At 38.6% G+C, this 72,089-nt stretch overlaps 1 pseudogene; it reads left to right on the forward strand.

Moving 5' to 3' along the window:
* The first annotated feature begins 20,185 nt into the window (after positions 1-20,185).
* On the forward strand, positions 20,186-21,135 carry LOC148020982 (uncharacterized; annotated as a pseudogene).
* Positions 21,136-72,089: the final 50,954 nt, after the last annotated feature.

The following is a 72,089-nucleotide window of genomic DNA, read 5'->3' on the forward strand; positions in this document are numbered from 1 at the left end:
TTTAAGACCCCTTCTAATTAGCAACTTAATCATTTTTTTACAAGTACCATCTTCGAAATGTCTTTGGCCTTATTGAGTTGATGCACAATCCAGATAGTAGTATTGATCCTTACTATAAGGATAGACTTGTGACAAACGATTATGATAGAAGGGAATTGATTTTGATTAGACCTTTGGTCCCACTTGTATTGAGATGCCAAGCTCTACATGAGCTAGCATCCACTACATGACTTGGTGATGTGGCACGATATTATTCATAGTTTCTTTTGAAATATTGATTCTCTCCTTACTCTCTCTGATATCACTGCTTGACATACTACAGATAAATCTCTTTGCAAGATTCAATCTTGTATTTTAAACATGTTTACACAAGTCGTTATATTTTTTAACTATATTTTTCTCTCTCTATATCTATCTAAGTTTCCTTTAGTGTAATTAATTCTCTTGCAAGAACTTATTATTGTTTTTCTTGTTCATTAGCTCAAAAATAGTTTTTTGTGCAGTTGTTAATGCTTCCTTGATTTCTAGCATCTATCTTGTGTATAGAAAAGATGTAGAACATAACCACATGCAATTGATCATTCCATCACAACCATCTTCAAGGTATCTTACAAAGCCATGAACATTGAAAAAACAAGGAGGCTTACTTGTTTAATGGTCTTTCGGATGAATATTTCCATCCACCCATTAATGTATATGCTTATTTTCTCCTAGTCATAACTTATTAGCCTTATCCTTGTTCAACAATGCTTGATGATGTATACTTCTCCAAGATGAATAAAGTAGATCTATTTGAATAGCAAGTTTATATTTGTATGCACGTATACTTGTGTTACTTCAAGAGATATTGTTAAACATTTTAATAGGATAGAATCAACTAGGTGATAATATGATAGAGAAGAAAAGCGAGTGCATAAAAGAGAACTATGCAAAAGTGAACCTAGAAGAATGAATGGACGTATTATGGTAGGAATTTCTCAATTATACAAAATTTCACAAGTTTCAAGAGAAAACAAATTGAAGAAGTAACTCCTAATATGGATTAAAGAATGAATGTATATAATGGTCGATCTCTTCAATAAACATAAATTCTCTCATTAATCACATCTGAATAACCAAATTTAGAAGGTCTAATATTATAAAACCTCTTCTAATTAGCAACTTAATCATTTTCTTATAAATATCACATTTGAAATGTTTTTGGCCTTATTGAGTTAAAGCACAATCCAAATAGTAGTATTGATCCTCACTACAAAGATAAACTTATGAAAAAGGATTATGATAAAACGGCATTGATTTTGATTAGACCATTGGTCCCACTTGTGTTGAGATGTCAAGATCTACATGAGCTAACATCCATTATGTGACTTGGTGATGTGACACAACATTATTCATAGTTTCTTTTGAAAGGATTGATTCTCTCTAATATCAATGCTTGATATACTAGAAATAAATCTCTTTGCAAGATCCAATGTTCTTTCTTAAACCTATTTACACAAGTCTACTATATTTTTTAGTAGTTTTTTTCTTTGTTTGAATACTATTGGAGTTTTTTTTAAACGTAATCATTCCTCTTGCAATGACTTGTTAGTATTTTGCATAACATCAACCTTTCTCATTAGCTCAGAAATAGTTTTTTGTGCAGTTGTTAATGCTTCTCTGATTTCTAGCATCCATCTTGTGCATAGAAAAAACATAACCACATGCAATACCCAAGCATTCCATCATAACCATCTTCAACATATCTTACAAAGTCATGAACATTGAGAAAACAAGAAGGCTTACTTGAGGGTCTTTCATATAAATATTTCCATCCACCCATAAATATATATGCATCTTTCCTCCTAGTCATAACTTGTTGGCCTTATCCTTGTCCAACAATGCTTGATGATGTATACTTTTCCAAGATGAATAAGCTAGATGTATTTGAATAGCGAGTTTCTATTTGTGTGCACGTATATGTGTTACTTGAAGAGGTGTTGTTAGACATTTTAACAAAATAGAATCAATGAGGTGATAACACAATAGAGAAGAAAAGCAAGTACAAAAAAGAGAACAATGCAAGAAATGAACCTAGAAGAACAAATGAATGTATTTTGATATGAATATCTCAATTATACAAAATTTTGTGAGTTTCAAGAGAAAAATGATTGAGAAGGTGACTCCTAATATGGATTCAAGAATGAACCTCGTGTAAGTTACTCATGAATATATGTGTGCATCACATGGGTTCAAAATAATGTATTTTTAAAATACTATTTTTATATACAGAAGAGTGTAATATAAGGGTTATTTACATATTGAATAGAAAAGGGTTATTATTTATTCAAGAAAATTTTATAGATAAGGATATTTATAAATAGTCCTTGAACACATGTGATGTAGAGGATATGCATATAGTAACTTCCAAGAGAAATGAACATATTTACTAGCATATATCTTCAATACACATATATTTCCTTATTAATCGCATTTGAATAACCAAATTTGAAAGGTCTACTATTATAAAACCTCTTCAAATTAGCAGCTTAATCATTTTCTTACAAGTATCATCTTTGAAATATGTTTGGTCTTGTTGAGTTAAAGCACAATCCAAATAGTAGTATTGATCCTCACTACAAAGATAAACTTATGGCAAAGGATTATGATAGAAGGGCATTGATTTTGATTGGACCTATGGTCCCACTTATGTTGAGATGTCAAGCTCTACATAAGATGGCATCCACTATGTGACTTGGTGATATGGCATGATATTATTCACTAGTGTGTTAGGTGACCTACATGAGGATACACAAATAATTCTATAGCTAGACTACACCCACATAGTCCATCCTTGTTTTTGGCACATTCATTATGCCATCTTTTTTTTCTTAGCAAGTTCACACTTAGTAACCACGTGTACATATGTTATGGTACTTTTATATAAGTCATTTATTATGTTGCAAACTTAGTTCTTTTGTGTGGAAGAAGAAAGATTGTGAGCAGACACAAAGTAAATTCATGTATTAGCTATCTGTCAATGTCATAGATATAATGATGGGCTATTTGAAAGAATCTAAAACCTTTGATTTTGTATGGAAGAATTTTGCAAGGCTATTGAAGTAAATACAAAGTCCAAAAAACTGCAACTCAAGTAGTCAATGTTGAACCAAGTGAAATGACGGAACCTATCCATTAATGATTATACCTTGAAGATCAAGAGTGTTGTGGAAACTCTTAGATCTATTGGTGTGATAGTTGATTATGTTATTGTGCATACATGCTTAGATGGACTTAGAGATGAATACAAGAGCTATAGGTCATCTATGAATATACGGGATGATATCCTTCATTTTGTAGAGTTGATTCTTATGTTGACACTTGAGGAGAAGAACCCTTGCTTGGATTCCACTTCTTCTCAAGGCAAAAACAAGTTTGAATAGGTGTTTTACTCTACTTGATAGAAGTGAACAATTATTTGTTATATAACATTTTATGAAGGGTTGTAGATTGATTGTAAAAGGAAAATATGTTGGTAGATTGTTTGCTCTTGATGTATGTTTGAGTGAAAACCCAAACATTCCGTGAATGTGGGTAGGACCTTTGGGTTTGAGGGTCTCGACTTGGCGTCCCAAGTGCGATACTAGGCAGAATTTCTAACATGCTAAACCCTACCTAGTACTTTGAGGTGTTCATCGTACCATCTAGTCATGCTTTTACAATCCCTAGAGGGTTATAACATTACAAGTGATTTAGCTAAATTGATGGATGTTGTCATGTTTGCACAAGGTTTAAGTGCTATGGCTGATATTGAAATTTAGCATAAGAGAATTGGTCATGTGAATGTATAGTGTGCCTAAAAGACATGTAATCAAAACCGATTGTGGATGTGTAGTGTGCCTAAGTTTTGAGTTAATGGAATGCACAAAGTATGTGAAGCATGTCAAATTAAACAATAAGAAAGATATATGTTTTCATGTAAAAAGCATATATACAAGAAGCCACTTGAAGTGATACATTTTTATATATGGGATTCTATAAAGACTGCAACTTTAAGTAGTTACAGGTATTATGTTTCCTTCATTGATGATCATATTTGTAAAGTATAGGCTTACTTTATGCATGAGAAAAGTAAGGTGTTCATTCACTTTAAAAGCTTTAATACTTTGGTTAAAAAGGAGATAGGGTTGCATATTGAATACCTAAGGTAAGATGGAAAGAGAGAATATCTCTCCTCAAAAAGAAACTTGTCTCATTACTATTGGGCTAAAGCAGTTATACATTATGAATAGGACACCCACTACTATTGTACATGGTATGATACTCAAAGAAAAGTTTACAGGTAGAAACCCAAATATGTCCCATTTAAAAGTATTTGGATATATTGCTTATGTGCATATTCTTTATGACTTGCACAATACATTGGATCCCAAAGCAAGACAATATGTATTTTTTGGATATTCTCTTAAAAGCAGAAGGGATATGCATGTTATAACCCTTTACACATGAGTTGAGAGTTAGCTGAAATATTTTTTTAATGAAATGAGTCGCTGGTATAGTAATGTGCCAAATATAGTTGGGTTTGATAAGCATGAGAGTGTGGCTATGTAGAAAATGGGTCAACAATCACAAACATTGAGTGGACTGTAAGAGTCTCCTAGTCATGGTTCTATTGATAGACCTTTGTTAACCTCAACACAAGACGAAAGTGAAAAAAGTGAAAAAGTGCAAGTCAGGACCTAAAAGAGGTGGCCCAACAAGGAATCAGACATAATGGAAGAATCAGGAAGGGAAATGGCCAAAGCGCAAGGGTGGCCTCAAAAGCTAAGTCAAAGGCAAAAGCACATTTTTAAATGCAATGCGCCCCTAAATTTTTTTGTAAAAGAGCACCATGCTCCCTCTTATGTAAGCTATAAAGGTAGATGGGCGGTAGGAAGAAAGCTAGGAAGATATGAGGACAATGGGAAAAAGGGCCTACCATGCAAAAAGGGGATGGTTGCCCAAAAGGGATTTAGGGTTTTTTATATAAAGTTAAAAAGTGAATAAAGAGCTCATTCTTATGTGTGGCCAAAAGTAGCTCTCCCCCTCTTCTTCTTCTTCTTCTTCTTCTTCTTGCTTGCTTGCTTGAGCTTGTGCTTGAGAGAGGGAGTGTGAGAGTGTGAGGGAGTGAGTGTGTGAGGGTGAGGGACCGTGGTGGAGAAGCTCTCCATCTTCTCCTCTCTTCTCTTCTCTTGCTCGCAGCAATGGAGCTTGGAGCGTGGAGCTTAAGGATCGAGCTTGCTTGAAACTTGCACTTGGATCGTGGAGCTATGGAAGTGCTCGGGAGAGGAGGCAACTTGATCGGGCATGGAGTTCAGCTCACTACACTCGTAGAGAGAGATAATTTGTCGACTATGTGAGAGATAGGCATTAGTGCTCGACTTGAAATGCTTGAATAAGAAGCGGTCCGTGGGTTCTGGCAGTTGAGCATGAGCTCCCAATATTTTGGTTCCATTGCCGGGACCAATGGATTCAAACCTTGAGTGCTTGTGCACTTCGAATTGAGCATCGAAGTAAGGGCTTTTCCTAAACCGGTGCTCGAGGTAGATAGGTAGGAAGCAAGGGAGTTTGAAGAGGTATTAGATCTCCTTAGCAAGTAAGTTTTTGGTTTTTGGGATTTGGAAAAGTAGGTTGGAGTAGTGTATGCGTTTTCTTTGTGATTTGGATGCATTAGGGTAGGAAAAAATGGAGAAAAAAAAGAAAAACAAGCATTAGGATTTCTGCTATCATAACAGGATAAGAGGGTTTGATTTGTTTTTCGGTTTGTATTTTGGAGTTTATTTGCTATTCTAGGTATATACAACTCTTCTCCTCCATCCATAGCTTTGATCTGGAGGTGCGTGCTATATGTCGTGACCTAAATCGCATGATTTGATCAATTCATTGTCGTGCCTACTAAAACGGCGCTGCATTCGGCCTGTCCGAGTGACATCAATTTTGGGCCGAACCCTGGAATCAGCTCTCTGTCCTCTTGTATTCGGCCATTCGGCCCACCACCATTCACACACTTAGGACTCAGCCAGCCGAATCAACCATTTGGCCCATCTTACTTGGACACTTGAAAATTTGGCCATTGGCCCTACTGACTCGACCCAACCCCACTCAGACGACAAGACGACATTTGTCCCACTTGACTTGGCTCTCGGCCCGGTCGATTTGGCCTACTACTGTTCAGCCATTTGGCCCTCGAACAACCATATTTGGATTGGCCGAATTTGACATTTGGACCAGTTGTATTCGGCCCTTTCTCATTCGGCCCTCGAGCATTCGAACGGACTAAATCGGACATTTGGCCCCTACAATTCAGACCTGTTAAGCCAAGTTAGGATTTTTACACATTTTTAACATGAAGACCCTGACTAACCCAGACCACTACCACGCAAACCTCGAAGGCCATATAGACGCTTAGCGCATCTTTCTGGTGTGAGAAATAGGTAAATCAGTGAAACATGGAGTTAGAAGTGACTTTAGCCGGCCAGCTAGTGGTCCAACCTGCTAAGCAACACCAGATTGAGTCATAGATCCCCAGACAGCAGATCTCTATAGAGCTTAACAATGTAGCACAGACCCTAGGACCAGTGAGAATGGCCAGATACTGAACTTACAACCTATCAAGCCAAATCTATAAATGAGAGTGCAAGAGCTGCATAATCGCTTACCTTCACACTTGTACTATTTTTCAGCACTTGAAGCACACCTAAGAAAAGCTGAAAGCCTAATTGCGCACAATGCATGGAAGAGAGTACACACATACACACAGTGACCATAGAACGAACCCACCAGAAATGCATTCGGAGGTAACCATAGAACGAACCCACTAGTTGTAGGAGAAGACCTTGAGACATAGTTGGGTGATCGAAATCCCAAGTGTAGGACCAAGCAGAAGATGCAAGAGAGAAGCCACATGTAGTAAGGACATACACCATTAGAGGAGTGGATCTACCCAATGATCTAATCAATCTCATTGACAACGTGGTGCACAGAGAGACCGCTAACATGGCAAAGACAAGCGCTAACCGGGATGAAGAGCTCGATCTAGGCGGTTTCTCGACAAAAATTCAGCAGGTAGTTGCCAATTACAATCTGCAAACCTGAATAGACCACCACAGTAGGATGTCCAAGGATATCATATAAGACCTCGAGGAGGAGATGAGACTAGCCCAAGAAGCCTTGCAAGGTATACTGAACTACAATTAGGAGCAACAAGCCACGAACTTGCACCAGAGCATAGAAATGCATGAGATTCAACAAGTGCTAGCCCTAGCAAGCAGAAATAGGACATTCCCTAATGCAAAGAAGGAAAGAGCGTTGCAATGAGATCTCACGTTGAGCGAGCTTCTTACGAAAAGTGACTTTTAGACTTCTTGTCAATGGAGCAGAGCACTGTTGCAATGGCAACCTCATTGCTTGTAGGTTTAGGAGTTAACCAGGGCTCTAAGAGCCAGTCAAGAATTCCTGTCGTGGCTAAGTAGCTAGATAAGTACCATCCAAATGATAATCCATACAGTTTCATAGAGCAGTTTGAACAAGTCTGTGAGGCCAATGGCCTCAATCTTACTCAGTGATCACAAGCTTTCAGTTTATGCTTAGGAGATAAGGGTAGGATCTAATACACGAGTCTAGATGTTGCTGAGCAGACTGACTTCAACAACCTCAAGAGTCTCTTCATTAAGAGATTCTCTCAGCTTGGGTACTCCAACAACCTTCTAGTGAGGCTGATGAATGTCAAGCAAAAAGACAAGGAGGACATAAGAGACTACATTATCCACATGCAGAGTCTCTTCAAGAGGATCCCAACTGGTGAGCGACCCACCAAAAAAGCAGTCTCCACTATCTTCATCAATGGGATAAGAAGTGAGGAACTCTACAAGGCCTTGGCACGAAATTCAAGCTTGTAGCAATGAGACACACTAGCTAAGGTCTTTGACGAGGCAATTAGAGTGGATGACCAGCTCAAAGAGAGAAGCTACAAGAGCTTGACCCGAGAGGAGACAAATGCTAGAAACTCTAAGAGGGTTTCAATGTCAAGTGAAAGATCAAGCCCAAGTACTCATGATAAATGGAAGGGCACATACGCAAGTTAGGAGCTAGCAAAGATGAAGACAGAGCTAGCCAAATCACAAGAAATGATGAGACGACACCCATGCCCTCATATCCAATGCATGTATTGTGGTGGCAACTACCTCTGCTAGCCAAGTGTCAAGACCCAAGGTCTTGATCTTGTGCCAATTGTGGTAGGTTTGGTCATGATACCCTACATTGTAGGCTACCGAGGAGACTCCCATATTTGTAGCCATACAAACAGCCTTACCTAGTGAATAGGCTACAAAAAATTTTCGAGAGGGGAGTCCCATGGCTCTCACGGCACCTGATACCAAACCATCCATTCCTAGGATGGAGATGAACCCCACAGGTATACCTAGACCACCTGAACCCTACGTGGCCCATCCACTTGTTAAAATATGCAGATCTAGAGCATGGCTATGGTAGCTTGTAGGCATAGAGTGAACTCATGATGATAGAGACAAATACACTATTTGTTGCACAAGTGAATTAGGTTCCAAGATTGAGACTTGGACTCATAAAAACAATATTATGTATGATTGACAATGACAAGACACTTAACTGAAAGTACAAAGCATCATGACATTGTATTCATTCCATATGAAAAGTGATAGTCAAGTACAATGTTTTATAGTTGTTGGATGGGTACAGTTTTCCCTTTCTGTGCATATGGGATTCCTGCAGCCTGCATGTCTTCATCCCAAACTGCCTCATACAAAGAGGCTACATTAGGTGTGATTGCTAATATCTCAACACCCCTCCTCAATCACAACTAGAAGGTACAAAGTGTGTAGAGGCTTTAGTGAAAGTAATACCTGCAAAGTGTGGGCACAAAAAAAACGTGGCAAACCACTAGAGGCTGTCGCAGAAAAGGCTAAGTGTGGGTACCACAAACATGATGGACATCCAGAGGTTGTAGCAGGGGCCTTACAAAGGCTGTAGTACAAGGCTACATGAGGAGTTTTACAAGCTTATGATAAAGACATTTGGACTAGACATTACAAGGCTAAAGAAGTTAGTAAAAATTTGGATCAAGGACCAGCAGGCCCTTGCAGTTTTCAGTATTACTTTTGACATAGATCTTCAATTCATTGTAGATCTTCTTACTCTTTTTTATCATGTACTTGCTCTTCACTTTGCTTGCCGCTTCATATTCTTCATGATTTTTCTGCTTACCACTTCAGAGTCTTCATGATTTTTCTGCTTCTTCTTCGTATTATTTTTCTCTTTGATCTTTTGGTCCTCTTGATCTGCTTCTTTATTGACTTTGCTTGCAATAGTTGCATCAATCTTTATGTCCATGTCCCCCTCAAGCAAAGGTATCATTGTCTTTGAGGCACCAAAAATGTCTTCAAAATCTTCAAATAAATTCATCGATTGCTCTTCAAAACAAGTAAATCCATCCATCCCTGCAAGCGGAATAAACAAGTCTTCCATGTAGTTGAATTGAGCAACAAGAGTAATGTTACTCTTCATGAGAAGCATCTTCATAAAAGACTTGATTTTGGTCATCCCCATGACGGAACTCGGCTTCAAATGACTGAGAATAATCAGTAATGAGTTTATCTTTGTATCTGTCAAAAGACACAAGCAATGGGAGTGAAGTATCAAAAGATACTAGTTTGAAATTTGATGTTTATTGCTTGAGTTTGACTTAATGATCTTCAAAAACTCTTCATAGCTTCCCCTCCTTGCTGATTTGATGGTTGAATACTTGCTGGAAACTTCAGATTAGAGTGGCCTTGGCTTGGTTTAAGTGGCAGGAGAGAGAAAATGAAGGAAAAATGAGCTTGAAGGTAAGTGGCTATGGTTGTTCTATCAAAACAGGGACCAATGAGACTGGTAAATGAACTCCCACGAGCTCCACAGGTCGAATCTACTCAAACCCTTTGAGATCGAGGACCCTCACTAATGGGTCTAACTCCCCCTAAGAGGGTTTGTACTCTTTTTGCCCGAGTTCTGAGATCTAAGCCTTCAAAGTGGTCACTGTCAAAACTGCACCCAGATTCGGGAAAATGCAAATGATACCGAGCATGGTGTGTGTCAATCTCCTTGATTTTTTTCCAACAAGTTGCGCCTTGACCTGAAGAACAACTCTCGATAAGAAAGCTCGAAGAGATATGGCCTAGTTGATGAGATATGGCTGCTCCAACAGAGGTAGGTAGGTGTTGTCCACAGACACAGTTATGGCAGAAACTCTGAAAAGAGGCAATGCTAAAGCTATAGTTGCCCAATCTCAATGATTGAGGTGCCAAAGAGAAGCTCTAGAAGTACAGAACCACTTCTCTAGAAGGAAGCTCAAAGAGATTTGGCCTATGGAGAGAGATATGAAAGCTTCAAGCTAATAGGGTGCTACTGGCTATGGCTACCATGGAAGCTTCATGGAAGGTAGGAATGCAAATGAAGTTGGAGATAGGGTCCAGTACTCAAACTGAGCTGAGTAGAGATGGAAACGAGCTGAGAGGAGTGAAAGGAGAGTTGGGGCCATGCTCAACTGAGCTCTGATACCATGTTAAAATACACGGATCTAGAGCATGGCTATGATGGCTTGTAGGCATAGAGTGAACTCATGATGATAGAGACAAAGACACTATTTGTTATACAAGTGAATTACGTTCCAAGATTGAGACTTGGACTCATAAAAACAATCTTATGTATGATTGACAATGACAAGATACTTAACTAAAAGTACAAAGCATCATGACATTGTATTCATTCCATATGAAAAGTGATAGTCAAATACAATGTTTTATAGTTGTTGGATGGGTACAATTTTCCCTTTCTGTGCAAATGGGATTCCTACAGCCTGCATGTCTTCATCCCAAACTACCTCATACAAAGAGGCTACATTAGGTGCGATTTCTAATATCTCAACATCACTGGGTGACGCTCTAGTCCACTATGTGGAGGATCCGAATGACGAAGAACCTTACGTGAACCCTTACGTCTTGTATGACGAAGAGGGTAATCCGATCCTTATGGATTATAGATCAATACTGGTGATGGCATTAGGTAGAGATAGAGGTAGAGGCTTAGGAGGGCAGACACAAGATCGAATCTCATGTTGGACTTGTGGACACCTAGGACATATCTCCTCATGTTGGCCCAAACAAGGGCAGGCTAATTGGGAAAAGGCCGATCTTAAATGCCCAGAGTGTGGAATCACTCATCTATTTGCCCAATGTCTGAGATGAAGACCACCCTCTAGAGTGGAAAATGAGCCATTAGTACCATTGGTACTATTTAGAGTTGAGACATTTAATGGAGAGGACACACCCATCCCATTGCATGTCACAACCCACATATAGGCAAAGCAGGCTGGCATATCATTGCATGGACCCAACAACTTAGATGCAATCTCCATTAGAAAGAAAATTTGAAGACGAAGGAGAAAAAAAGTTGATGTAAAGGTCACGCTAAAAACCGAGAGAGTTACAATGCTACCTGCCAAAAAAAAGGTGACAAACACAGAGGCAGAAACATTAGCTTCAAAGACAGGTGATAAGGGGAGTGCAAAGGTCGAGGAATACCCCAACCCAAAGCACCAACTCGAGGCCATTAAAAAGGTCAAGGACTAGGTAAAAGAAGCCCAGGAGCACCTAAAGGATGCTAAGCCCATATTGAAAGATGAGCTAGATGATCTCTCAAGCATAAGCACACCAGTCTCGCCTCTATGACCAAAGTCGAAGAACACTATGGGCTAGCAAACCAGTCAGGGCTATTGGCCAAGAAATGCAGAGTTAGGAGAGAGGCAAGCAGCCAATGATCTTGTCACCACGCTAGTGATCACCCAGGTGACTCTAAGCCTAGGAGATCTGCTTAGCAGCACCCAATGCTATGGCAAGAATTGAAGTAGTGGGTAGAAGGACCAATGGAGCAAGGGACAGTTGATCTACATGATCACGATGTGGTAACTCAGATACCTAGTTTGACGCTCTACTCATAGCGCCTAAGTCCTTGCATGTCAATGCTTTTTGGGAAGGCACCAAAAGGCATGCAGTCTTACCGGCCGCCCTAGCTCTAGGAGACACCATGAGAAAGGAAATTGTGGATATGGAAGTAGGAGTTCGTGTGTGCTGAACCACATGGTACTCCAAGACTGGGGTAATCCACCTATTGAGAGTGCTGGGTTCAATGTCACCCTAGCCAATGGAATGGAAGTGCAGCCATTTGGAGTATTGAAGAACTGGCCATTGAAGATCGCAGGGATCCAATTCTCTATTGACTTCATAGTCATGAAGGGAGTGGATTATGACATCCTACTAGATCAAGCCTTGGATGCGCAATGCACAGATCATAGAAGACTAGGGCAACGGTTTGATCTTCTTAGGAAATCAAATAGAGGCAGTAAGAGTAGAGATGGATACATGGAATACCACACCAATCAACCTGGATGTCATCTCCAACATGCTAAAGGGTGACATGCAGATTAGGAAATCTTATGGGCCACTGACCAAGTGTATCCCTTATCTTGAGGATGAGCAAGATTGGATGCACGTGCTAGCCACGATCGATCTACCATTATCGGATGATGAGGAGTACGAGCAAGTTGCTAAGGCAATTGGTAAGCCTAGTGATACTCCTCAATACCAGTCTACATTATGGCTAGGAGCTCGCATAGACTATCTAACCCTATCAATGTACGAGTGGCCACTATCACAGAAATTAAAGATGAAGATGAGGAAGTCGTAGCCCCTGCTTACCTGTGTATGACTATCATTGCCAAGCAAACACATGTCATTGATGCATTGATTGATGAGGGTGTTGACATTAACATCTTGACTCACGATCATTGGACTCAAATCGGCAAACCACAATTGCAAGCCACTGATGCCAAACTCATCCCATTTGGGGGTAAATCATATACACATCTGGGAAAGTGCAAGGTTGCAGTCTCTATCAAGTCTCAAAGCATGCCAATGATCTTTTATGTGTTGCCGAATGCAAAGGGTGCAAGTACAGAATCACTGTTAGGATGTACATTTAAAAAGTGGACACTTTGCAACATCAACTACAACTCACACGTACCCACCTTGCTATCGGCAATGTACGAATAGTCACTGCTTTCAACAAGGGCAGCGCAGCTCCATCAAAACCTGCAAAGCCATCAATAGAGCAACCACCACCAAGGCTAAGGAAGGGAGTCATGACTTGTTACAACCCGCCAAACCTCAAAGCCAACAAATCACTGAAATCAAAGCCAAGGCCCATGCACTGTAGTTCAAATGGATGCCTAAGCATCAAGGGCCACCACCCAAAAGCACACAATCATGACCTCGCAAGGCTAAGAACTCGTATTCAAAACCTAGGAAGCAGAGAAGGAACTGTAGGCATCGATGAACAGTCAAACAACGATATGTCCCCAAGATCTTATTGCAAGCACAAAAGTATTATGAGGGTAATGCCTAGATATGGGCACCTAAAGCCAAGATGGCCAAGGGCACTACTCAAATGCTTCTCCTAAACTTAGCCACACAAAGCCACGTGATAGACAAGGCACCCAACATTGCCTCACCCCACCAATCCTACCAGCGCCCTTGCGACCTACTAGCATCTAGTAATGCAGCATCCCCAACTCTAACCAAGCCCATCACACAAGGAGTCCAACCACACTCTTTGGAATAGCTAGAGCCGTAGCTATTAGCCACCAAATTATCTAGTCTAGTCAAGCCCTGCCCACCAGTAGGTCTTAAGGTATTCTACGAATGACGATCGATCCTCACATTGGCTAAAGGCCTGGCTGAGAACATAGGAGAAGACTTGATCACCTACATCAAGCGCTTAGATGCCGCTTTCACTCTACTTACTAAGAGCTATGAATGCTTAGACCTAGGTCTACTTGATCCATCCTTAGCATTGGAAGTCCGCTCCATGCCATGTACCTGGGAGGAATACAAATTTTTTTGGCGATAAAAACTTCCATGATCATAGAGGAATTGATCAATGACGCCAAGATATCTCAAGATCAAGCCCTCAACCAACGACTAATCACTTCCTACAGTAAGAGTAGAGTCACTGCCATGATCCAAAGCTTGGACAAACTCCACAAGTTAGGCAATAATGACTCGTCTTTCTTGAGGAAGTGGTATGCTCTCAGACTCCAGTGTGAACAAGAAAACTGCCAAATCATAACTAATGTTGAGCAGCGATGCGCCATTAAGACATCCGAGTATGATCCCACTTACGTAGCTCCTATTTCTTTTAGGGTATTGGCCATCACTCGCAATCGATCATTGGAAGATCATGTCATGAGCCACCCATACTTAGACCAAATTCTGAATGAGGAAGAGTTACACATTGCTAGTAGGATCGACTCCAATGACTTTCTCATGGATGTTCTCACCTACATCACTCAAGTAGGCATCTGTCCTTTCAACATGGACCGCTATGCTAATCTCGAATATAATCCAACCATCTATGATTGGCTCATGCAGAAGTGAGCCACCCTAAGCCAGTACTGAATGCCCTCGACCCCTCAAACCTTAATGCTAGAAAGGATTTTGGGGCAAGGTAGAATCAAACATGCGAGCACTTAAGGTGAAGGAAATGCAGAATGAAACCTCCATTAGTGTCCAAGAGCAGAAGAGAGTGGATAAAAATCAACTCGCAACTCATGAAAATTCGTAAAATCTTTGGAATGAATGGACTGCTTGAAAGAAAGTTCTCTTTTTTTGAACTTAAGCATTTTAGTCTTTCCATGAAAGCACAGTTAATTCATACTTACCTTTCTGTAAGAATTTACCTTGAGGACACTAATGATGAACTATGGCATTATGGCATGTGCCCACTATGGCAGTCAAGACAAAAGCAGCAAACTTCCATTCTTGTAGGAGGAACAAGTAAAATACGGTCTCTCATTGGAGACGAGGGCTTATAATCAACTCAAATTCAAGTATATCCTGAATCTAAGAAGACATAGTCATGGAGGAACCAGCCAGAGCAACTGGTAAAGCAATGCAGTTGCGGAAGTATGTGAAAGGGTGGGCAAGCCATCGATTATGAGAAGTGCACTGATTTCCTTCGGACTTCAATCGAAATTGGGGCACTATCATGGTTCATCTAAAAAATGAGGCCCACTGAGTAGACATCAAGCTGAGCCCTAAGCTGGTACAGAAAGCACTGGACTTATCAAACAAAGTGGAAAAAAGGCCAAAATGAGATGTGTACAACATGCTGGGGATGGAAAAAGTGATGGTCCCCACCAACGATGGCATCAACCTAGCCAACATTCCCAACCCTGAGGTTCAAATCTAGAACAATGCTCTATTCTCCAGTCAATGGTATAATGCATTAATGAACCGAATCAATGTACCAATTCTGGAGAGCATTGATGCACGGTCCTTCGACTAAGTAAACCTCAATGGCTTCATGAGGAAGACAATAGAGATGTTGACAAAAGCATTAGCCACCGGAAAAAGACTCGTGGGGGGGGAGTCCTTGGCCTCCAAAGCCAGGAAATCATCGCCCTCAAAGGCCTCCCTCCACCATTGGCTTCAGAGGAATCTTAACAGCCATTATAAGAGAAGCACTAGGGAAAGCACAAGACAGCAAGACAGTTGATGGGATGCCGGACAGGTCCTCTCTGCACCAAGGATAGGAGCAGTCCAGTGAAAGGACTGTGAGTGAGGACAAAGGAGAGCAAGAAGCACAATCTGGCCAAGGGAGGGCTAAGAAGTCAAAGAAGGAGACTCCGCAGAAGAAGGCCCAAGGAGAGAGGGGGAAAAAGGGGAAGACCAACCTACATAGAGCACTCGGGTAAGTTACTATGTATAAAAATGTGCATCACGTGAGTTCAAAAGAAGGGAATTTTTAAAAAGATAGACTTACAGATATACATTCACAGAATAAAAAAATTTACGCATAAATTTATTCATAAAAGGAGTATATATATTCCATGTGTGTATTTTTTACATAAGGGTATTATTAATTCATAAAACCAGCCAAGATTTTCTTACAAAAAAGGGGTCTCAAATAATGCCTTCCACTTGTGAGCACTCATGTGGTGATGGACTTGTCAGTTTTGTACACTCTTTGTAGACAATAGAACTGTTTAGATGTGATAGGAGCCAAGATTTATAGGTAGGGGCCATTGGAGCTCTTGGAATGTTTGTGGAGGTTGCATAAGTGAGACATCCAAAAGCCTTGGGTATGGACATGTTTAGTGGCATGAGTATTGTAGTTGTGTAGCCAAATGGTGACCACATGAGACCACATGCTCTTCACTCACTCTTCAACACTCCAACATCTCCACAAGTTGATTTGACATGTGTATGAGATGGCTCCTAAGAGTTGCACCACCCCTAAATACATGACTTGAGCTAAGAATGCAAAACAACCACATGTAGGTAGAGTTGATAGTGAACGAGTAGTGACCCAGAGCTTGATGTGCTACACAAATGAGAGAGAAACCACAATCAAAGGAGAGAGAGACAATCCAATGCTCAACAAACTTCCATGTTTGGAGAGTCAATAGAGTAAACCCACTAGATGAGGTTCCTTATTTTGTGGGGTTGAGGTGGGGTTAAAGTTTAGAGAGTTATTGGACACATGCAGGTCAATGGCTCATCAACGGCCACTTTTGCAACCTGTGCATGTCAATTGAGCTACATGTGTCGAGTGTGTGTCTTGGCCCTAATACCTTTTCCATTATTTTATAATTACAACATACTTTCTCCGAGCTTTCTCCCTAATTAAAGTGATATTGTAACACATGCATTTTCATGCTCATCTCTCTCTCAAACAGGAGTGTGTGCATGTGCACACACATACACATAGTCTCTCTCCCTCCTTTCATACTTTAAGCCTGAAGGAGACCTGAAGTCACCACTTGGGTAAGCTACTATGTACTCACTATGTATAAATCCTAGGCATTACGTGTGTTCAAGGCATCTCTATCACTCTCCCACTAAACATGCACCAAGCTACCTAAAGTTTCAAACCTCTATAAAGAATGAAGCTTCAAGTTGCACACTATGGTCATCCCTTTGAGCCATATTCTCTCTCTCTCTCTCTCTCTCTCTCTCTCTCTCTCTCTCTCTCTCTCTCTCTCTCTCTCTCTCTCTCTCTCTCTCTCTCTCTCTCTCTCTCTCTCTCTCTCTCTCTCTCTCTCTCTCTCTCTCTCTCTCTCTCTCTCTCTCTCTCTCTCTCTCAAACGTGCATATCCTCCCTCCTCTGCATGGAACAACCCTGAACAGATTGTGCTTCATAAAATAGGTGAAATTATTTCTTATGTTGACGCAAGTGCCTCAAATTTTAGATAAAATTTTACCAGTTCTAAACTATTCTAAAGTTCTTTTTGTTAATTTCAGGTCTAGTTATTCACAACAAAAGATGCTCCCTGGTAGACTGGCACAAAATTCCAATAGGATCTTTTACAGGAAATCTTTACATGCAAAAGGCCATGTCAGTGCAGACGACTCACCTCTAGGATTTGAAGGGATTGCCAAAGTTAATGTACTTGCCTCTCACTTGCCTATGCAGTAACAAAAACACACGAGCACCACAGACACATACCTTGGCACTGTATTGACAAGGTCATCTAATGAAGTAAGCTTAGATTTGGTTAAAATCATTCACTTTTTTATTCTGTAATGCTTCTGCAACTTCTAAATCTACATTTATGGATATTTCAAATTATTTATGACTCTCCCCACAAGTTGTTGTTGAATGTGAAAGTACTAAAGTGTCTATGGAGTAGCAGACAGAAGCGAGAGTATTGGAAGCTATACTCAAGCTATACATCTATAGATTTCTGTAATCCCTCCTCAATCCCTCAAAGGCTCCTCAATGGTGTTCTTTCTTGTAACCTATGAAATTGCATGTGAAACATTAAATGTGATGTAGTGATACTATGTTGTGCAGTCTTTCAGAACCCAAGAAAGTGCTAACAAATGTTGAGGATAACTTGGTTCCTTCTATAGCTTTGATACATGTTGAAGATGATGATGGAGTTGAGGAAGGAAGTGTGCCAGATAAAGTGTGGCAATGCATCTTGGTATGAGATCTCTATGAGATATTGTATACTTTTTACCCCCCAAACTTAGTAACTGATGTGCTTTGGGATTTAGAGAAAAAATTTACATCTTTGTCGCACACTGCTTGGAAATGCACCCAAGATGCTAGAAGATCTTAAAGAATTAGCACCAACATTTGGATCAAAGGAGAAGCTAGCATATGGAACACAAAGTGGAGAGAGGAGGTAGCATGCTCAAAGAGGGCCAAGGACTTGTCTGGTGCAATTTCTTTGCCAAAGCGTCTTAAGACCACCATAGGTGTAAGTCCTAGTCTCAATCCCACCAGGCAACAAGGTGATATGTTAGGGGCAAGAACTATATTGCGCACATTGAGGAATCACCAATGTTCAGGCATTCCCTTTGATGCTATCAAGCCAGGGAGAGTTATTGGCCAAGGTGCCTTTGGAAAGTGTGTTGAAGCTACCATAGAAAATATTAGCTATTTTCCTTTAAATTTAGCATATTGCACTAAAATGTACAAGGGATCCAACAACACTAAACTACAACAATTTCAAGTGGAGCGTGGGATGCAGAAAGTTAATGCATCAATTGTACGATGCATTGCCTTTACTTTTGATCCCCCTTGGGTTACAATATTTCCCTTCTTCAATGGTGGTACACTGAATGATATATGGATGTGGGGTCCTTTTCAAGAATGTAAATACAGAAGAATAATCAAGCGTCTACACAAGCCATCAATGGGATTTAGACCTGGTCCTGACATGGTGCCCAGTGTAGAGGAGATGGCCAGAATTGTGGGTGTCATAAAAAACATGCCAAATATTATTCATGCATTGGTAGATGGGATGAAGACCGTGCATAATGCCGGTGTCATCCATTCAGATTTGCATGCTAACAATATGGTATTGGACTTTACTAGAGATAGCACCCCAAAAATCGGTATCATAGATTGGGGTCTAATGCTTATTTCTGGTATGACAAGACCAGCCCTCAACTGGAAATGTGGGGGGGTAGATTATCCCATGCACATTATAGATGAGCGTAGACGGAAAGGAGCGTTGGAGAGGAAAAGAAGGCCATGGATTGCACCTAAGATCTATGACCCACTATGCCAGTCTACATATGGTAAGGAGTCAGATGTGTATGCAATTGGACGGCTCATCATCTACCTCATTGAGTTTTGGTGCTTAGGCCAACGCTTGTGGTTACATAGGGAGTGGAGAGATGCTCCAGATAAAGAGATCATTCACCTAATAGAGTTCAAGGCAAGGAACCGCATGTTGGTAGATGATAGGGCCATGGGAGTATCATTTGTAGATCTTGATGACTTTTTGAGGACGAAGTGTGGTATTGATCCTACAAAGGCACAAAGACCGCTCGTAGAGCTTGGCCCTATCCTAGCTCACCCTTACTAAATAATCTACATCTTGCAATCTCTTCCCATATTTTGTAAAATATCTAATCTAGTTTTACTAATCTCTATGACTCATGGATCCAAAGATGCCTCGAAACATATCATATGTTTTTGTAAAACTCTATGGAATACAATCTATAATTTGTACTATATAATACCATCTCATGAGCATCATACTCCATCTCCATGCCATCACGTAGAATGTAAATGTTTTACATGCTCGAGTAATATTTGTATGGGTTGCTTCAAGCCATTTGACTCATATATGAAGTTTACTATTATTAGTCACATCTTGATAATTAGATTTTAGATCCATGATCTTTCCACAATGCTTTCCACTTTATAATTTATAAAGATAACACTTAAAAATATCATATTTTCTCATTCAATTAAAATATGCTTCGGTAACAATCTGTTAATGTTGAATGTAGGTTTAACAATTGAATAAGTGATTTTTCATTTGGATTTCATGGGATTTTTTTACAAGATTCAAGTAATTTTCGATGATACTCAAGAAAATATAGGTCTTATGAGACTTAGAAAAGATGGATCCGAACCTACCTTTGCTCAAATTCGTGAACAAATTGAAGGTGATGAGCTCATAGATGGTTCTTTTAACTTCATTGAGGACAATTATATTATTAAAAAGCAACAAGAGGAGCGGTGGACTCTTAGTGATAATCTTCAAGTTTGAATCAAGAGGTGTGCTAGTGTGATGAATGAACCACGTTCTCCAAATAAGCAACAATGTTTAGAACAAGTTGTAGAGGATCAAAATGAAGCTTTAAGCAACCGCACTTCAAAGCTAAAAAGCAAATTGTTAAGTCCAAGCACTCTCGAGACTTGGAAACATGAATGCAATAAAATAAGGCTAAAGTTAAAATAGTCAACAATCTCAAGGGATGATAGGTTTGAATTACACAGCAAAGATATCAATGGAGAATCTCGAGTTCATGTTTGGTGTAACGAATGTAACTCGTTGTATGGGAAGGGCTCAGTGGAAGGGAAGCATGTCGCATATACTTGTCTTTCTAACTTCATGAGGACACACGTCATGCAAAATAAACGTCATGAGAAAAATTATCTTATGTTTCGAGGGCTTATAAAAGTGGATATACAACATATTGTAGTTGATCAAGAACTAGATGATAAGAAAGAAATGGAGACGTCAATAGAGAAGTTACATTCTTACATGGAGAAACATAAAGGTATTATCTTTTTTCTTTGTTTGAGTTTATATATGCAGTTATTTTTATTGAAAAATAGGTTGCGCATTAGATTAGGCTTTTTAATATCAAACTCGTTATATAATATAAGTCTACTTTTCATCATGTAGATTGGGATTTTAAGGTCATCGAAGCTACCTTATATGACTTCAAAGACAAAATCTTTGCTCGTGTAAGGTGCAAGTACGATGACACTTGGCTACATTTTTGTCCTTCAAGGTCTAACCTATATACAATTTTCATAGAGCATACAAAATCAATATTGCACACAAAGGCATATTTGAAGGAGGAGGAAAAATCCAAGCCATTGCTCACAGGATTGTGTGGATGTCCTCGAAAGGGTATAGTACATGATCCAAAACAAACATCTCTTAGCAAGTTCATGGTCTCTACAAAGGCTAGAAATTTAACTCAGGGTGATCCATTGCCTCATCTCTAAATCACCATAAAGATTATGAAAATTCATTGGTAAGTTTAAACTTGTTATGTTGGGGTTTATGGAGTCACATAATTGAGGTCAGCAAGAAGAGCATCAATGTGAAATCTTTATTAGATGATCAATGTAGTGGAAAACTTTGGTTTTCAGAGCCTTTTCCCAGGGCAAATCTGAATTATGGAAATACATGCTTTCAAATAGATGGTTGTTTTCGTCACTTTGATTGTCCACGTATTTCAAATAGTGGGCAACCATTCACAAACTTCTCTTGTGCTCATTGCAAAGGTATACCTAACCTTTCTGACTTTAGGATGAGAGTATATAGGGAGAAGTTAGGCCAAGAGAAGAGAGGGGATAGGGGAACTAGATTTGGCAGAAGATTAGATTATCTCACTAGACATGAGCTCAAACAAACAACACTTGTTTCCAAAAAGCATATAAGAGAACTCACTTTTAAACTATGTAAGTATAAGCTTCAGCTTGCAACTCTTTCAATGAAAATAAGGAGCTTACATGAAGCCAACATGGAGTCTCTTAATCGAAGAGATGTAAATAGATTTTGTAACAATATAATAGAAGCCCATAGATTGGGAAAGTTTGGTGGAAAACCTGCTCTCTGGGACTTCTTGCAAGACATAGCTACAAATATGTTACGATCAAAGGGAGGCCAGTGATATAGTGCAAATACCAAAGCTTTGTTTGAGGTTGCAAAGATGTGGGGTGGACCAAGGTTGCATGATTTCCTCACTACTAACCTCAATGGCCCTTCACTCTCAACGACAAAGAGAGCCCATAGACAAGCCACCCACTTCATACCTAGTATACATGGATATATTTTTCACGCCATTGCTGAAATATATTGGAAGGAGAAAGAAAAACATGGCATTGTAGGAAAGATTCCCTTTATTTTGGAGGAAGATGAGACTACCATAAAGAAGTGAATAAGGTAAACATATTGCAAAATTTGTTTTTTGGGATCGTAAAAACTATTCTCGATCAACTTTTAAATTTTATGACATTTTTTGTTTTGATTGTAGGTGGAACCCTAAAGATGATATGCTTATTGGGTTTGATGGATACAAGTCTTTAGACCATGAGTGCGGGACTGCATCCATGATTAAAGTTGAAGAAGGAAAAGCAGGCTATGATGTAATTGTTGATGCTTTTGAGACTCGTATCATTGGTGGTTATGCAAGAGTCTTTGTTGCAAATCCACTTCATGAAGCACTTCCACGCTTAGTTGTGGCTGCTCATTGCACATGCAATTGGTTTGATGCAAGTTTTGTCCAAAGGCAATGGAGTGAAATCTCAACATTGTGGGATGAGAAGCTTGCCTTGACAATAGGTCCTATTATTGGGCATGCATCAGATGGAGATAGTCGACGAAGAAAACTAATGTTAGCTGATTATGCTCACAAACATGGCACCAAATACAAGATTGAATGGGATGGATGGCCTCTCTCAGCCAAATTATCAAATGGAGAGGTTTTTGGTCTACATGATCAAGATTTTATACATAATGAAAAAGAACTTGTCAATATTCTTGACAAACCAAAGCGTCAACTAGCTCTTGGTGATGTTTGGTTTATCTTGAATCATGTTGCCATTGTTTATGATTCCTTTTCAATTGACAAGCATATGCTCAAGGAAGTTGATATTATGTGAGATGATCCTCAAAATTGGGCTGCAGCACAAAGAATGTGTAGTAGGCAAGTCCAATGGTGTTTGGGAGAGCTAGCAAATAATGGAAAACATAGAAAAGAGAGGAGCATGGTGGGAACACAAGCTTACCTTGAAATTGTAGGAGACTACATTGATATTTTCTTGTCTCCACACTTCAACTTGATGGAGAGAGTCCATTTAGCAGCAAAAGTGGCATTTTTTTTTCAAGTTTGGAGATCTTGGATTAAGAAACATGCAACATATACATTGTCAAAAAAATTTATTAGTAAGGAGGCATTCTTAGATGTACAACTCTCGTGCCACTTTGTTGTACTGCTCATAAAATATTTTAAAGACTTTCATTCAAATAAGATACTTCCAATACATTTGACTGGATCTGATGCAGTTGAAATCTTCTTCAGCAAAGTTGGGAACATGGTTGGCCAAGAGTGCACTTATGATTTGATGGACATGCTACATAGTATAGGGATCTTGAATAGGCTTTCATATTTTGAGTGCAAAGAGAATAGTGTGAAATTTGCACGTGCCCATAAGAAACAGGAGCATGTATGGAGAGAGTTGAATCTCAAGGAGACCATGGAAGAAGCAAATTTAGGTGATTACAGATGTGTTTCAATTGATGAGAAGAGAATTGATGCCTTGAAAAGGGGATTACAAAGTGCTCACCACATTTGTGAGCATTTACAAATGAAACCTAAAGGTAAAGAGGATAAGCAATGGTGGTTGGAGCCTTGGTCCAAAGGTTTTTTTAATGCTTATGCCAGTTCAAATTTCCAGGATTCTGATACAGATGAGGAATTTTCAACTTCCTACAAATGATGGAGTGGATTCAGAGGAGGATGTATCCACAAGTGAGATAAGACATGTAGTAGATTCTTTGTTAGATGAAAAGGACAAAGTAAATCCAGTAGTGGAGCTTGACAATAACAGGTTTCTTTTTAAAGCAACATTGGTAAGTCAACTCAATGGCAATCCCACATTGTCCAAAGATAGGCTTACAAGGGTGTGACAAGGAGTATACTATAGTAAGGAGGAGAAACATCATACTCAAACAAATGACAATCTATTTGGCATTGGTTCAGATTGTGCTATGTTCTTCCAAGAAGAGCATACCAATGGGAAGATCACAAGGCTATTTATAAGATCTTCAAAAAGTATTAAAAAAATAAAAACCAAAGTGTGTGGTACTTAGGACGAGCTCAAAATATGAGAAGAAAAGTTGGTGGCCCCTATGTGGAATTCAAGAGAGGGTTTAGCCTCCTAGATAGGCCCTTAGGAGTGGAGGTTCAACTTGGATGGTATCAAAAATCAAAGGGAACACGGACCTTTACATATGATTTGATAGACCTTGATATGATAGATATTGAAAGTGTCATTGCTCTTGCAAATCTCACACATGATTATAATAATAAAAAATATGAGCTTGATGAAAATGATTGGAACCATTGAGGATAGGTAAACGAACATTATTTTTCCTCTTTTTTAGTATTATCTCCTATGTAAATTGAGTGAAGGAAAAAAGTCTAATAGAGTGATTTTGAGGTGAATTTTTGGCATTTTCCTTCATGTTAATGTTTTATATTTCTATGTTTGTATCAGGAATGCGACTAGTGGATCATGGTGATGCATCTAAGTATGTCGGAATCAACATGGACTCTAGCTTTGAAAATGCCAAGGTGTTGAGTAGAACACACTTATGGATTGGAGAAAATTTTTGTATATCACATTTTTTGTATAGCTATATCTACTTTGTAAAGGAATACAAAATAAGTTTTGTATAAATGCAAAAATCAAAAAACCATATTTTTCATTGAATCATCATGTGTATTTTGTATATTCACATTTTTTGTATAGTTACATCTACTTTATAAAGGAACACAAAATAAGTTTTCAGCAAATGTAAAAATTAATTATGTGGATTATTCTAGAATTTACTTTTGGGCTATAGAAATACAACATGTTTTTGCTTTTAATGTACCTACCTCCTTGAATTATAATGAAGTGTGGCTTCATTGTGTTGCTTGAATTATGGATTGAGTAGCATTTATCTCTTGTCATCTCCAAGAGAGACACAGAGAGAGAGAGAGAGAGAGAGAGAGAGAGAGAGAGAGAGAGAGAGAGAGAGAGAGAGAGAGAGAGAGAGAGAGAGAGAGAGAGAGAGAGAGAGAGAGAGAGAGAGAGAGAGAGAGTGTGTGTGTGTGTGTGTGTGTGTGTGTGTGTGTGCGTGCACGTGTATGTATGTGCGACATATATGCCTTTGATCTAGAAAAGAGGAGTCGTGGAGATGATATTTTGAGATGAACTAAATACAACAGATATAATGATATACCTTGCTAGAGCCCTACTACCACCATAATAGTGCAACATCAAGATCAATATTGCAATGTAAGCGAGCCCAAATAGGATGGTCAAAGTATTTAGTTTTGTATTTTTTTATTAAAGACCTCTAAGACTAACTTTGGGCTAGTCAAGCTTCCTAGTAATTGTGTATCATAGCTTTAGGCAATGCTAGCTATAAAGATACTAATGTGAATGCCTTTTGCTAGCTAGTTCTAGGTTGAGAATTGCATGCTCTAGTTATATACCTTATGTCTCTATCTAGAAATTATTTTAAAGTCTTACTTTTATTGATAAAAATTTGAAATCTATCTTTGTATGTCCTATATTACAATGATATTTTCATACTCACTAGAACTACTAAGAGATTTTATGAACCAATGGGAGTTACTTTGTGGTCAATTCTATATTGTAGTATCTTGTATCTATACTATTACATAGGGATCTATTAATTTCTTTACTAAAAAAAAAAACTCACAGTAAGGGATTTATAAATATTGCTAAAAAGTCACATAAGGGCTAATAAAATTTTACAAAATAGGTTACATAGGGATCTATAAAACATGCCTTGAACGCGCGTGATGCCTAGGATTTATACATAGTAACTCACCCGAGACAGAGCACAAAGTGAGTCCAAAAGCATGAAAGAACGATGAAAGAAAGAAGAACAAGATGATGGCAGCCTCTCAATCAGAGAGGACTCGTCAAGTGGCCATCAATCAAAGAGAGATCAAGGAGCTAAAAGTGAAGCTCGAGGCCAAAGGAGGAGAAGATGAGAGATGGCAAGCAAAACTCACGACGAAAACACACAGCATCATGAGCCTACAACGCAATTTTGATGAGTTGGTGGCACTGTACAAGAATATGCAAAAAGAAGATGAAAAAATTTTGGGATGTCGCAGAGCAATTAGCAGCAGTAGAAGAAGGGAGAAGCCAATGGCACCTAAAGTATATAGAAAATTTGAAATAAAGGCTGGCCTCAGAAGAACAACTGTGCTAGAAAAGAGAGATCGAAGAACAAGAGAAACGGCTAAGAGTGTTAGCTTGTAGACACAACGAAAACCTACAAGACATGATGAAAAAAGTAGATGACTGGATAAACAGAAGCAAAAAAAGAGTGAGCACCTTAGTGCGCCAACTAGCCCCTTGTAGAAGGTGACAAAGTGCTAGTAAGAAAAAGGGCAAAGGTTGCATAGGTGACCTTGGAAGCCCAACAACAACGTGCCTTCCTCCTCACTCTCTTAGACGTCACACAATCTGAGGAAGAGGAGGCCATTGAGTCCTTAAAGAAAAAGCTAGAGATCACCCGCAAGGCTCTAAGGCATGGGCTACACATCCAAACACAAATTGCAAGGCCCACAGAAGTAGATCCACCACAACATTGAAAGGGGGCAACAAGCAGTGATTCCTTAGAGGGAGGTTTGTACAACAAGGATGTCCCCACCACTCTTGCTGATCTCTAATGCTGTCCAAGATATCTATCATATGGCTGGATTAATGTAGCCAAAAAAAAAAAACGCATGAAGGTTACATTCACTACACCTAGGGGTTCCCAAGTTAGCAACATATGGTGGATTCTATTGGTGGGCTCCATCTCTAACCTCCTAGCCCATTTTAATTCCCCACATCATGCTTAGGGCACATCTCAAGGGAAAGACATACCGAGTGAGGTCACACTCACCTAGACATGTCTCCCTAAGCCACTCACCACACTTCCAATGATACATGAACTGGGTCCTCAATTGTGGGGCCCCACCTGGGCTTTCCTATGGTGGGGTCAACCCAACTTCCAATTCCACTAGCATGAGTACAATGCACCACACAGAAAGGTAGACACACCCCCAGGTAGTGCACCTTCTTTTCTTTTCAGGTTCAAAGAAAGACTACAACCCACCAACTTCGGAGGACCCATCATCCATGCAATACATTCTTGGACCCCACCATCTCAGCCGGTTAACTAACCTCTACCCAAAACCAATCCCCATGAGGCCCCTTCCTCATCGATTCACATGATCGCTCTTTTAATCCTCGAATCTTCATCAACTCAACACTTCCAGTGTTATGAAACTTGCACCTATCTAGGAGGGGGGTAATGTTACACGACATGTCACCATGCATCCCACACGATGCAAAGGAAAACCAAGGAATCCCCCATCAAAACTTGAACAAAGAAGCTCATTCTGCTAAGACATGCACAGTGGAGAAGAAGGTAATCTTTGAACAAATGTGGGGGAGCTCCAACTACTTTGACAAGGTCCTCTCAAAGATGAGGGCAATCCCGTCAAGGATAAAAAATGCTCTCTCAAGGATGATGATGTTGTTGCAACCTCAGAGGGCGAGCAAGGGATGGATCCACTCAAGGTCAACGTCAGGGAGGGACCCGCCCCAACTATATCTTCAATTTCAAGGGCGATTCCATCCAACACCATCCCTCACAAGGGCTTGTATACCAACTCAAAAAAGCCATCTTGTTCCCACCTTCCAACTAGTATCCGTCAGTGCCATGGGATTGGCATTAGGCTAGAGGGGGGTAATGTTAACCTCACCACAAGTGGAAAGTGGAAAAAGTGAAAAAGTGCAAGTCGGGACCTAAAAGAGGTGGGAAACAACCGAAAGCACAAGGGCGACCTGAAAAGCTAAGTCAAAGGTAAAAGCACATTTTTAAATGCAAGGTGCCCCTAAAACTTTTTGTAAAAGAGTGCCAGGCTCTCTTGTGTGCAAACTGTAAAGGTAGATGGGCAGTAGTAGGAAGGAAGCTAGGAAGATAGGAAGACAATGGAAAAAATGGCCTAGGCCACGGCCGGCCATGTAAAAAGGGGATGACCGCCCAAGAGGGATTTAGGGTTTTGTATATAAAGTTGAAAAGTGAATGAAGAGCTCATTCTTGTGTGTGTCCAAAAGTAGCTCTCTTCTTCTTCTTCTTGCTTGCTTGCTTGCTTGCTTGAGTTTGTGCTTGAGAGAGGGAGTGTGAGAGTGTGAGTGTGAGAAAGTGAGTGTGTGAGGGTGAGGGACCATGGTGGAGAAGCTCTCCATCTTCTTCTCTTCTCTTCTCTTCTCTTATCTTCTCTTCTCTTCTCTTCTCACGGAAATGGAGCTTGGAGCATGGAGCTTGAGGATCAAGCTCGCTTGAAGCTTGCACTTGGATCGTGGAGCTATCGGAGTGCTCGGGAGAGGAGGCAACTTGATCAGGCAATGAGGTAAGCCTACTACACTCGTAGAGAGAGATAGCGCATCAGCTATATGAGAGGTAGCCATTAGTGCTCAGCTTGAAATGCTTGAACAATAAGCGATCTGTGGGTCTTTGCGGTTGAGCATGAACTCCCAACAACCTTGGAGTGGCAAATTGAGGTCACAAGTTACTCCACCAAGTAAATCACAGATGTTCCAAAAAGGTAAAGAGAAATTTGGGGACTCACCTATTTCTCAACATAGGGATAATCAAGACTTTAGAGGATACATGGTTATCACAGAGAGAGTATGTGTTGGATATGTTGAAGAAGTATGGTATGGCTTATTGCAAGCCTATTTCTATACCATTGGATGTTAATGCTAAGCTTAATACATATGAGCATGGCTTGATTGAGGATGTCACTATGTATTGGAAGATTGTGGATAGCCTTATCTATTTAACTATTACTAGGCCAAACCTAAACTACACATTTGGTTTGGAGAGTCAGTTTATGTAGCTTTCACAGAAGCTGCATTCGCATGTGGTGTGGTGCACATTACGCTATGTTAAGTCCACATTGGACTATGCCTTATTCTATGATGTAAGTATATTATTTGATTTGCATGATTACATAATTACAAATTGAGCTGGGAGTATTTTAGATAGGAGATCTACTAGTGATGTTGTAATTCTAGCATGTGAGGTAGCTTGGTTATGCAAGCTACTTGGTGATTTGGGGATGCAACTAGATAAGAAGGTTATTATCTACTGTGATAACCTTAGTAGCTTTCAATTGGACCAAACACATAGAATTCTATTGCCATTTTATTCAGAAGTAGGTTCTGGCATGTGATATTGACTTGGTTTATGTCAGCAGAGAAGATCGAGCTACTAATATTTTCACCAAGACCTTGGGAGGCTAAGAAGCTTCAACACTTCAAAACTATGCTTGGAGTTCAAAATCTCATGCTAAGCTCAAGGGGGAGGATTGAGATATTGAGCTCTACATGAGCTAGCATCCATTACGTGACTTAGTGATATGATAATATTATTCACTGGCGTGTTTAGGTGACTAACATGAGGATACTGAATTAATTCTACATCTAGACTACACCCATGTGGTCCATCCTTGTATATGGCACACTCATTGTGCCACCTTTTCCTTTATAGCAAATTCACACTTAGTGACTACGTTGTTGTACTTTCATATTAGTCATTTATCATATTGTAGACTTAGTTATTTAATGTGGAAGAGGAAGAAAGAAGAAGAAGAGATTTCAGCTCAAACTCTTTCTCTGTGCTCAAGTCTCCATTGCTTTTATGTGTGTGCTCTCGGTCTCTTCACCTCTCTTCCCTCTTTTCTATCTTCAACTTGCTGTATGACAACTATTCATAGCACTTGTGCTTTACTAGCTCATAATGGTTGGGATGTATATCAATTGGATATCAAAAATACATTTCATGTAAGCATTGTATGAAAATAAGTTAAATGCAATATTGGCTAATTATGCTCGTCTGGCTAGGCTCCTCTCTAGTACCTCTTATGTATCAGATTATTGTGCATTAACTATTTCTAGTTTATGTGATAAGGATGAGCTTATATCTTTTAAAGAGACACATACTTCAAAAAATTGGATGGTTGCTACATACAATCTAAGTATGATGTTATTGTCAAACATAGTACTTGGTTTTTTTGTAATTTACCTCTTTGCAAGAAGGCCATTGATACCAAGCAGATTTGCAAGTTAAAGTGCAAGCTGAGTGCAAGCTAGATGGTAGTGTCGATTGCTATAAAGCTAAACTTATGGCATAAAGGATTAAGCTCAACGTAAGGGCATTGATTTTGATGAGACCTTTGCTCATACTTACCATATGATAACTATCCATTGCATTTGTGTATTAACAACTCATAATGATTAGAATGTACATCATTTAGGTATCAAAACTACATTTTTAAATTGTTACTACATGAGGAAGTGTGTTTCTTAGTCTCCTTATATGCTAGATAAGTGAGATACCTCTAATCATCATGGTTTAGCCCTAATGAGACACATATTATTACTTTTAAGGGTGACTTGAATTTAGCTTTTTAACATGTCAAATTTTGATCTAGTATATCATTATTTGGGCATTTAGTTTAAACAATGTGGAGATAATGTGATGGAGGTATTGATTTGTAAAAGAAAGTAAGTTTAGATATTATTTATAGAGATTTTTTCTTAAAGACTACAATCCTATTGCTACTCCTATGGAGGTAGGTTTAAAGCTTGAGCCTTCATGAAATCAAAGATTCCTTTGATATCTCTTAGTAAATCAATAGGGTGCAATCTCATAGCAAATGAGCAATCTATGCATAGCCTAAGCACTAAGTATTGGTAGGTAGTAAAGAAAATATTTTGCTACTTGCATAGTACTCAGAACTTTGGGTTATTTTATCCAAAGGAGAATCACTACCACTAGATTTACATGCTTTTTCAAATTCTAACTAGGTTGATTGTTACTAGGTTGATTGTTACGATAGTTATGTATGCACATTTGTTTTTTGCTTCATGCTTCATAGCTCATGAGTATCATGGTTAAGCAAGAAGCAGCCCACTATAGCCACTTCTAGTTGTGAAGTTGAGTACAAGGTAGTCTTCATAGATATGAGTGTGTTTAGCTTAGATGCCTCTTAGTTGATTTGGGTGTTGGACAATCATCTGCCCCACCATCTTTATTGATAGTTGCACACAATGCATATACTAAGCACATCAAGGTGTAGTATTATTATGCCAAGGGAAAACAGGGAGATGTAGCTTTTTATGTGCTAACATGAGACAACCTTGCAAATCTGTCCACAAAGGCTTTGCCTTGTGGGTATTTTGAAGCTTTTCACAAATATTTGGGCTTACTTCTCTTTGTGGATCGATCTAGTCTATCAATCATGACACTTTCCTACACCTAAGTGTCAACACTTATTCATCATATTACTCCCAAGAGAGATTTGTTGCCATATTTTGGTAGTAATGTGTACGAACACAGTTTCCTACACCTAATTGTCAACACTTATTCATCATATTACTCCCAATAGAGATTTGTTGCCATATTTTGGTAGTAATGTGTACGAACACACTTATAACTATTGAGGCACATTTTTTCCTCTTTAGGAGGTCTTTTCCACTGGCCTTGTATATATGTCTATTCACTTATAGGGCAGAGTTAGTCTTGTAAATTTGCAATATTGATGCTTCTCAATACACTTTGAGTTATACTCTCTCAAGCTTCTTCTTCTTCAATCTTTGTACTTCCATTCTTGCTATCCTAAATCCAATAAGTATGGGATCGAGGGATATAATTTCTCACTAACAAAGTCAAATTTTTATCTTCGTCCATTTAACAATCCCTCATTTTGTAAAAATAAGTCAAATTTCTCACTAACAAAGGGATATAATTTCTCACTAACAAAGTCAAATTTTTATATTTGTCCATTTAACAATCCCACATTTTGTAAAAATAAGTTTGTAGTAGAGAAGTTCTTACTTGCTTCTATTTTATTGTGTGGATTGAGAATGAGGGAGTGTAAAGGGTTACAAGTGAGAGTTAGGCACTTCTCTTTTCTCATTCTTTTACTTCACCTCTAGATACCATCGGAGCACTCTTGTTAGAGAACATGGACTCAAGAAAAGGCTTTTGGATATAGAAATATTATCAACAAGGAAGAAGCTTGAGATCAATCGCTTTTCTAGTCCTTTGAATTATCTACAATAATGGGGAATTGGTAGTTATGGTGAGATCATAAAATCTTACTATGTTTATCTTCAATTTGACATAAAGGGTTCAACTACATAGTTTGATGAGGTTTTGACATTGCAATAGCTCATATTTAGGGCCTGGAGGGTCCACCTATAAGAAATTATATATATAATGTGCATTCAAATGATATTAAGAAATACCCTTTCTTTACATGTATAAGGCCTTAAAATGACCCCTTTTACTTTACTAAACTTATGAAATTTTTAAATTGTAAATTTTTATTAAATATAATACATTTTTTTAAACTCACATGATATCTTACATGTTCTATAAGGTGGACCTCCCTAGGCGTTCATACTCTAGTATATAGAGATCGAGAGAATGAGACTAGCTACCAATGAGAGACTCTCAAGGAACATCTTCAATGTTGTTTGCTGATACCATGACTGTTAAGGTAGTAAAGAAGGCAAACCTTTTGTTTCCTATTTGACAAGTAATAAGGTACAAAAATCTCCATTTGCTCAATGCTTAGTGTTTAATCAAGCATTATGTGATCCTCTTCAATACCTCTACATACTCTACTTTGTGAGGTATGATTAAACACAGTGCCTCATATGAGACAAACCTCTCTTCAAAATCCTAGAATATAGGCAATGTTGCCCCAACTTGTGCTCCTAGTACATTGAAGTTGAGGTAATAAAAGCAACAAAAAAATGCATCAAACACTCTCATTTTGCATTTTTTGGAAATAACATCTAAGCCTTTTTTGAGTAAAAAATATTTAGCATTCAAGGACTCACATTGCCTTTATTATACAATATGTAACAAAGAAGGCACTCAATATTATAATGGCACGAACATTCACTTGCTTATTGTTGAAAGCATGCAAGATTGAGACCTATGAGCTACACAAAGGGAAGAAATAGAAGCATAGATAGAGGCACAAGAAAGTGACCCAAACAAGATGCCCTTTATTCACTATATGTAGATTCTCGCACTATAAAAGTAGTAGTCCTTTTTTTATAAAAGGGGGTAGGGGGGTGGGGATGGGGGCATGTGAGGGGTGGGTGGGGTAAAACTAAAGGCATCTTATGATTGAAAAAGTGATCATCTTTACTATTAGTTAAGGGGAGGTGGGGGCGGGTGCCACGTGGCAGCCCCCAACCTCCCCACAAAGAAACGTGCGCAAGGGGGGGGTACCACGCGTCCAGCACCCGCCCTCGCCGCGAAAATCACGACCGCCCCGGTGCGAAGCGCCGGGGCGAGTCTAAGTGCGGAGCGCCTAGTAGTTGTATCAAGCAAGTTCAAGATTGACATCTTAATTGGGTAGTATGTTAGTATTGGAAACTCTAGTATGGGAGAATCTCTATTTTTTGAGAAACCCAAATCTTAGCTTCTGTGAATACTTGAAATTGTGAAGGATAGTGATTCCTACCATGCTTTTGACACAAATTGGTGAGTCACTACATACATCAGGGTGGCTGCTGGCATGGCCCTAAATAAATTCGATGAGAGCCGTGCAGTTAATTGATTGGCTATGCGTCTTCATCGAAATACGTGCGCAATCGTGCGTCTTCTTCGTATTAGTTTTTTAATTTAAATATAAATAAATAAAAGAGAGACTCGAGACTCGCGAGAGAGGCTAAGGCTGGAGAGCGTGTAATAAATCGTTAAAGTGACGGTGAAGCCAGGCTAAAGGGTAACGGTTGTCATCTACCACATCTCTCAAGAGATGGTGCATGCATTCTTCCGTAGACGGTAGCTTCATAAAGATTGCTTTTGGCACTCTTTCCCATATCATCACATTTTGATGGTTTCGTAGTTCCGAATCACAAATTTTCTATATGTAACTTGACAAAATCCCAAGTTTTTCAATTGCTTCGAGAAAAAGTCCATGTGATTTTATATGTAACTTGACAAAATCCCAAGTTTTTCAATTGCTTCGAGGAAAAGTCCTTACTACAATCATAGATCAACCTTATTGTTACCTTATGATGGCAAATTCTCAATAGATCTAGCCAATATAATAAGGATTTTGTTTTATGTAAGATTAACATCATGGAGGACTTATGCCTATACACATTTATGCTCAACCTTAGCTTTTTTCCAAACAAGTTTATTGAATGTGTATATTTGCCTTCAACTATGAAACCTTGTCCCAAGTTTCTAGATGCCCGTAATGGTTGTGAGACCAATGCCAAAACTTGGCTTCAAACCAAGTTGCTAGGTATTTCTTCTAGATTCAACATACAAAAGTAAGTTTAAGTAATCTTGATGTGTTTGAGAGTTGCCCCTATAAGATTCAACATAGAAAGTGAGTCTAAGTGAGCTTAACACAATAGAGAAGTATGCCATTGATGTGAGTCTAAGTGAGCTTAACATGATAGAGAAGTAAATCTAATATAGCCATATTTATGTGAAGTGCTTCCACCAGCAAATAGACCAGCATGCCATTGATAATCCTCATATAATCACTATTAGTTAACACTAGCCTAGATAATTCCACACAATTAGTGTCATTGCACGCGATCAGGGTCATTTCAAAGCTTGCAAGGCTATGCCTCACTTGTTTTGCATCTTTTTGCTCAAAAAAAAAAAATATAGGTTCCACATGTAATAAATGATACACTCCATTGTGATTATGCATTTTTAAAACCTAGTTGAATGTATGATACAAATTCCTAAATACTTAACTAAGGTTTTGCATGAGTCAAACAATTCATATTATATCTTCATTTTTGTAAAAGGGTCACATCCTTAAATATAAATGCATTTTAAATGTATCCTTTAGCTAATCCCAACCTACAATGTTTAATGTTTATATCCATACTAAAACAATTTCATATCTTTTAAGGTGAGATGTGGTTGGTATTGCTCAACCTATGAAATAGGTACATGTAGAATTTTAGGATGGTGATTGTGCCATGTAGCATGGAAATGTAAACCCAATTGTTAATCATGGATGTGCACACTATGGAATTTTAGGGTTTTGATCATATTCTAGGATTGTGTTTTTCCAATGTGGGCATGCATGTGGACTTTGAGAGTGCATGACACATTCAACTAGGTGTGAGAACATTATGACTTGTTGTATCTTTTTGTTTAGGTGTGTGGATGTATCTATGATTATGTCATTTGCTCATGTCAAGGGAGGTATGGACATCTCTATGTCTATGTCATTTGCAGCTTTGCTTGTACCAGAGCATGCATGGATATGCAAGTGTGGCTCTAGGTTGTACGTACATACATAAGGGCAATCATATGCATTTGGCACATGATTTCCAGAAGATGTGTGTGTGTGGGATACACTTGTAAGGAATCTAAAAGAAGGGCCTAGTCTATGTGTTGCTTCAAAGGATCCCCAATAAGCCCTCCCATTGAATCCTTTTGGAAGATTCTCACCACTTAACTTCACTATGTTGTCTTGGAATGTCATAAGGGGAGCCACAACATGTAATACATTAGAATACTTAACTGAGAATGGTCCATTGAAATGTCCACACAGAGATCATAGCATATTTGCAAGTTGATGGACTTATTGTGATTTTATTGTCTATAGTGATCATATAGACACCACATTCAATGTCAATGGTGAAGATTATGTTGAAAGCACTTGTCTCTAAACTACTAGAGGCGGAAAAACTTGCCCAACCCTTGAAACAAAACAAGGCTACAATTAAGTAGCAAAAACAAAGACAACAAAATAAGAGCACAAAGCATTCATCTTTTTACACACAAATATGCACACTCATGTCTCCAATGATCATGCATTTCAATAGATTGTTGACATGGCCTAATCTAGAAAGGAAGAGAAGTTTCACACCATAGGTATACAAAATATATCACTCTATCCTAACCATGTCATACTCAATGATGCTATCTAGTAACAATGAAGTTAAACTCCTCTCTCTCTCTCTCTCTCTCTCTCTCTCTCTCTCTCTCTCTCTCTCTCTCTCTCTCTCTCTCTCTCTCTCTCTCTCTCTCTCTCTCTCTCTCTCTCTCTCTCTCTCTCTCTCTCTCTCTCTCCATATGTATAAATTAAACCTCAAAAGCACTCTCAATGCAACAAAGAGTCTACATGTAAACAATGATATGAATAAGTCATGGGGAATTGAACTTGATGTGTTGATATTTCATTATGAATTTTGGCATCTCTCATTATGGCACACTGATTCTAATCACCCCAAAACACTAAAGAACATCACATATAAAATATAGCATCACTCAAACATACACATACATACCTCATTCATTCATATATAATGCAATAGTCATCCCTTTATTCTTTCAAGTGGTGGATTGTCACCTTAAAAAGTATAATGTTATAGTTGCCCCTTTATTTCAAGTCATGGATTTTCACTTGAGAATGTAAATTCGTTGTACTTCATTTGAGCTTGCCAATTCACTCCTTGTATTGCTACGTTTTCATGTAAATTAACTTGGGTGCTAATGGAATAGTAGTCCATTTATTTCAAGTGGTGGATTGTCACCTTAGAATGTAAATTCATTGTAATTCATGTGAGCTTGGTAATCCACTCCATGTGTGTTATGTCTATGTAGAATTTAACTTGAGTACTTGCTACCCTTACACCCTCTTGATGTGCTTTGACATGTTAGTGTTCTTTATTTGTTTGTAACACTATTCTTTAATTTGTAAAGTTGGTACACTCACTTATAACACACAATCCTAAAGTACACCAAATTATATATATATATAGTGCAAATAACTTATTTCCTTTAATGCACAACCAGGCAAAAACTTCAAATCTCAACATTTTGTATTTTCCATAAATGTGCATATCCAATTTGACCAGTGTAAAAATTATGACATTTAGTGTGAATGCTAAAATCCATGATCTATCTTCACCTACTTCTCTCCAATATTAGCATCTAAATTTGACTATGCAAACATTATTGATGAATATCACATTTATGATAAGTAAATGGAAATTTTTTATTGCTACAAATTGCATTTGACTCAACTTCTATTATAGAAATAATATAGATGCTCTTAAAAAGTAATATGTATGGATGCCATTGAGTTGTCACCTTGTTATGGTCATGAAACTAAATTTGCAAATATTTGGCTTAATAAAAGTGTATGTCTGTATTATTGACTATATTTTGCCTATATGATAACCATGAATGTTGATTGATATAAACTTATGGTAAGCTATTTAGTTTAGATATGCTTCCAATAATATTTTTGTTCATAAATAACATGCACCATCTCATATTTGTCAATGTAAAATTAGAGTAAACTATTTAGAGATGCTTATGTGGAAGCATTCATGTGTCCAAACTACACATCTTGGTGCTAACACATTGACTTCAAACCAAGATGCTACAATTAACATGTCCTTATTTCCAATAAATCATGAATGCACATGCTAATTCATGTTGCAGTTGTAGCATCCCTCTATCGATATAAGTTTTAAATGAATTCAATCATACATTATGAAGTACATATTTATTCTTGTACCCGAGATAATTAAAATAGAAGTTCTATTACCAATATTCTCTACCACTGCATGTATGATATCTATGGTGTATATACATAGACAACCCATTAAGTATGCTTTACATCTTTGGATTCATTGGTGCATGCATTCAACCTAGCAAATTATTATTGGCTTCATTGGTCTTAGAGTTAATATGCATTGATATGCTTGTATCATCAAAGCCCCTTTGCAACCAATATATGACACATCATATACTATAATTGAGAGATCACACAAACTTAGGGACGATCCTAGGTGGAGATTATATATAGTACTCCCAAGCCAACACTTAAAAAAAAGAATTCCAACAAATGATTGCACTTTCATGAGAGAAAGCTAGCTTCCATGTTGATAGTATCAGTGCATTGAATTTACACACACCACCTTCTCTCTCTCTTTTATTTGCCTTCTTTGAGAATCAGATCCATTCTCTCTCTCTCTTTCTCTATGTGTGTGTGTGTGTGTGTGACAAGGAACTTTTAATCATTTCCTACATAGGAAAAAAAGGAAAATTCCCTATCAATTTCCTAGTAAAAAGTACACATAAGTAGGGAAAGTATATAATAGGGAAAATGGAACATTTCCTAGTGAGAGAAACTAGGGAATTGCATAGGAAATTCCCTACATAGGAAAAATCCCCTATGCAGGGAATTTTCCCTATGAAAATTCCATATGTGATTCCCTAGTTTCTCTAATTAGGAAATGTTGCATTTTCCCTATTATTTACTTTCCCTACTTATGTGTAATTTTAACTAGGGAATTGATAAGAAATTCCATTTTTTCTATTTCCTATAATTCCTATGTTTCCCTACATAGGGAGATTTCCCTACGTATGGTAATTTTCCTATATAGGAATTTCTTGTGTGATTCTAATTTTTCTCTAACTTGAAAATATTACATTTTCCTTAATTTGCATATTCCTATTTATATGAATTTCTAAGTAGAAAAAGTTCCTAAATAGATATTATTTTCCTATGTAAGAGTTTTTTTTCCTATGTCACAAAAAAGCTTGTATATACATGGTCACGAAGTGAGAATAAGAGCAAGAGCACAACAGTCAAGGAGAATTGAGGCAAGAGGAAGTGAGCGTGAGTAAGCGTAAATCTGGGCGAGCAATCAATTTGGGTAAGTTGGTGCCACCATGTCCATGTTCCTAACAAGAAATGTAGTAGGAGACATGTTCCCTACTACGTTCCCTGTCAGAAATGGGAGGGTGGCTTTCCATGACACCTTTGGACATATAGCTCGAATGGCTACTATTAGAGCCATTCTTGCCTTAGCTAGCCATTATAGGAGTTCAATTTAATAGTTTGATGTTAAGTCTGCTTTTCTTAATAGAGATTTATAGGGGGAGATCTATGTTAAGCAACCTCCTCGCTTTTCCTCATCCAGTGGCATGGTGTATAGATTGAAGAAGGTCCTTTACGGTCTCAAATAGGCTCCACGTGCTTGAAATGAGAAGATAGAATTTTTTCTCCAAGGGAAGTTAGAATATCGGCATTCCTCTTTCGATCCCCAATTGTATGTCCACACCTTAATAGTTAGAGGACACACATTGTTTGTACTTCATATAGTTCATCTCATCTTGATAAGTGACCATGCCCAAAAGGTTAAGTAAACAAAGGAGGAACTATGCACTCGGTAGGTCACATTCACTGAGCAAGTGATAGTGTGGCATCACAAATCATAGATTTTCTACTTATTTTATGTGTAGTCATGAAGGGGATGCAATGGCAGTGGATAAGGAGAAGAGAAAGATGCAGGAGAGAAGAGCATACACAATGTAGGTGCTGTCCAACTAAACTGATAGCCTTATTGCACTATCATATTATATATGAATAAAGAATGGGTGGTCACAATGTACATAGGCAGGTCTAGAGGCCTTTTACCCCAACAACCTCCCATTAAAAGGCCAATGTGACTGGGGAGGGAAAATAAAGAAAAGAAAAGAAAAGACAAGGTGAGGAATCATGACATCTCACCCAACGCCCAATTGGAAAGCGAGCTGTGCAAGAAGTGTCAGGAACCTCTGCAAAAGAAGAGTCAAGCTTCTCCTTCTCCACTGCCATTGCATCCCCTTCAATTGGCAGCTCCATATAATGGATCAATCCAAGAATGCTTCTCATGAAGCAAGCACAACTCATTAGTGTATGGCTATAAAGCATCAAAGTTGCACATAGCATCACAGTGGCGCATACAAGACAGTAGAGAGCAGTCAAACTCTCTAGATTCAATCACTGAAAGAGAGCCAACATCCCAGACACTCGTCTAATGGGGTCTCAAGACTACATGTGGCCTCAATGAAGCAGAAGACTGACATATGGCTGGTTGTCTAGCCTGCAAAACTACAAGAAAACGGCTCTCATGAGCCTGCAAGGGGTCTAACAACTGACCACCAACATCCTGGCCCTGACTGCTATGCATAGCTACGTCATATGGGCCAATAAGTACCTCATTTTCAACATAAACAACTTGTTGTAATGGCACTATAGCTGTTGTAAAATTAGCCATAAAGTGTACTGAACACTCATCAAGAGGCCTGAGAGGTGTATGCGTCTCATACAAGACAGCATGACAACTGTGTATGACCTGTTGGGCATCCAAATCGCATAATCTATAGGCCTTAAAGTCACCATCTCCATAACCAAGGAGGATACATCTACGTGGCATAGGCTCATGTGGCATACATACAAATGCTTGGCAACCAAACATCCTCAAGTAATCATAGGAGGGCTGCTTGCCACTCCATGCCTCATGGGGGGTAATATGATCCAAGGTCAAGCACAACATCCTATTAACCAAATCGGCTGCTGTCATAGGGGCCTCACCCCAAAAGCCATAAGACAACCTAGCTGTGGTAAGCATAGAAGCAACCTTTGCCTGTAAGGTCAAGCACATGCCACGAGCAATCCCATAATACCATGGGCACAAGAAATCAATGCCATACTGCTGGCAAGAGGTCTGAAAGCTAGGAGAGAGAGCATGACTCTCATAATCCATCCGCAAGCACCTAGGCCTGCTACCAGCAGAATCCATAAACCTGTCAAGCATAACTACAACATCCTCAATCGGCACCAAGGGAAAAGCCCAAACACAATGGGTAGCATGATCTAAAAAGGTCACAAAGTAATCGGCACCAAGGGAAAAGCCCAAACACAATGGGTAGCATGATCTAAAAAGGTCACAAAGTACAACGCTCCACCAAGTGATTGGGAAGGCATAGGTCCATATACTACACAATGGACAAGATCTAGAGGATCATGCCTCATACGATTGCCATAAGCCAAGGGGGCTCTGCAACAAGGACCAAGAGTACAATCAGGGCAAGTATCAAGATCTGTAAGTGACATAGGGGGCAACAATGAGTCTAAACGAGACAAGATCTCCATCTCTCTATGGTGCATATGGCCTAGGCAATAATGCCATAACAATGCATGTGGTATCTGAATAATTGCAACCATAGAATCTCCCACATGAGAGACATGCATTGGGTAATGAGAACCAACTCTAGAACCTCTGGCCAAAACCAAGCAACCACGACAGATCTTCCATGACCTATCCTGAAGAGAAATAGTATATGCTATGTTATGCAACTGACTAATAGAAATCAAGCTCTTACTGAGCATGGGAACATGTAAAACATCCCTAAGTATAAGAGAAGTCTCATTAGGCAAAGCTAGGTATATATCCCCTGTACCAACAATAGCATAAGACTGCTCAAGGTCCAAATCAATACATCCGTCAACCTCTGTGTAAGAAGAGAACCATGCTCTATGAGGGGTAACATGACGAGATGCCATAGAATCCAAAAGCCAATCAAATACATAGGCCTGATCAAGTAAGTTGTAGGGAAACAAGATGACAGGAGTACATGCTCAACCGCATCATCATGGGTAACTGCATGTACCTCACCACTAGTAAGAGTGGTAACACCTAGTGCATCTACTGTATCTCTAACTCTCTGCTCATGTCGAGTCCATCTCTATCTCTATTGCTCTCTAATCCCTCTAAAGCATTTTCTTTGAACATGCCCAAGCTTCCCACAATGGAAGCAAATAACATTTGAAGTAGAAGAACTTGTAGAAGATGACAAGGAATCCAAGTCCTTATGAATAGGGCTATCCATAGCATCCACGGAGCTCAAGGAGTTAAGGGCTGTCCCAACAGAGGGAGTATGCTCATAAAGACAATCATTTTCTAGTACATCAATGGTAGAAGCATGCTCCAAAGGCTCATGAAACCTCAACGGACGGGAGGACATAAAGGCATCAACCAAGGATGCAAAAGCTCCCACATGAAAAAGACTCGTAGCTAAGTGCGTGACATAACCAACCACAATAGTGTAAAGACCAAGACATCTGTCAAAAGAGAATATGGTATTCAGCCATGAAATTAGCCCATAACCATAATTGCAAACATGACTCTGTAGTACATCAAACCATATAGTAGTATCCAAGTCAATGCAAGATCAGTAAGTGGCATAAGATCCTGCAATGGTCAAGCTCCAGGAGAAGCCTAAGTATCTATACAACAACATCCAAATAAGTGGCTCTGTAAAGCACATGATAGTAGACAAAGTGCATAGCTAGGTAAGCATCAAGAGCAAATGCTCTATGACCTGTATGGGCAAAAGCAACCCAACTAGCATAGAAGCTAGGCAACACAAAAGCAACAAAGCCATAACTGCTAAACCCAAGCACTATCAAGAAGTCCACTGATCAAGGAGTAACCCACAAAGAACCAAGCATCAATGAGCAATGAAAGCTCAATAACCAACTACTAAGATAATGGAGCAAGCACTGCTCAAACATGTATCTGTATCCAAGTAAATCCAAGATCCATAATCGGGGCATTAAGGCCCAAATAGCATCCAAACTGCATAAGTGATAAGCCGACCAAATGCAAACTACTCCAAAAAATTCTCAAATGCAAGTTGATTCAAGCCCAAACCTCTACCATACTGCAGTCGAACCCAAAAGCATCCACATCAGACATCAATCCCATAATGGGTAGCACGAGACATAAACCTTGTTAAGTGAAATGCCAGCTGCAAATAAAATGATAGTGAACCAAGATTTGAGCTCTAATCTTTGCTCAAGAAGCATCCGGTAGCATAAACATCAAAGTGGCATCATCCAAATACATCAGCATATCATCCCAAGTAGTCAGGAGCACTCGTAGACCATAGGCATAACCAAACTAGAGGTAAAATAACCTATCAACCAAGGTAGCATAAATTCCAATCAACAATGAAGTGTATGCATCCAAATCAAGGCTCAATAGCTCTCAAATAGCATATCCGGGCACAAACCATGATAACCAAGCATCAATACATCCAACAGGACACCCAAACATCAACAAAGAGCATTATGCATAAGCCGTCCCATGATTAAACCTTGCTGCCTAAACAATATATAGCACTAAATCCATGCATAAATTGAGCTATGGAAGCTCAAACCAAGTCCCAAATCATCTCAAAACATTGGGCAAACATCCCCAAAGCATCTAGGCATCAAATATCAAGCCTCGGGAGCATCACATAAGCTAAGAGCATGACATTTTCTTACTGTAAATCAACTCAAATTTGTTTATAAAAAATTTGTGATCAGAATTTGGTAGATCTGACATCATCATTACGTCAGGAGCATGCCAAAACCCCAAGTTAGACTCTTACCTTGCCTAAATCGGGTTCCGGGTGCCCAAGATATAAGAAAAAATGGGATTTTTGAGCCAGATTTTGAAACGGGCGCAAAAAAACGTGAGCTGCTACTATGGGGCCTGCTGGTTATGCTGAGGATAAGGGGAAAAATGGGGGTATACAAGGTGCCCAATGAAGCCAAGGAACACCTGCAAAGAGTCTATGAGGGCCGGGGAGAGGTGGGAGATGAACTCTTACCTCGAGGGGGGGAGGGGGAAAGAAGCCATAGCTAGCATTGAAGCTCCAAGCTCTAGGTCTTCAATCCAGGCTGAAGTAATGCCGGGCCAAGCTCCACGATCAAGCTCTAATACCAGTTGAAGGGGATGCAATGGCAGTGGAGAAGGAGAAGAGAAAGATGCAGGAGAGAAGAGCACACACAATGTAGATGATGTCCAACTGAATTGACAGCCTTATTGCACTATCATATTATATATGAATAAAGAATGCGTGGTCACAGTGTACATGGGCAGGCCTAGAGGCCTTTCACCCCAACAAGTCAACTATTTTCAATAGCGAGATGGAATACAAGAACCAAAGATGCCTAGGATTGTTTTTAGTGAAGATCCAAGCATACAAAGAGAAGCTTCTAAGGAGAAAGACCAAAAGAGAGGCAAAGTCAATGAGCCAACACCTTCTTAAGTGTTTGCCATCTCGAATATTTTTCAAGTTGGGATAAGGTAATGATGTAGTAACAAATCACTCACATCAAGGCTCTACAACATGGTAGAATACTATCATCAAGTGCAAATTACCTTCTATAGTAAGGAGAATTGCTACATTCTAGAACATACTCAAGGACTATAACAAATCACTCACATCAAGGCTCTACAACATGGTAGAATACTATCATGAAGATCTATATCCTCCCTCCCAACATACGTAAGGACCTCCATGCCCTTAGTTGTTATAGCCTTCCCACCCTTCAATACATCCCATAAGGAAAAACTAGTGTTAAGACCCAAACTATTTTATTACATTTTACACACAGCTCAAAAGTAAACCCTTAAGAGTACTTTTAATTTATCCTACCACTACTTACAAGTAAAATATGTGTCAAAAAGGCACATTAAGCAGTCCTCAGGCAAGAGTTCCAGCTTTGTAAGAGAAGTTTTCTTGCTTTTGAAACGTCTTGGCAAAGTTTTCAGGTGATTGCTCTATTCTGCACAAAGATTGAATTATCCAAGCCACAAAAGTCATTCTTCTTTATTCTCAAAGTTCTATCTCTTGCATCAAAAGTCTATAGAAATAGCTTGCCATTTCCGAAACCCAATCCTCCACCCCAACCCAAAACAAAAAAAAAAACTATTTAAGTGCTTAGTTTTGAATGAAATTCACCCTGCCTGTCATCATTATCTACTACTGTAATTCAACTACTCCTTTTGTTACATCTTTAGTAGAGCTGCAAGCACCTGATGTTCAAGGGAATCCCTTAAAACATTGCAACTCAATAACAATAGTACACAATTGGAGGGACCATGACAATCATAATGGCCATGTTATGTAGCAGCTCACAGAGCTTTCATTTATCATCAAGAAGCTTCAATAGTAGCTTTTCATTTAGCAAAAAAAAAAGAAGTTCCAATCACTACCTGAGTTGGACTTGGTGTTGTTAATGGACCTGCAATTGTTGCTCCTATTACATGACCATCTGGCCATGCCACTGACGTATTGAGTCCACAAATTGCTATGCAAGTCTCTCATTTATTAGTCAAAAGAAAAGATCTAGAAAGACCTATACTAACCTAGCTACCATTAACATTCAAGCAACTCCACCCCATAGAGTTCATGTAGAGAGTTGATAAACTCTCCCTTTATATATGGGACTAGCATATCCACCCAAACTAGAGATTCCTTCAACTTGTCTTGGATGGCCTTGCACAAGGAATCCATACCTTTTCTAGTAATGGCAAAGTTGTAGATGACATTCTTTGGATTTACTTGTATTGCAAAGGATTATAGGGCTAAACCTAAATGAAAACACTAAAGTGTTAAATAAAGCCTCACAAGTCACAAGTTCAATGTGCAAATTCAACAAGTCACAAGTTTCATGATGAATAAAGAAATTGGAGCAGGCAACTAGTACCTCAGGAGTAGCAAAGATGTTACCACTAGTTTCAAGAATCATTACCTCATAGCCATGTTCAAGATGGTCATGAGATAGTCACAAAGCTCATTAGCTCAATCATATCTATAAGACAAAATACAATAGGTACCTCAAACCGTCTCCTACGTTGCACCTCAGGAATAGATCAATTGAAGCATCTTTCTATCTTCTTCAAATTTTCTTCGTCTCTTTTGTTTGCCAAGAGATTGAAAGCAGCACTTGCAAGAAACTTTCGCTCAATACAATCCTCCCCATATCATCTAAATCAGCTTGATTGAAGAGAATCACTACATTACCTTTTCTACCAGATTGACCACTCATTCCAATTTTGTGTAGGTACAGGTGGTGGGAGTTATGGCTCCATACATAGCAGCCTCCAATTGCCCTGCATGATAGAAAGTAGTGAGAATACTAATGTAGATACCACTATTTGGCCTCAAACCCTAGGCCAAACTATCACATCTAAAGTCTATTTATCTATTATATCTCACGTAAATTCATGAGGCATTAAGGGCCAATAATCTACTTCCAATTGTACACACATTTTTTCTATGACTACCACATGTCATTAGTAGAACTTGGATCACTAACATTAGCATTTCTCTTTGCTTTAAGGAATATCATAATTAAAAGGGTCATACAAACCTGAGTCAACTCTTTTTGTTTATATTGTCCCTTGAATTGGGGATCTAAGATATCCCATAGCCACTCCACCAAAATGCCCATTCTCCTCTTCTCATAGTTGTCCAAATCCTCCCGCCCTCATCTTTCAAAATCTCTACCTCGTCATGTCCATCAATGCACTAATTGTATATACCTACATACTCCTTCAAAGCTGTGAAGATCATGCTTCATACCTACAGAGCACACCCCCACAGTGAATCAACAGGCCCTCAATTTGAGTTAATTGTACCCTACGAGTTGTTAAAATGGGCATGCTTGTGAAGCTCTACATAATGGTAGCTAAACCATTTGCAGCAGCGCCTCTGGAGAAGCCATAGTCCTCCCCTTTCATCTTCCTCTTGCAAGACTCCCCTCTAGTAGCTTTCAAATAGAAACCAGGCCCTCTTGCCTACTTTTTCCAAGTTTACTCCTTATTTCTTGTCTTTTGACTTTTCACGCTACATGCCGCTTCGCAAATCTTCCATGGTATTCTCTATCAACCCAAGATGAAGACAAAATCTTTCCTTCTCTCTTAAGAGTTTCTCTATAGAGAAAAAAGAAACCAGATTGAAACCATGGTACCCGTACTTAAATCATGAAGATTACCTCAAGGAAGATATTGAACCATTAAAGCCATTTGTGATGGCATGCATCTGACTATCCAGAAGTCTCAGTGCATCATGAAACTAAAACATTCCAATGCTTGAAGTCTAACTATTGCTGCAATACTTTGCAATCTTTGAAACCAGTAGTTACTCTACTTTACCCTCTTCTCCAAGTACATTGTTGTTTACAATAGTTCCCTAAACAAACATTGTGAACTTGTCTATAGACATTTGAAGGATATGAAGAGCAAAGATGAATCAAAGTGAAGCCTGAACCAAAGAGTATACAGAGACCTGTCTCAACATCAACATTAGATTTCTCCTCATCTCAATGACACGTTCCTATTTGAAGCTGCACCCTGCTCTTTCCAACAATAATTTTGCCTTGCGCGAATACAATTTTCATCCACCCCAAGTTTCAATCTTCATCTTGCTCCCGTCATTGGCCTCCTCAAAACCAAACCTCAAAAGCTTATGAGATGAAGGACTCTTTTTTTGCAATTGCCTACTAATTCTAGGCTTGTTAATGTTGCAAGTTGCCCTCTTCACACACCCCTTCTTCTTGCTGATCATATTGACATTGTTAACCCAACTACTCAAACATGCACTACTCTCTACTCATTAAAGTCAATAAACTCCATCCTCTTCACCAATCTATTGTTTAGACACATTCGAACAAACACCTCCAAGAAGCGCAAACCATTCTAGAAAATGTCTAACTTGAATTGAACTTGCTACCATTGGATCATCAATTGCTTGCCTATTCCATGATCGTCTGACCCTACTTGTTATACATTCATTCCACCATTTCAGTTTCAAGTTCCATTCGCAATGTCAAAGTTTCGAGTTCCATCCGCAATTAGCTTACCTATTCCATGACCATCTGGCCCTGCTTGTTATACATTCATTCCACATTCTAGTTTCGAGTTCCATCCACAATGTCGCAGTTTCTAGTTCCATCCGGAATTAGAAATAATGAGCTCCGTCTAGCAAATGCAAATTGAAAATATGCTCTACATATCAAAGCACCCATTGCCCCATCTGCTATTGTTCAAGCTCTAATTGAAACCTTAGATCAGCCCCATGTGCTATTGTTCGCCCTAGACACATAATAGGTCTACCCTATGCTCAAAACGTGCTCTTCTTAGCAATTTCATTTGACATAAGAGTCGCTGCAATGCCTCTGTCATCAAATAGGCAATTGATGTGGACTAAAAGCTTTGAGAAGAATTTGTAGAATAGGTTCACATGTTGACAAATGAAAACAATGTTGAACCAGAATATATAGAATATGATGGCCTTTGAAAAAGGAGAGCTCCAAAGAAACCTAAGCTTGAGCCAGAGTATGCAAAATATGAATCAGTCTACAAATTTGCATGAAACTTCTAGGCTGTCAGGATATGAATTTGAAAATTTTCGAATTATGAAGCGTTTAGTATTTAAATGATAAACCTTCCAATTGTGCAGATGTACAGTAAGATATAGATTACTAAATGACCTATATTCGAGTAGTAATATGGGAGTAAATATATCGACATGTAATCTAGTAGCAATGATAAATGACTAGTCGAGTAGTGTAATCAACCTATAATATGAGGAGGCAACGATGTAATGAAGCATGATGAAGTGCAACATGTATAACTCACCTCGAGATGATATAAGCATACGGATGCACATACCATGATGTTGCAAGTCCTGATCATTGTACATTACCTCACCATGTCGTATAATGCACAGGCCGAATCAGGGGCAGCGAATGCACCCAATCTCTTCTCTCTCTCTCTCTCTCTCTCTCTCTCTCTCTCTCTCTCTCTCTCTGTGTATACATGCGCAACTCCCTTATAGGCATAGGAAATTGGCCCAAACCTTTCTCATGAAACCGAAGTGTCTTTGGATCAATTATGAGCTATTGGGGCCTGTATAAGGATGAAGAAACTTATTTTCTTTGGTTTTGAGGAAGCTAACACATGAGTTTAATGCATTGGCAAGAGCAATTCATGTAGCAATGGCTCATTATCTTTTCAAGAAGCCAATGCTTCAATACTTGATGAAGAGTTACCAATGTAAATGCAAGGGGAGCTATAAGAGATATCCATAACTAATGTCCTCACAATGAAGGAAGGTAAGAAGAAGATGAAGAAGAAGGAGAAAAAGAACCACCACTAGGTTTGTGGTAAGATGGCCCAGGATCTTAGTTGAGATCATCCTCACAAGAAAACCCAAACATGTGGGAGATTCAGCTGCAACTACTAAGGAATAGCCTTTGACCCGAGTTGAGATGGTCTAGTGTGTGGACTCCCCCACCTAAGAACTTCTTCTCTTACCGCATGGTGATAAGTTCCTAGTTCACCTAGTCAGAGGAAAGACTATGGGAAGGTGTGTTGGAGCGGAGCAACTAATGCCTTTCAAGAGCCGGATGTGCATTCCATGGGGAGTCTTTGTGTGATGTGTGAAAGGTGTTTAGCTAAGTTGTGGAGATACCAGACCTGGGTGTAAGGGTCGATTTTGTTTGGAAGGCACTGTTGTCAAAATGGAAAAGAAATGTTGCCACCATTGTAATATCCACCACAGCCATTGCATGATTTATTATATGGTATGCACCCTCAAAGTAGGATATTTAAAAACAACATACAAGCATACAACAGTGCTCTTGCATTTGTATCACTCGGAGCTAATGTTGATGAGCTACCTATTATTAGGAATGGTTACACCTTTAGAGTGCATGGATCTATTTATCACCATATAGGTACTTTGCTTCCTTATGTGCAGCGTCAAGAAAGGCCAAGATTTGCACAACTCTATGTTTATGATACCGAGCATGAGTTGCTTAATAGGCTGGGTGTTATGCATGATTTATTACCAAACTTGCTAGGGGAGCTTCAATGTATGATGCATCGACACAACATATATACACATGCTTTTAGGTCAATGGGTTTGCAATTGCAAAATAATCCTGTGCAAGAACTAAGAATGAGTATTTTTTGTGTTCAAAGAACCAGTAAACAATACTCCGCTCCTGCAGCAACTGAGGTTGCAACTATCATGCTAGGGCAGGGTGACAAGGGTACTCTTGATAGTCGGGATATTCATGTTTACACTTGGGGTGGTCGATGTGTTGCTATTTCAAACTTGCATAGAGCATATATGCCAATGCTATATGTCCTCATTTTTCCTATGGGAGATGATGGTTGGCATGTAAAGGTTCCCTACAGTAATGTTAGTGTTCCTGTTAACATATATAAATTGTCCAATTGAAATTGTGTTACCCAGATGCAGTTTTATGCATTCCATCTTCAAGTGCGCGAAGATACTGAGGTGTGCATATTGCGTGATGGTCAACTATTGCAACAATTTATTGTTGATGCTTATTGTAGTATAGAGCAGTGCAGGTTAACTTGGTGTCGCCAGAATCAATCAGTGTTGCGATCGGAGACCTACAAAGGCTTGGCAGACATGGTGGGGGCAAACGATAATGGACCAATGCAGATTGTTGGTGCTTTTGTTGGCAAGTGGATAGTTTTACCGTCGTCATTCACAGGTGAGCCAAGGCACATGTATCAAGTATATCAGGATGCCATGGCTATAGTGCGATGTAAGGGAAAACCTGACCTTTTTATAACAATGACATGCAATCCAAAGTGGTTGGAGATAACTAATGCTTTTTTACCTGGGCAAAGTGCTTATGACCGTCCAGATTTGACTGCTCGCGTGTTTCATAAAAAGCATGCTGATTTAATGTATACGTTGTTGCGGAATGATCTCTTTGGAAAGGTTGAGGCTATGTTACTGTGATTGAATTCCAAAAGAGGGGGCTACCACATTCTCATACTTTGCTAATTTTAGAGCCATCTTTCAAACCTTCTGAAGCATGTCACTGCGATAGAGTGGTTTGTGCTGAGTTGCCCAATAGAGTTAAGTTTCGAGCCTTATTTGAGACAATTTCAAAGTGCAACATTCATGGCCCTTACGGAGGATTGAACCCCAAGAGTCCCTATATGGACAAGGGTAGATGTACTAAAGATTACCTGCGAAAATTAGTGGGTATGACAATGATTGATAGTTCTGGCTATCCCATTTATCAAAGACGAGATGATGAAAACTCTGTGATCATAAATGGTAATGTTATTGATCATCAATGGATTGTTCCATATAATCCATTCTTCAGTAAGAAATACAATGCACACATAAATGTGGAGGTGTGCTCGACAATTGCGGTTGTTAAGTATTTATATAAGTATGTGTACAAGGGGCATGATCCTGCAACCGTCAAATTTTCTGTTGGGGTTGATTCAATCCGGAATGGTGGCGATGTTCACGAGGTGGACGAGATACAAAGTTATTTGGATGTATGATATGTTTCTGCCTCTAAGACGTATTGACGGATCTATGATTATGCATTGCACGATGAAAAGCGTGATATACAGCGTTTGTAGGTACACTTACCTCGTGAGAGCTATGTAGTGTTTCGGGATACATATAGTATACCAAATGTTGTGTGAAATGAAGACCTCCAAAAAACTACTCTTACTGAATGGTTTGTGTACAACTGCATTCATCCAGAGGCTAGGACTATTTGCTATCAGGACTTTCCAGTGTGTTGGGTGTGGAATGCACGACATAAGATGTGGACTAGAAGGAAGCATGGGAATACATGTGGTCGGATGTATTTTGTGGTGCCTACCTGTGGTGAGCTCTACTATTTGTGGATGATTTTAACAGAGTGTTGGGAATGTACTTCTTTTGAAGATTTGCGTACTGTTGATAGTGTGATCTATGATACTTTTAGGGATGCTTGCATTGCAAGGGGCATGTTGGAGAGCGATGATGAATATGTTGTGTGCTTAGAAGAAGCTGCCTTTATGCAAACTGGTGCTCAACTCCGAACTTTGTTTCTTGCAATTTTGGTCTTTTGTGAGCCAGCTTGGCCTGGCCATCTATGGGAAAGATTTTTGGTGCCAATGGTAGAGGATATCATGTATAGATTGCAGCTACATCACGCGCATGCCTCTCTTGGTGTTCTGTAGCATGAGGCATCTAGCATGGCTTTGTTGCATCTTCAAGACCTTTTACGTCATGTAGGATGAAGACTCAGTGATTTTGATGGGTTGCCTGAACCTCATCAACCAAAATCACAACTCCATGCTAACCTTCTTTTGCAAGATGAATATGTATACAACATATTAGAACAACATAGGGTTTCTGAATCCATGGAGGGAATGTTGAATGAAGGACAAAGAATTGCCTTTAGTGCAGTCATGGATGCTATTGATACAGATACTGGGGATGTATTCTTTTTTAATGGTCCTAGTGGGTCTAGGAAGACTTTCCTATACAAATGTTTACTTGTGAAGGTGTGCAATGGCGGTCGTATAGCATTGGCAACAGCATCATGTGGCATTGCTGCCTTGCTTTTGCCAAGTGGTTGTACAGCTCACTCACGATTTAAAATCCCAGTAGAATTAAATAATCGATCCACTTGGAATATTCATGTTCAAAGTGACCTTTCTCGATTATTGAGACAAACGAGCCTTATTTTGTGGGATGAGGCTCCTATGACCCATCAATATGTCTTCGAAGTGGTTGATAGAACTCTAAGAGATGTTATGAGCTATGATAAGCCATTTGGTGGAAAAGTTGTTTTGTTTGGGGGGGATTTTAGACAGGCCTTGCCGGTTGTGGTAAAGGGAACACGTGATGATATTATTAATGATGCATTGTGTTACTCTGATTTGTGGCATTACATAAGGGTGCTAAGGCTATCTGGCAATATGCAAGTGTCAACAATTGGTAGTGTGGTGGACAATGGGTTTATCTGTTGGGTTCAAGGAATAAGGGATGGAGTGGGTGTTACCAAAAGTTGTGATAAGTTGTGTGTTCCACCTAGCATGATATTAAAAGGGCAGTCTATCAAAACACTGATTGATAGTGTCTACAGTGACGTGTCCAATGTGGGTGACTACATGTCGTATTTTAGTGAGCGGGCTATACTTGCCTCGCGGAATACAGAGGTGGCTACTTTGAATGATCGTGCATTGCAACTAATGTCAGGGGAGGTCATGCAGTATTATAGTGTAGATTTAATTGCAGAGACCGATGACTCATTTTTGTACTCTGTTGAGTATTTAAATGCATCTTCTTAGAAACCTAAATTCAGGAAGGGGTATGTGTAATGGTATGCGATTGATATGTAGAGCTTTCAATAGAAAAGTGATAGATGCTTAGATAATAACAGGGGCAAATGTGGGCGAAAGAGTTTTTATTCCCCGGATTATTTTTGTTTCGAATGCTACACAATTGCCATTTACTATGAAGTGGAGACAATTTCCCATCCGGTTGGCATTCACTATGACAATCAACAAGTCACAAGGGCAGACTTTGTTCATTGTTGGGCTTTATCTAAAGGCACCAATATTTACACATGGTCAGCTGTATGTTGCATTTTCAAGGGTAAAATCTTCGCATGGTGTGAAAGTGCTATTCGGTGAAGAGGATGGGGATATGACCACAAACATTGTATACAAGGATATGCATGGATGCTAGTTTTGTATTTATGTGAATTGCTCTCTATGCCTTGTTTGGTTGGCGTATACTCTCTTGGAAGTATATTTTTTTCATATTTCACTATTTATTTAACTTTTGCATATGCCTACCCTAGAGTGGCACTATTACCCAGCTTCTAACTATCAAAAGGAGCTACAGTGCACGTTACTCACTGTAGCTCTTGATGATATCATAAGAAGGACACTTGCAAGGGTCATCGAGCGTTTATATGATGATATTAATATCGACATCAAGCTCCTAGTTTTTATTGAAGTTGTACATTGTGGATACACACAATGTTTTCGGGTGCATATGTACGAGGTTGACCATAAGAAGAGATTTCAATGCTCTCATACTGATAAGATACTGAGGCATTGGTTCAAGTATGGGTTCAAGTATTTGGATTGTTTTGTGATGCTACATCAACGTTTGTCAGTACATACGGAGTGGTTCACAAATGTTCAACCAAGTATTATTATTGTTGGGATTGAATGATCTTTGTTAGTTGTTCCACGTACTTATCTTGTAATTTTTGTTCCAATGCAAGTGGTAAAGAGAGAGGTAGGACCATTGCATCACCCATGCGATTACCAATGGAAACTATGGGATCATTCCCTGCTTCACATTCACATATTTTGCTCAAGGAGGAGGATTTTGTTAATGATTCCTTAAAGAAAAGGAAGCTTTCTTTCCATTAGGCGTCTTGGAGACATTGTCTTTTTTTGTTGGCATTGGCCATTTGCCTATGGTACTTAGAAACACGTCGACGCCATAAATATGCTTGACCTTTGTGGCTTCATTTTGACTAGGTCTCTTATAGAAATTCTTTTTGTGGTGCTTGGTCTTTGTCTCAATTATGACCCGTTTTAGTGTAACGTTGTTGTTCCACATACTTATATTGTGATTTATGTTCCAATGCAGGTGGTAAAGAGAGAGGTAGGACGACTGCATCACCCATGCGATTACCAATGGAAACTATGGGATCATTCCCAGCTTCGCCTTCACATGTTTTTCTCAACGAGGAAGATTTTGTTAATGATTACTCAAAGAAGAGGAAGCTTTGTTTCTATTAGGCATATTCAAGACATTGTCTTTTTTTGTTGGCATCGGCCATTTGCCTATGGTGCTTAGAAACATTTGTGTGCCTTATACTTGGCCTTTGTGGCTTCGTTTCCACTAGGTCTCTTATAGAAATTATTTTCATGGTACTTGGTCTTTGTCTCGATTATGATCTATTTCAGTGTTACGTTCTTATTTCTAAGTATTGCATGTGCAAGCATATGATTGCTTACATTGATGTCGAGAGGAAAGTTTGTAAGTATGGAGCATGGAAGAGATTGTTTCCATGTCTGGCATTTGGTGTTACAAATTTTTTAAACCACTTTTAGTTTTAAGTTTGGTGTGTGTATGTGAGACAGAGAGAGAGGGTGCTTAGAGAGAATTGGGGAGAGAGAGAGAGAGAGAGAGAGAGAGAGAGAGAGAGAGAGAGAGAGAGAGAGAGAGAGAGGGAGGGAGAGTGAGTCGGAGAGAGAAATAAATCATATTGGAAATGGAGAGGGGAAATAAGAGGGAGAAATATGAGAAATGGATTATTGAGCAAAGTTGCCGTGCGATAGCACGGCAACTTCACATGCCACGAAGCTCCCGCAAAGCGGCCTAGTGTTCCATACACACAAAGCGCGCACAAAATGCTAGTATTTATTATGTCAAGTTTCCTTGACATTGCCTTCTCCTCCTTAGTAGAGGCAATAACTCCTCAATATCCATGTCTACCTATTCAACAGTTCAATACTCTTATAGTTGGCATTCCATGTTTAAAGTTTGGTTTAGTTAGCTTTCTCTTCTTGGTAAGCCAAAAATCACACAAACCTAAAATAGAATTCAAATAAATCACACTTCATCTTTGGAATGAATAGTTAATGTCTCTTGTCACCCCAAAGCTAATTTTTAAGGGCTCATGTGGCACTCAAGGCAGATGCCAATTGGAGGGCTATTTGCACATTGTTCAATGGTGGCCTAGATAACATAATGTAAGGAAGGCAGAGATCTTGCTTATTTCATTGGGAACAAATTCTCCAAATATAAACCTCACAATATATGCATAAGAAATTAGCACAAGCATTTGTGCCACATATGGTGATGTCCATCTATAAAAGATAATGTAACTATGTAATACCAGTTCATTCGGTTTGTGCACCTCAACCAAGGTCATGGACTACAATATTCATATAATGGATTGTTGGCTTAGTTTTGGTGGCATCTTAAATATCCATATTGGAGACAACACTTTGCCAAGGTATGTCTAGTGCCTGATAGTGATATGTGCTCTAATTCTTTTCTCTCACTCTATACACATTCCTATAAGCGATAGACGACATTGCTCATATGCCAACCACAAATATGGCAAAGCCAGTGCATGCAAACTAGCTAGTAGGTGAGGGCTTGAAAGGGACTATCATATTGTATGTTGCATGTCTTAGTGATTTGATCAATGCTTTACTACAAAGCACAAAATAGCAAGTATTCTTTGGAGGAAAGTTCCATGGTACAAGAGGTGTAAAGAAACTTCTAAGCCAAATGTAACAAGGGAGTAGCTCCATAGCAATAGTGGCAACATGGATGGTGGAGGATGTGACAACTAGAACTAAAATGCATCAATAACCCAATTTTAGACATGACAATATAAATATAGCAAGGAAACAAAATATTGATGGAAAAGTGAGATCACAAGAATGCCTCTCATTGGCCAAATTATGTTATTAACAATCAACCTAGAAGAAAGGGTATAAGAAGATTAAAATTTAGGGGACCTTTACCATCAAACCAAGTAAGGGAAATGTCCCCCATTTCTCTAGAGGAAGCTATGGTTGAGATTGACCTACACAACACTATCTGGGCCATAACAAGGATTCCAACTCATAGCCATATCCAACATCAAGATTGGCTAGGGGCTCAACAAGGAAAATCTAAGAAACCAATTTTTAAAAAATGCATGGGTTACTTGGACCTTCATTTTCGGGTGTCACAGAGTGGCCCAACTCATGAGGGGATCCTGGTAATCAACGTGCAATGCGATGTTAGTTCATATGCTTCTACAATGATAGTATGGCCCACACATTGACCATAGGTTCTTGCATTCAACATGCACCACATAGAGTCTCGTAAGTATGGCTAATGGTCAGTGGCCATACTTGCGAGGCAAATTTGACCGCAGAAGAAACCCACATGTTAGAGAGTGGTGGGTTTGGTTTTACATAAGGTAGCACAATGAGTGGATGCTAACAAAGGCTCACATAGATATCAGAAAGGGGTCTCACAAGTGGTAGGGAAAATGAAAGATTCAACATTGGCTCTAGATAAAACTGTTAAGAGGCATACATTGGTGAAGGCCTCGAAATGTGAGCTTTTCAAACTAGAGATCCCCAACTCAAGTGTCTTGCAAGAGTGTTACAATGTGCACATTGTAAAGAACCCGACATGTAATTGTCAAGATTTCATGGATCATGATCTAGAAGGGAAGGCATATCCAACCCGTACTTACAAAAGAAAACTAGCACCTCATATTTGGAAGCTATAAACTTAAAGAACGTACTCTTCAAAGTAGTAACAATTGCTACACACACACATACACACATTTTGTTTGGGATTTTTGTGTGTGTGTGTGTGTGTGTGTGTGTGTGTGTGTGTGTGTGTGTGTGAGGGCTATAAGTTGTATGTGTGGCTTTAGAACCTAGAATGTTATCCCTTTTTAAAACAAAGAGATTATACACGTACTTAATGTTCTAAAATGTGCCTAAAAACACATCCAAGATGCACATATTCTTACAAAAATAGATGGATTATACACATCTAATGAATATACAACTTATGCACATACATCTAATGAATACATGAAAATAAGGTACATTTATGACATTTTTAAACCTAGAAATCAACACATTCAAACACCAATAATGTACATAGCCATGTATATACAAAGCCAAACATGAACAAAAATATGTAAGTGTGCTTGAAAGCTTTGGTTTGCACACCACATACTCACTACATGTACTCATACATGTTGACAAGTAACATACATAACACCTGTATGCATAAATTCACATTTGCATGTTTACTACAATCTAACATCTTGATGCCAGGAGGCATATTTCACGGTGGATTCCGTGCCATGGTGGATTCCGTGAGGTTTTACGGTGGATTCCGTAAACTTTGATGACCGGGGCTCATACACAAAGTGGATTCTTTGTGCGAGAAGTTGATGGGGACGCCTATCCTTTTCAGGCGTTTCATTAATTTAGTGTGTACATGGGTGATTCCATAGCGGGTGATTCCGCAAAATGCATATTAAATTAATAAACGTTTATGAGTTTAGAGTGCGCACTCGTAATAAATTAAGGTTAGGATTGATTTCTAACCAGTTGATTTATTTATGTAGTTGAAGACTGCTAGGTCTTCACTTTTGTCGGTTTAATTGTATTATTTTACTAACGATTGTGAATGCTTCAGTTGATGTGTAGAGATAGCAGCAGTGGCGGAGGAAAGCATTGGAGGATAGAGAGTATTCGAATTATCACTTATATTTTGATGGGCGCATACCTTAGGCATGGAGCCTATATTTTGTCGTGCATATTTATTGAGGCGTTGGATATTTATTTATTATTTTGTATGCGCATGGGCGCACAATTATGTTATTTGTACTTGGACATTGAATTGGGTATGCCTGATTCTTTGGGCACCGCCCATTAGCTTTATTTGTATTTTGTGCTAAAGCAAACTCAAAAGCCAAAAGCTTGCTATTTTGTAATTTGGGCTATTATTTGAGCTTGAAGATGATTAATACATAAAATACATGCTTTGTGGAGCGCTCACACAAGGCATGGGGGGAGATTGCACCCAATTGGTCTCTTGCTCATGTCGTGTATGCTTTTTACCTTGAGTTTTGTGCAAAAAATAGAGTTCTTTTGTTCTTGGGGACCTTCCGGCATTCACTACGCGAGCGTACAGCATCCGATCTGCGCACCACATCTTGAAGGGTTGTTAGAGCATATATGTATTCTATATGAGAGACATACATACAAACATACATATTGATGTGCATGTGTGTGGCATATGTGTGGGCATGTGAGTTTGTGGGCTAAATGAGTAAGTACTGCTTCAACTACATGTATAAGTGTGTTCAGGACAATGATATCATTAATTAAAGCAGAGATTAAAAATCTCTTGAAAGACTGAATGACACTTTGATCATTATTTTTGTTGTTTTTATATTCAATTGATTAGTATGGTACATCTATATTTCACTCATACATTATTTCTTTTCTTCACAAATTACTTTTGCGTCTAGAGCCATTCTATTATTTTGTAAACTTAAATGTCTCTATTTTCAAGCTAATGGTCAATATATGTGCTTTATACAACCATCCAACATGTATGTGCACACGCACACACACATACACATACAAAAGGGAGAGGGGAGGATTGCTTTTTCATAGCAAGTACGCACCTTGGCACTCACTCTCACGTGTTCTGCACAACCTCCTTGGTGCTTATTCTCAAGACACTAGCACTTTTTCGCACAAAGCATGGTCAACAATGAGGGGTCCACACTATGATATATTATGATAATTACACCATTATGTGTAGCGAATAAGTACGCGAGGGGGGAGAGTGTGTACTTGAGTGCGTGTGGAGAGCACATGGGGGAAGGGAGGGATTGCATATTCAAGCTAGATAGGCCCATTAACAAGTGAACAATGTTGGAGTTTTAGTACAATTTTTAAATATCCCCTTCAATATTGAGGCATAAATCTTGAACCTTTTTTCTAATTAACTCATCTCTTTGTGTACATTAATGTTTTGTTTTTTTGAAGGCATGAAAATCTATGGGGATGGGGAGAACTTGTCAAAATTTATAATATGCAAATAACACACTAATAAATATACCATACACAAAGTCATAGATGCACCAATGCTTGGAGATAAAGCGCATTTGTGAAAAATGTTTTTTTAAACAAACTTTGTTAAAATATACATTTGTTGTGTTGCTTTTCTTGTGGTGGTTAACTTTAGCCCACTTTCCATTGCAACACTTTTGTTCTAACATTCAACTTTTAATAAGTACAATTCAATCATGTTTTTACATTTACAACTCCTTGCTACTAATTTCATTAAGAGTCCTTGAAAGGCATATTTTTTTCCTTCTAAAAATTATAGTAGATATTAATAATCAATTGATTATTGAAAACTAAGGATTATTGCCCCTTCAATTTGTCAGATTTTGCACATCATTGCATGTGTCCCACATGTATATTGCCTCCTTTATCTGATTATGAATCCTTAGAAGGTGACATTCTTTCGGGTTAAAAAACACATCTTTTGATAGTATAGATAGCATAATTTTGAGAGAAAATAGATAAAGATACACATTCATATTCACAATTATGCTTTTTGGCACAAAGCATGAATGAAAATGAGAGGCATATAATATGATACTACATGATAATTACATCATTATGTATGCGACGGGTTGTTTGTAGCACATGAAGCATGTTATTTGATTGAGTTTTCGCGAGTTAAGGAAAATGAAATTGTTACGTTTGATGTGTTATTTGTAGTGTGCTTCATGCGGTTTAATGCAAATTAAATTGGTGAGACTTTAGAGACTAGCTACGAAATGTATTATGCACTAAGTGGTGCAAAGCACGTTATTTGTTCTTTTGTGAGCAAAGAGAAGTGATCGTGTGCTACTTTCCTTTTGCTCACAAAAATGCAAAGTGAACAAGGCAAAGTCTTATGAGCTTTGCAAGTTTGGAAACCGTGCAATATGTTATAAGTTGGCCAAGTCAACTACTAATTAGTCTTATTTGCCTTAGTAATGTTAACCCAGATTCGAACTACATCCTGATTCCTATTCCTCACAGCCTCCTTTTGGATAACTGAGCTGATGTGAAAGCTGTAGTACTTTGTTAACTCAATACTTTACAACCTTTCCTCGAAAGAAAAGAACAGGTTAAAAGTGAAGTTTGTCTGGATGAAAAGTGATTATTTTTTTGGCATTTTAGGCGGCTATCCTCTCTCGGAAAATGAGATGGGTTAAAGCCTCTCCCTTTCCTCCATTCGAAGGCAATCAAGTTTGTCGTGATCATTCCTGGAGGCAAGGCCATGGATGATGGGCGACGTGCGTGGCAGCTGGCTCTTACGTCACGTTAAGCCATTCTTATATAGCAAATCAACAAGCGTGCGCCACGTGGACGAGAACAATTTTATCGCCAGCCCCAGTCCCAGACATGCATGATGTGGGTGGTCTCTCTCACTCGAAAGAGTCTCTATCTAACCGCTGGGCCAGATGAGCGCCTTCCCATTGCGGCATGGGCTCAGGTCTCTCTCTCTCTCTCTCTCTCCGTACACAGTGCACACTCCTCTCAACTGCCAAATACTACCTGGATACGTAGCCCACGCCTCCATTCAATCAAAGCGTTTCAGCCTCTCTCTCTCTCTCTCTCTCTCTCTCTCTCTCTCTCTCTCTCTCTCTGTGTACACACAGTGCACACTCCTCTCAACTGCCAAATACTACCTAGATACGTAGCCCACGCCTCCATTCAATCAAAGCGTTTCAGCCTCTCTCTCTCTCTCTCTCTGTGTACACACTGCACACTCCTCTCAACTGCCAAATACTACCTGGATACGTAGCCCACGTCTCCATTCAATCAAAGCGTCTCAGCCTTCGAGAGGTTTTAACAGACGTGGCCACCCTTACGGCATCCCAGACTAGTGGAACGAACCTCCCTCGTCCCCCTGTTATAACCTCTCCGACCTTCCGAGATACCTCGCCGAAGCGTTCCTCTTCACCGCCACTCTTGCACTCATACACCAATTATACTCTCAGAATGAAAGGGCAGGCACACGAGATGGTCGAATTCGAAGTAATAGCACATCGGCGGTTCCTGCACTACGCTGTAGGTTGATAGCAACGGCTGCTGCGCGTTCTCTACAATCTCCATAGGCCTTCCTAGCATGGTATTCTATATTTGTGGGGACTCATGGACTTAGGTGGACATGCCCATAGATTAAAACATGACTTATGTTTTGGCCTGTAGATTAAGATACAAATTATATAGGAGGGATCCCATAGGTCAAAATACAAATTGCCTGTAGATTAAAATACATCTATGACTTTTGTTTTTACTTGTAGATTAAATTGCGAATTAAATAGGAGTGATCTTTCCTCATTGGGATTTTACAAAGGTTGAATTCATAGGACTAGAAAACAAGTATGGTTAGTATGCTATTTTGAGGGACATTGAGATCTAAAACTATTCCAAACATTGTTATACTATTTTCCTAGCACTCAACTACCTTTCATAACATTCCTAGCTCTAGCATGCATAATGCTATTTTTTGCAGTCCAACAATTTCAATAACAGTTATTAAGATTACTATTTTTAGCAATTTCGAGGCCATTTCTTGAATTTTAACTCAAAATATACTTTAGTCTTTGACTGTTGGCATTCATTGGCTACATTTGCCTTAGCTTTGACTTTCTTTGACTAAGTTTACCTTGCTCGATTTTCCATTGATTTGCAAATATTGATGTTTTGGGTTAATAGATCTAAAATGGCTTGTCCTCTCAACGTGACAATCTATATTTAAAAAAAAGCCTATCACAAAGATTTTAGGTGAGCATATTTGTTTTAAGTGCTGACTCTTTCTCTTATTCCTCTACAAATGAACCAAAGATCATACCAATCTAATATCTCTTTTTCTTCGTCTTGTTAGTGAGACTACACCATCCCTATTGACATTATTTGTATACGCAGTATAAACACATGTTGTCAAGCACATTTTTAAGTCATGGGAAATTCATTTTCTCATGGAACAAGAAGAGTTCATCTTGTCATAGTGAGCCATGTTGTTGATCGACTTCCTAACCTAGTTGTATCATATTGTTATCATTTATCTAAGCTATTTTTATGGAGTACACACTATCGTTGACCATTCTATAAGGCAAGTGATAAGACCCAACCCATATTTCATAGCCAATACTCCAAAGAATTCCCTCATTGCCTATGGATCAAATTGCATTCTTTGGAGTTTTGATCAGTTTGGAATTTATGGCATTCATGAGCAATATACACAACATGACCAATTGTAAGCCTACATGAAATTGTTGTTCCTACTATTATTGAGGCTGCCAAGAGCCTCTACCAATAAAACTCCTAGTAGCTCTAAAGGAGACTTGATCGTGTTGATTTGAGTGTCCTGAATTTTCCAACCCTAATTTTGATTAATGGTAGGGGATCTTCCATCACCTCTTCCTCTAGAGGAACCATGTTCTCTATTATCTTTCTCGCTTTGATGGGAATAAATTGTGTATCTTTGGATCTAGGTCCAAAGAAACATACTGAAGCACCCAATGTTATCACCTCATCACCATGCTATCACCTCATCACCAATGTTATCACCTCATCACCATATATGGAGAACCAAAACTATCAATTTCTCCAAATCAATGAATTTCTTTTACATAAACATAAAGGTATTAAATACCTAGTACTCAAATCCCAAGCCATTTAACCATACAACTACTTTGTTGTCATCAAGATGATACATTGGATGGATGGTAGCTTATCAAAAAAAACTTTTGTTATTAGTTACATACTCCTAAATGATTATTCCTTTTCTCTCCATACTATTAGACTTCTATTTTAAATACACTTTTGTTGACTAGTAGTAGTACAAAACTTCATGAGGATATGCCTGGCAATGAATCTTCCTTTTCTCTCCATACTATTAGACTTTTGTTTTAAATGCACTTTTGTGGACTAGTAGTAGTACTAAAAACTTCATGAGGATATGCTTGACACCTTTGGATGACTTGGACACCATGATGTGTACTACATTAGCATCCATAATACATATAAGGAGCTAATGTAGCACTTTAAATGATCTTCCAACTAGGATCAATGAGTACATAATTTCTCAAATGTGGAATTATGATCATCTAGACTCATCACTAGTAAAAAGATCCTGGTAGTCATTCGCAATTTATAAAAGCTGTCCATTCCATTATCATCACTAAACAAGAACTTGTATCAAATGTGCAACCAAGTACCAAGTAAATAGTAGTAACATTCAAGATTGCCACAAAATAGTGTCAGAAATGGATTAGTGATTTATTAAACATATCAAACATTTGATCAATCACACCAAGAAACAAGTCACAACTTGATCTCAAGAAACCTACTAAATGAGGCTAAAAACAATGATTGATAAAATTGCATTTGACTTTACACAATACATGCCAAGCATAGTATCCTAAGGTGCACTAAAATATTCCATAAATTCATGCCCTAGTTAGCTTCCAAAGCATTAAAGCATGTTGCATGTGAATGGTTGCTTAGTTGTATTAAAAAAACAATTTGAATTTTCTATAGTGTGAACATAGTTTCATTAAACATGTTTCAAAATAATTAGCTCATAGCAAAGTAGCATGAATGAAATCAATATTGACACATAACGTTTGAATTGGTTCCAAAGTAACCAGTTTTGATAGAGAATGGTAAATATATATATATATATTTAACATTGACATAAAAGTGATAGTACTAATATTCTCTTTCATCAATGTTGATTGTGATCAACATTTTTTGGCCATGTTACCACCACCTTCTAATGTGCTACTTATAACAATTGTGTCACACACCTTGAGTGTGGAGGAAGTCACCATCTAGCTACCCTTTTATTACCTTTGAGCTACCATTATATTGGCCAAAAGACTAAATGAAGTACAACTATTATATTCTAGCATCAACTGAGTTATCATGATCTCATTAAGCTAAAGTTCTTTTTCGTGCACAGTGTTTCAACTTTTAGTAGTTGTGCAAGTACTATCTATCAAAGCTTGCAACTAAACTAATTTCCACCTCTTGGATCATACATAATCAAATCTTCATGTAGCCAACACAACACATGATTCACACCAATCAGTATGTAGCCATTTATATTCCACTCCAAGATATCATTAGAACCACCCGGATCAAATGATAAAGTTTGCACAATTTATTACATTTGAAGCATATCATAACCTACATTTCTCCCTTGATCATAAGCTAACATTAAGTATTCCCACATCTCTTTGCAAACTGCTCAAGTGGTTTTGGTCCACAAAGCATACTCACATTTGCTCCATCATCAACCCTATATATCTCCATTTGGTATAGGAAAACACTTTGAAAAGCATCTTTTACTTACACAAAATCTTCTAGAATTGTATCCAATAGCAAAAAAGGCATACATTCAATATCATTCCCCTCTTGTTGTCCTGAGTCATGTCTTGAATCATGTTGCTGGAAACCTTTATTGTTTCTACCACCAAACCCCTCTAAACTTTCATCTAAATGAAAAATAAGTTTTGTGTCTTCCTCCTTATAACAATGTCCAAGCAACCTAGTTCATATTTCCATGAAACCTCATCATATATACCATGCATATTTGCCACATGCCCTGCAAAATTTTCATCAATCTTCTCATTTCAAGTAATTTAGGGCCTCTACAACATTGTCTAGGACACTCATAAAGTGACGAATCCATCTTAATGACCTCGATGCATTCATCTCCTACATTAGATTGAATAACATCTTCAACCAACTCATCTACATCGTTAATCAAAGTACTTGTATCATCAACATCTTCAATCAATATAGTATTTGCACTCTTAGTTAGTGTATCATATAACTCTCAATCAAAGCATCTATAAATAACCTCGAGGAAGTTACTATATATATATATATATATATATATATATATATATATATATATATATATATATATATATATATATATATATCCTCTACATCACGTGCGTTCAAGGCCTATTTATAAATATCCTTATATGTGAATTTTTCCCAAATAAAACATAACCTTTCCTACTCAATCTGTAAATAACCCCTTTATATTACACCCTTATGTATGTAAAAAAACATATAAAAATGGTATTTAAAAATACATTATTTTGAACCCACGTGATGCACACATATATTCATGAGTAACTTATCCGAGTAAATAACACATTTGTAGCATTAGATAACACATAAGATAAGTCATCTATGTCTTCAACATCTTGAATATCATCCAAAGAAGCTATTAATGAATCCCTAGATTTATGTCACACAATCATTATTACTTCATGGTGTAAAGCATCCTTGTAGATCACCCCCTCTAATTTTGGAGGTTTTGATACTATTGATCGTCCTTTTGTTTCAAATCTGGTAAACCAAAAATTTCAAATCTTTTCTAGTAGTTCTGCTAATAAAGCCTTAGACCTCAAGGAGACTTATTCTAGATTATCCATATGATACTCTCTTCTTTAAAACATCGATTGAATTTTTCCTAGATTGTACCACCATGTTTTAGTCATGAATGTTGAATATGCACCTTGATTTCACTCACCAAGATTCATTACAAATACTACATAATCTAATCTTTTGGGCTCTATGATGGCTTTCTTGTTGTTGTGTATATGTTACAAATGTCTAAAACATGTGCATCACATCCCCCTTACAAACCGCACTTGCATCTAGTTGAAAAAGCATGTCCAAACACCCACCCCAAATGATTTCATGTCATGTTCACCAAAAAGATATTGAGAGTATTTTTTGCACAAGTTTGGTTTTGAGAGAGAAAAGCACATTTTTAAATTTGAAAACAATGTTTGAACCCTTGTATCATACTGGACACAAACCCATGTATTGTATCCAATAAACCCACATATTATACCCCATAGACCCATCAAGCTAATACCTAATATCAATTTGAATCATGAGAAGTTGCTAGATGTTCTCATAAGCATCATGTACATAAATATCTTAAATTCAACCCTCTTCTCCAATAAACACACAACACACAAACATGTTCCAAGATCATGTCATAGCACCAAATAGCAAGAAAAGCCTTATAATTGTTGGAAACCTCATAGTTTCATAACTTTAATCACATAAAATGAATACTTATTAGCATGTCATTATCTATAGGTTGCAGTTGTACAGACTGTGTGCAAATCAATTACATTCAATTCTTTAGCATCCTATAGTATGTATACATGGGTATTTGGGGTATGAAGCTAGCTCTAGGATATGCCTTTGCAAGCTTCCTAATGGTGCCAACTCCATTCTTACATTTGGCCTATCAAACCATGATCAAAATCATATTTTCATGACAATGCAGCTCAAGTTGTAGCTCCTATCATGATATTTCATGATGCAATTGACGTTGCAAGTCAACTATCAAACATACACACCAGTCTCCCTAATGGAACTCACTAGAAACTTCAACATACCTACCTCCTTAAACTTTGTTGACTTCATATAGTGGCTACCTTTGATAATAGCCATAGGCATAAATAGTTTGTCACTATTATGAACTATATCTATTTAAATATTTTTATATGTTGTACGCATGAGTGCTGCCTTCTTTATATGCAACACAATATGAACTATACCCTAGAGCGTAGAGAGATGAGGCTAATAGATTGGATGGATAAAGGTGTGAGTTAGAAAGTCAAACTAGCTTGAATGCATTCTAGTTTATGTATCCATATGGGCATTTAATAAACAACTATCATGCAATAACATGTGTGGTTTTCTTTGCTTCCTCAAACTCATGACCTATCTTGTTTATGATCATCCTTGAATCTTTATGCTTTTAGTTGGTATTGGAACCTCTTTCCTAGAGGTTATGAGATTGTGGGAGTGTCCATTACTGCTATTCAAAGATTGGGAGCTCAAGCATTGTGGTGTTGATGTCCAAGAATTCCAAAGGTTGGGAGTGAAGACTTGTAGAGTGTGTGAAGGTTCTTGAAGCTCTTAAGGAGACTACAAGTTAAGCAAGATATCAAAGTGCATATTCTTCATTTGTGTATTATTATATTCTTGGTTATTTCTTATCATTGTCCATAAGGAGCTTGCGTAAGGGGGTTGGTTGTAAAAGAAGTTGGGGAAAAGCTTATTTCATAAGCTCCGGACTTGCTTGAGAAGGGGGTTACTTACTAGAAGTTGGGGTATATTACTCACCTCATAATTACAGGGGTTGCTTCTTCTTCATCATCAAACACAAAATTTAAAAGAGAAGAGAAAATAGAGTTTATTGGAGCATATTTGCTCTCTAGATTAAGTCATTTGATTATTTGGCATGCCTTGATTGATCTCAATAGCAACATCCTTGAGACCTGGGAAGACTCGATACCATTCATGGAGTTTATGACTAATGCCAGGAAGGCATATTCCACGGTGGATTCCGTGAGTATATTTATTGCCGGGGCTCATACACAAGGTGGATTCCTTGTGTGAAAAGTCAATGGGGACACCTGTCCTTTTCAGGTGTCTCGTTAATTTAATGTGCAAGTGGGTGATTCCATAGCGGGTGATTTCGCAAAATACATATTTAAATTAATGGATGTTTATGAGTTTAGAGTGTGCACTCATATTTAATTAAGGTTAGGACTGAGTTCCAACCTATTTATTTATTTTGTAGCTAAAGACTGCTAGGTATTCACTTTTATCGGTTTAATTTTATTATTTTCTAACAATTGTGAATGCTTTAGTTGATATGTAGAGCAAGTGGTGATGGCATTGGAAAGCACTAGGCGATAGCGTATATTCAAGTTATTTAGATGAAATTATCATTTTTTATGGGCACGCATCTTAGGTGTGGCACCAATATTTATTTTGACGTGCTTATTTTTTAAAGCGCTTGATGTATATTTATTATTTTGTATGCGCATGGGCATACGATTTAAATATTCGTTATTGGACATTGTATTTGGGTACATCCCGACTTTTTGGGCACCCAACTGCTTTATTCTTTATTTGGACAAAAGCAAATACAAAAGCTAAAGCATGCTAATTGTAAATTTGGGCTATTTTTTAGCTTGGAGATGAATAATATATTAAGTACATGCTTTGTGGAGCGTTCACACAAGGCATGGGGGGAGATTGTACCCAATTAGTCTTCTCGCTTCATGTCATGCAAATTTTCTCTCTTGGTTTTTGAGCAAAAAGTAGAGTTCTTTGTTGTTGGGGACCTTTCGGCGCTCGCTACGTACGCATACAACATCCAATTTACGCACCAGTGGTATCAGAGCAAAGCTGAGATCGAGGGCTTCCAATCGCTTACCATCTCGTGCGAAGGCGAAGCTCCTGGAACAATCGAGCTCTGTAGTCGGTCTCGCGACAATTCATCAATACCAGCGCATTTCTGGGAGTGAAGAACCCGCTGTTACACAGTCGGATAGCAAAGGACCAGCCTCTATAGGTGAAGGACCACCCAAGAAGTTCCAATTGTTAAGTCTATTTCTTCTCAGAGACTTCCGGTTCGATTAGTGTTTAAGCTTAATACTTAAGCTTTTTTAAAAGAAGCTTAACAATTGAAAACTCACGATGATGCAGTGGCAGGATGAACTGCTGTTTGACAGCGCCATCCGACGTATATTGACGTCCTGGTCGTTAAAAACTAGGCAGAAAAACGTTTTTCATTAAGGCTTAATAGTCAAAGCCTAAAGCTTTCTAAGCCTTAAAGCTTTCAATTCTCAAAGTCCAAAATCCTCCCATAGTAGGAGTTCATACACAACTCCTGAGCCAAGTTTTTTTAAAACTTCTCTACAAGTTCCCCATTTCTATATGTGCTCTAATAGAGCCAAATTCCAGCAGTAGACAGATTGCTATACGCAGTCTACACGGACGAAGTTATCCTCTTGAAAGAAAGCCGACATCAATTTCCACAGCCGTGAAGAAGAAAGATTATAAAAGGCTACTAAAAAAAAAACAAGCCTTGTAATCCCGAACTTGAGCTACACTCATTTTGCTAACAGGATTTGGAGTGTGTAAGGTTGTTTGAAATTTTGCAGGATGATAGATCAAAATATGGAAGATTTTATGATCGAAGGTGATTTACCAGAACCAACGATGGAGCAAAAACAAGACCTAATTATGATGCAGCTTCAAGAGGAATGAAGAGCATGTCAAACTTTGCAAGCTCAATTAGCCACTCTGCAGCAATCTACTACTGATCAAGATGGACCGAAATCCAAAGATCTTATATGACGTATGATCGATGCGACACTTGAAGCACAACTATTTAAAAAGAAACAAAGATAAGTAAAATAAATTTCAAATTTCGTACTTTCAATGGGTCACACGATGGAAAGACTGTACTTGCTTTTATCAGCCAGTGATGATTATTTCCATGAAGAACAATATGCTGAAAAAGACAAAATTAAGTGTGTCACCAATCATTTAGTGTGGACAGAGCATCCTTACGGTGGACTATAGTCTGCAAAAGCATTGATTGTCCTACTACTTAGGAGACTTTCGAAAAGAAATTTTTGCAAAATTTTATTCCACCCCAATTCCATGAAAAAGCAATTAAACAGTGGGATCTTCTGCAACAAAGAGATTGCGAGTCTATTTTCCAATATTCGAGTGTTTTTTAAATGCTTTATTACAACTAGGAATGCTCAAAGATGATGCCATGAGGCATATTCCACGGTGGATTCTGTGAGGTTTTGCGGTGGATTCCGTAAAATTTTATTTATTGCTGGCGCTCATACATAAGGTGGATTCCTTGTGCGAAAAGCCGATAGGGATGCTTGCCCTTTTTGGGCATCTTGTTAATTTAATGTACAAGTAGGTGATTCCATAGCGGGTGACTCTGCAAAATACATGTTTAAATTAATGGACATTTATGAGTTTAGAGTGCGCACTCGTAATAAATTAAGGTTAGGATTGAGTTCTAACCAATTTATTTATTATGTGACTGAAGACTACTAGGTATTCACTTTTGCTGGTTTAATTTTATTATTTTCTAACAATTGTGAATGCTTCAGTTGATGTGTAGAGTAAGCAGCGGTGGCATTGGGAAGTACTAGGTGATAGCGTATATTCAAGTTATTTAGAAAAAATTATCATTTTTTATGAGCGCGCATTTTAGGCATGGCACCAATATTTATTTTGATACGCTTATTTATTGAAGTGCTTGACATTTATTTATTATTTTGTATGTGCATGGACGTATGATTTAAATATTTGTTATTAGACATTGTATTTGGGCACCGCCCGACTCTTTGGGCGCCCGATAGCTTTAATTTTTTAGTGGGACAAAAGCAAACACAAAAGCTAAAGCGTGCTAATTGTAAATTGGGCTATTTTTTGAGCTTGGAGATGAATAATATATCAAATACATGCTTTGTGGAGCGCTCACACAAGGCATGGGGAGAGATTGTACCCAATTAGTCTTTTGCTTCATGTCATGCAAGTCTTATCTCTTGTTTTTTGTGCAAAAGTAGAGTTATTTTGTCTTGGGGACCTTCCTACGCTCACTACGCGCGCATACAACATCCGATCTGTGCACCAGTAGTATCAGAGCGAAGCTGAGATCGAGAGCTTCCAATCGCTTACCATCTCGCACGAAGGTGGAGCTCCTAGAACAATCGAGCTCTACAGTCAGTCCCATGGCAATAAGTCAATACCAGCGTGTTCCTGGCAATCAAGAACCCCTTGCTACGTACTCAGATAGCGAAGGACCCGGCCTCTACAGGCGGAGGACCACGCGGGAATCTTCTTCATCAACACGTTTTTTTTTTCAAATTCCAGAAAAGCAGATAAGTTAATTTTCTAAAGTTTCATTAGAGAGCTTAATAAGCTTTCTAAAAGAAAGCTTAACTTCCCAAAATTTCGATGTCCATGGCGGCAGGATGTACTACCTGCCGTCGACGTCGTTCAGGACATATCGACGTCCTAATTTTAAAAAAACGATTAAGTTTAAAGCTTTAAGCTTTAATCTTATTAAGTTCCAACTTATTAAGTCACAAAGGTCAAGATTCAACTCTCTTCTATAGCGGTAGTTTCCACTGGATTAAACACGAACTTGTCTTCAACCCTCTACAAGCCCATATTCACACTTGTGGACTGACAGAGCTAGATTCCAGCAAATAGTTTGCAACACGCAGTCTGCACGTACAAATATCTTCTTGGAAGATGACCGTGATATTAATTCTGCATCCGCAAAGAAGAAATACTACAAAAAGCCATTTAAAAAAAAGAATGAGAAATAAGCCTTGTAAACCCAAGTTTGAGTTACGCTCATCCTACTAACAAGATTTCGAGAGTGTGAGGTCTTTTGGAATTTTACAGGATGTTTGCGATCAAACCATGGAAGATTTTATGGTTGAAGGTGACCTACCCGAACCAACAATGGAGCAAAAACTGGATTTGATTATGATGCAACTTCAAGAGGAACAAAAGGCACGTCAAACCTTGCAAGCTCAATTGACCAATCTACAAAGATCCACCGCTGACCAAGATGGACCGCAATCTGAAGATCTTATATGATGTATGATCGATGTAACACTTGAAGCGCAATCTATTCGAAAAGAAACAAAGATAAGTAACAGAAATTTCAAATTTCGTACTTTCAATGGGTCACGCAATGGAAAGGTTGTACTTGCTTTTATTAGTCAATTTGATTATTATTTCCATGAAGAACAGTATGATGTGAGAGTGTGTCACTAATCATCTAGTGGACCGAGCATCCCTATGGTGAACTGTTATCTGCAAGAGCATTGATTGCCCTACTACTTGGGAGACTTTCCAAAAGAAATTTTTGCAAAATTTCCTTCCACCCCAATTCCACGGAAAAGTTATCAAACAATGGGATCTTCTACAACAGAGGGATCGTAAGCCTATTTCACAATATACTGAGCGTTTTTGGAATGCTTTATTGCAACTACAAATGCTTGAATATGTACTTGAGACAATCCATAAATGCAAGTTTATGTATGGTATACTTGGACATTTTTATACGGAGGTCAACATGTTCAAGCCAACGACTCTCGAAGATGCAATTTTCTTGACCCATGACACTGAAGACAAAATTC

The sequence above is a fragment of the Lygodium microphyllum genome, chromosome 18 (assembly GCF_053477565.2).
Source record: "Lygodium microphyllum isolate KBCC chromosome 18, Lygodium_microphyllum_v1.1.10, whole genome shotgun sequence".
In the NCBI taxonomy this organism is placed as follows: Eukaryota; Viridiplantae; Streptophyta; class Polypodiopsida; order Schizaeales; family Lygodiaceae; genus Lygodium; species Lygodium microphyllum.